This window comes from Ceratotherium simum, chromosome 24 (assembly GCF_057802395.1).
Source record: "Ceratotherium simum simum isolate JZ-2026a chromosome 24, ASM5780239v1, whole genome shotgun sequence".
NCBI classification, from domain to species: domain Eukaryota; kingdom Metazoa; phylum Chordata; class Mammalia; order Perissodactyla; family Rhinocerotidae; genus Ceratotherium; species Ceratotherium simum.
The window spans coordinates 42,844,484-42,916,572 of record NC_141923.1 but is presented as its reverse complement, the minus strand read 5'-3'; the positions used below and the strand labels follow the sequence as shown (position 1 = coordinate 42,916,572).

The window sequence follows — 72,089 nt, the reverse complement described above, 5'->3', positions numbered from 1 at the left end:
GGGAAAGTGACAAAGATGTGGAGACTAAACAACATGCTACTGAACAACCAACGAATCATTGAAGAAATTAAAGGAGAAATCAAAGAATATATGGTGACAAATGAAAATGAAAATATACCATACCAACTCAAATGGGATGCAGCAAAAGCAGTCTTGAGAGGGAAATGTGTAGCAATACAGGCCCATCTTAACAAACAAGAAATATCCCCAATAAGCAATCTTAAACTACACCTAACAGAATTAGAAAAAGAAGAACAAACAAAGCCCAAAGTCAGCAGAAGGAGGGAAATAATAAAAATTAGAGCAGAAATAAATGAAATTGAAACCAAAAAAACAGTAGAAAGGATCAATGAAACAAAGAGCTGGTTCTTTGAGAAGATAAACCAAATTGAAAAACCCTTAGCCAGACTCATGAAGAAAAAAAGAGAGAAGGCTCAAATCAATAAAATTAGAAATGAAAGAGGAGAAATCACAGCGGATACCACAGAAATACAAAGGATTATAAGAGAATACTATGAGAAACCATATGCCAACAAATTGGACAATCTAGAAGAAATGGATAAATTCTTAGACTCATACAACCTCCCAAAACTGAACCAAGACAAAATAAAGAATCTGAATAGACCAATCGCAAGTAAAGATACTGAAACAGTAATCAAAAACCTTCCAAAAAATAAAAGTCCAGGACCAGATGGCTTTTCTGGAGAATTTTATCAAACATTCAAAGAAGATTTAGACCTATTCTTCTCAAACTATTCCAAAAAATAGAGGAAGGTGGAACACTTCCTAACACATTCTATGAGACCAATATCACCCTGACACCAAAGCCAGACAATTACATGCCAATAGCGCTGATGAACATAGATGCAAAAATCCTCCACAAAATACTGGCAAACCGAATACAGCAATACATTAGAAAGATCATACACCATGATCAAGTGAGATTTATACCAGGGACACAGGGATGGTTCAACATCTGCAAATCAATCAATGTGATACACCATATTAACAAAATGAGGAATAGAAACCACATGATCATCTCAATAGATGCAGAGAAAGTATTTGATAAGATCCAACATCCATTTATGATAAAAACTCTCAACAAAATGGGTATGAAGGAAAGTACCTCAACATAATAAAGGCCATATATGACAAATCCACAGCCAACTTCATACTCAATGGGGAAAAACTGAAAGCCATTCCTCTGAGAACAGGAATGAGACAACGATGCCCACTCTTGCCACTCTTATTCAACATAGTACTGGAAGTTCTGGCCAGAGCAATTAGGCAAGAAAAAGGAATAAAAGGAATCCAAAAAGGCAGTGAAGAAGTGAAACTCTCACTGTTTGCAGACAACATGATTTTATATAAAGAAAACCCTAAAGAATCCATCAGAAAACTAGCAGAAATAATCAACAACTATAGCAAAGTTGCAGGGTACAAAATCAACTTACAAAAATCAGTTGCATTTCCATACTCTAACAATGAACTAACAGAAAGAGAACTCAAGAATACAATCCCATTTACAATCACAAAAAAAAGAATAAAATATCTAGGAATAAACTTAACCAAGGAGGTGAAAGACCTATACAATGAAAACTATAAGACATTATTGAAAGAAATCGATGATGACATAAAGAAATGGAAAGATATCCCATGCACATGGATTGGAAGAATAAACATGGTCAAAATGCCCATACTATCTAAAGCAATCTACAGATTCAATGCAATCCCAATCAGAATCCCAATAACATTCTTCACGGAAATAGAACAAAGAATCCTAAAATTCATATGGGGCAACAAAAGACCTCGAATAGCTAAAGCAATCCTGAGAAAAAACAACAAAGCTGGAATCAGTCACAATCTCTGACTTCAAAATGTACTACAAAGCTATAATAATCAAAACAGCATGGTACTGGTACAAATACAGACATACAGATCAATGGGACAGAATTGAAAGTCCAGAAATAAAACCACACATATATGGACAGCTAATCTTCAACAAGGGAGCTAAGAACATAGGATGGAGAAAGGAAAGTCTCTTCAATAAATGGTGCTGGGAAAACTGGACAGCCACATGCAAAAGAATGGAAGTAGACCATTATTTTTCACCATATGCAAAAATTAACTCAAAATGGATCAAAGACTTAAAGGTAAGACCTGAAACTATAAAACTGCTAGAAGAAAATATAGGCAGAACACTCTTTGACATTGGACTAAGAGGTATCTTTTCAAATCCCACGTCTACTCAAATAAGGGAAACAAAAGAAAAAATAAACAAGTGGGACTTCATCAGACTAAAGAGCTTCTGCAAGGCAAATGAAACCAGGATCAAAATGAAAAGACAACCCACCAGCTGGGAGAAAATATTTGCAAATCATATATCCGACAAGGCGTTAATCTCCATAATATATAAAGAACTCACACAACTGAACAACAAAAAAACAAATAACCCAACAAAAAAATGGGCAGAGGATATGAACAGACATTTTTCCAAAGAAGATATACAGATGGCCAATAGGCATATGAAAAGATGTTCAACATCACTAATATCAGGGAAATGCAAATCAAAACTACACTAAGATATCACCTTACACCTGTTAGAATGGCTATAATCACCAAGACAAAAAATAACAAATGTTGGAGAGAATGTGGAGAAAAGGGAACCCTCATTCACTGCTGGTGGGAATGCAAACTGGTGCAGACTCTATGGAAAACAGTATGGAGATTCCTCAAAAAACTAAAAATAGAAATACCTTATGATACAGCTATCCCACTCCTGGGTATTTATCCAAAGAACCTGAAATCATCAATCCAAAGAGGCTTATGCACTCCTATGTTCATTGCAGCATTATTCACTATAACCAAGAAGCGGAAACAACCCAACTGTCCCTCAACAGATGATTGGATAAAGATGTGGTATATATATATACAATGGAATACTACTCAGCCATAAAAAAGACAAAATCATCCCATTTGCAACAACATGGATGGACCTGGAGGGTATTATGTTAAGTGAAATAAGCCAGACAGAGAAAGACAAACACTTTATGACTTCACTCATATGTGGAATATAAACTACCACACGGACAGAGAGAACAGTTTGGTGGTTACCGGGGGAAGGGAGTGGGGGGGTGGGCACAAGGGGTGAAGTGGTGCATTTATATGGTGACTGACAAATAATAATGTACAACTGGAATCTCACAATGTTATAAACTATTATGACATCAATTAAAAAAAAAAAAGAAATCTCTCTTCTTTGCTGTAAGCAAAGGACAAGCCAGTTGTAAGCAGATGTACTGCAGAGAGAGTCTTGTTTCTCAGCTAATGCCTATTCAGAGAACTACATAATTAGAATTAAGCTTGGGTGCAGAGGTGTTATTTTGAATTTTTGTGCTTTGTGTGTGTCTGAAGGGAAAGGATCTCCCGTTGTCCTGACCATGGGGAAGAAAACAAAACTCTGACTTTTAAAGGGACGACCACAGTTGGAGCAAGGGCCAGCTGGCATTGTCAGTAGAACAGCCACCAGTGTTCCTGCTGCATTGGCACAGCTGCCCACACTGGGGCATCCGAGCAGAGAACACGTGTGAAAATGATCATTTTTCTTAGGAACTTGTAGGTAAGAAAAAAATTCTTTGTATCAATAAACAGTGCAAGTGCAGGGTAGCCTGGTTCACAATTGGAGCAAATGGTATCCTTTGGAATAGAGAAAATTTTAAATTGGAAAATGGACAAATGTGCAGTGCTGGGGCCATTACTCTCTTCGTTTTGGAACTAATAGATTTTTCTTCCACAGTTCATTTCCTGCTTATCTGTATATTGCAGCACACAGCTCCCCGTATCAAAAGGGACTTCAAAACAAACACATGAGAGGACAGTTCTGGAATCAAAGCTGCAGGTACAAGGTGATGCTGAAAGGCAAATATATATTCTGGGGATCTTGATTTGCTTTCAATTTTCCATGCTTTGTTGCATGAACAAAGTTGGATTATTTTAAAATTACTTCCAAGGAGTCTTTTTAAAATATTAAAGCTACAGAATTCAAAGTGCATATGCTATTTTAATTCTGCTAAAATAAACCATACCCATGTGAACTTGAAAAGGTCTAGACTTTTATTTTGATGTTGATCATGTATTAAGAAGTCAAATAGTCATCTATTTAATCAAAGGGCATTTGCTTCAAATTGCTTCCATCCATTGTCCTTACCATGAAAGACTGATTGTGCTTTGAACTACGCTCTTATTTTTTTTTTTTATTATGGACGAGATAAAGAAAACTTCTTATAAAAGAACCTACACATCAAAGAATCAGCTCCTTAAACATTTCCTTTTATACATGCTGGCTATGTGCCTATATCTGTTCATAAACTGATATGTAGTCTTTCTTACGTACATTTGCTATTACTGAACACTACCTGCCTTCAAAGATGAAAATACCAATAGATTGGAAAATGAACTTGAGATAAGGAATTGTGTAGAAAAGGCTGTGGCTAATGGCTATTTGTTTTCTTGTATCTTTCCATCAGGTCTATCATAACCTGTTTAATCTGAGATTGAGTTTTTAATAATTTGTTAACAAATAAAAATACAGTCAGGTGGCCAAAACTAAGCATGAGAAAGTACCATAAATCCGGCATTGACTGTAATATTGAGTATAAACACCTTAATTTACTCTTTTTTGGTTATGCCCAATTAGACTCCAGATCCTCGTCTGGGGTAGCATTAGAAATAAAAGAAAAATTTTCCGCAGACTATATACAAGAATGCAAAAGAGACGAATGTTGATTTTTTTTCCTTCCTGACAACCAGGACAAGGGGAATTTTGGGAATTGAGACTGAGGTAAGAAATGGGTGGGAAAAGGCTCTCAAAAGGAGAAGGGGATGGGGGGCAGAAAAACCTAGTGAGAGATTCCTTGCGGCAGGGAAGGGCCAGTGGACTGGAGACATGATGACATTTAAAACTACGATTTAAGTTCTTCATTTCCCTCTCAGAATTCCCCCATTGTCACCCATTTTTGATACATCAGATAGCCCTCACAGCACTGTGGTAGGGCTACTTTGGGGAATGAAAGGAGGTCTTGCTTCAGATTTGGGGCATAGATGCCAAGAGGGCATGGAAGCAGCCAGAAAAAGTGGTGGTAAGATCACTAGAGAAGACGGAGTACCTAACTGGGAGTAGGAATTCAAGACAAAAGGAGACACTTGAAGGCAAACCCTCTAGTCTGGGGACCCTCAGAGACCCTGGGGAAGGACGCCTGCAGCCGTGATGGAGTGGCACTGCTCACATCGTCATTCCCCAGGAACTGCTGTGGGTCCCAGTTGAAGGACAGCTTCCAGCTACCTCACCCTAGAGCTGCAGGCACTCACACTCGAGCCGCGCTTCCCCGGGCGCTGCCAGCCAGTCACCCAGAGGAGTGTAGGTGTTTGAGCTGGGCCCCGCCGGCCTGCAGGGGGACTCTTCTAAGGGCTGTCTCTTCTCAGGGACTCTCCATCACTTTCTCTGAACTGCACTGAGGTCTGAGCCTCTTCCCACTCAATTCTCCCCTTCTTCTCACCTTTTGCAGGAGTCAGACCTGCGCTTCTTCATACCTACTCCTGCTCTCTTCCCTTTATCCTTTCCCCAATAAATCTCTTGCATGTCTAATAGATCTTAGTGTCTATTTCTTAGAGGATCTAAAGTGACACAGGAGGTACAAGAGTGGCATCTGAGAAAGCTGACAGTAAGATGGGGCTTGAGACTGGCTCACTCATTGTCTACCTAGCACAAAGGACTCTTTCCTGGGTAGAATGTGGAATTCTCTGGTACAAAGTAAGAGCCCAATTGCTGAAGATTTCCCCAATAGCGACCTTGGAAAATGTTCCAGTGGAGAGAAACGCTCTCGACAGTGCTATGACTCTGGCACGTGAAAGATAATGGGGAGGAATGCCTACAAGGAGTGGAGTTGCCTTATTATCAATAAGCTATATTGATGTCCTATGATGGGATAATGAGAAATTGAGGGCCGTTAACAAACCATTAAAGGCTAAACATGAGAGCCAGAGGGCTTCTTTGACAACTTAAGTAGAGATCTTCATCTTTTAAAAAGGAAGAGAAAAACAGCTGAGCAGCAGAGAGAAGCTATGCTAGAGTCACAGAGCTCCAGAGATGTTTAAATGCTGAGACAAGGCAGGTCTCGCACGCTAAGGTCAAGGCCCTGATTGGGAACACCTGGGGCCCTGAACTCTTGGGGCTTGCAGAGAGGGCCCACCCTTCCCTGGTATGGAGCTATCACTCCTCCTGCCAGAAGTTGCTGCAGAAACCTTTTACAGGGCAACAGGTGCCCCCTCAGAAGCTCTCCCCATCTCCTCCCTTGGCTGCCAGAGTGACAGCTAGGGTTAAATCTCGGCATGACTCAGCTGGGTGTGTGCTGGGCCTTATGAGGGAGGAAAGAAGTTACACCCAGCAAGAGTTGTAAGAATTAGCTAGTATATACCATGAAGAATGAGGGGATTATCCCTGGCATTGGATTTGGAGGGTGCTTGATCAAGATGGTTGGAACAAAGGAATGATTAAGCAAGAATTCATTGACTTTGGGGCTCCATCTGAGGACACATAACTTAATACACTGGCGTGGCCCCAGGGGATCAGGCAAACTCACTGTAAGGGTGGATCTTTGAAGGGTAGAGAAAGTGACGGCTGATGCCAAGTACAGAGGGATGGCCTGAGTTATTCTGGCAAGCAGAAGAGGAGAGCAAAACAGAAGGAAGAGGCTGATGGAAGTGGGCGTGCGGGAATGGATGTATTATGGGGGCCGGAAGACTTTATGTTTGAGCTGCTGCACCTTCAGATCTGACTACTCATACTGAGGCCACACTTCCCTTGGGTTGTTCCCAGCCAACAGCTAAGTATAGTGTGTGTCCCAGAGCCAAGCCTGCCCGATGCTGGACTCCTCTACCAGGCAACTTTGCTCAGAGAGTTTTTCGTGTAGATAAGACTTGCTCAGAACTGCACTGCAACTTAGGGTTTTCCTCACCAACTCTTCCTTTTCCTCTCTTATTTCATAGATCTCAGACCTGTATTGTGGTCTGAGGCCTCTCTCTACCTATTTCTGCTCCTTTCTCCCTTCATCCTTAGCAAGCATTTCCCCCAGTGACTCTCTTGCATGTCTAATCCACCTTGGTCTCCTTCTCAGAGGATGTGCACTACAGATAACTCAGTGACATGTGACAAGTTTTTATTGACTGCTCTATTTCCTGAGGATTGGTCACAAGTTTCTGCTTCTTTGTATGCCTAGTAGTTTTTGTTGAAATCTGGACATTTTAGATAATACATTAAAGCAACCCTGGATTCTGATTTTTCTTCCCCCTGAAGATGGTCATTGTTGAGGTTCTGTTTGTTTATTTCTTTGTTTAGTAATTTACCTGGCTACATCTGTGAAACCTGTCTCCTCTGTGGTTTGTGACTGTCAATGTCTCTTAGTGTTTTTTGTTTTTTAAAATATTCTTGTTTTTATGTTTAATTTGCTTCCTTGAAGTCACCCGTGTGCCTGCAGTGCTTTGGTCAGACATAGGCTGGATAGAGATTGTGCTCAGCCACCTCACGCCAGTACGGCTCCTGTTCGCTGCTGATAAAGTGTATGTGGGTAAGGGGTGGCATTCCAAGTTCATGCCATTTTCAAGTATGCCCAGGCTTTTACTCCTGTGTCTCCTATGCACAGATATTCTGCTTCAGGGTTGGCCAGGCATGTGTAACTGGTTTGGGTTTTCTCCAGCATCCACTGCACTTGCACACAGTTGAGCAAGACACACGCCTTCTCCTGCGATGACTACACCTCAGGCTAGTGAGCACTGAGCCTTCTCTACTCGACCACCATGGTCGCTGTCACCTCTACCAACAACGCTGCTGGATGTGGGCTTTCCCCACCACACCAAATCAGCGAGCCCTTCACGACTCAGAGAGAAGCTCCTTAAGCCCTTGGGACCTGCCCTGGCCTGGCGGAGGGACGCGAGCAGCCCAAGCCCAGAGCACCGCAGATCCCAGTGTTCCTACCTGGGAAGTTAAGCAGATTTTCAACTATAAATGCTTCTCAGGTTGTTGCATGCTCTTCTTCATTTCCAGACTGTTGAAAAATTATTATTTTTTTTTTTTTTGCCAATTTTGTCCAGCTTTACAGTTGCCATTCAAGAAGAGGATTTGCCAATCTCCTCACTGGGCCATAGCTGGGAATTCTTTCCCTACAATAGCTATTTAATTGTTATTTCTGACTCCAGCCTTTCTCTCCTCCGAGCTCCATACTGAGGTCTAAGTGATCATTCTAAGATACAAATATGATTGTAGCTCTCCCATGATTTAAATCCCTCAATGGCTTTCCATTTTCCTTAGAATAAACTTCTTATAAAACTCAGCATAGTCTGGGGCCTGCTTGCTTTTCTAGCTTTCTTTTTACCTCTTCCCCTAGAAGTCTTTGCTCCTAGAAGTCTTTGCTCCCACCAGTCTGGACGCCACTCATGCCATTCTTTCTTTTGTCCCTGGGCTCAGCACGTGTCTTTCTCCCTGAAGCACTCACAACTGACCTCAGACTCCTTGCCTCTCTCCCGGTCTTATTTTTCTTCCTGACTCCTACTCACCCTTCAGGTTTCAGTTTAGATATCATTTCCTCACAGGATCTCCCTTACTAAACCCCTCTCCCTTCTGGCTTTGGTGCCGTGGATCCATTCCCATAATCTGCTATATTTTCCCTATTTGATCAAACTGTTGGTGTCATTGCTGGTTTTTCTTTCTTTTTTTTTTTTTTGTGAGGAAGATCTGCCCTGAGCTAACATCCATGCTAATCCTCCTCTTTTTGCTGAGGAAGACCGGCTCTGAGCTAACATCTATTGCCAATCCTCCTCCTTTTTTTTCCCCCAAAGCCCCAGTAGATAGTTGTATGTCATAGCTGCACATCCTTCTAGTTGCTGTATGTGGGACGCGGCCTCAGCATGGCCAGACAAGCGGTGCGTCGGTGCGCCCCCGGGATCCGAACCTGGGCCTCCAGCAGCGGAGCGCGCGCACCCAACCGCTAAGCCCCAGGCCGGCCCAGGTGTCATTGCTGTTTAACAGCGTCTCCTCCACTAGAATATAAACTCCATGGGGCAGAGACTACAGCTGTGTGCTCATTGCTTTACTCTTAGCACTGAGACAAATGCCTGTTAGACTCTGCAAAACACTTGTTAAATGATAACAAATGACGGAGACCTCATTAAATCACGAGACAGCAAACTTTTTCTGTAACGAGTTTTAGGCATTGTGGACCATAAAGGCTCTGTTACAACCACTCAACTCAGCTGCTTGAGCGTAAAAGCAGCCATAGAAAATACATAAACAAATAAGCATGGCTTCATTCCAACAAAACTTTATTTATAAATCTGGTGGCTGGCCCGTGGGCTGTAGTTCACAAATCCCTGGGTTGAATGAATGAATGAATGAATGATAGGTGAGTATAGAATGTTTCAATGAATTAACTAAACTCTAACTTGTAGTTCTTTTGTAAATAATTAAAATTCATCTTCTCTACCTTTGGTCTAAGCAAGTAAAAAAGTAATTGGCATTTTCCATATAATAGTCCACCATCAGACATAAAAATTGTGTCATTTTATATTTTAATACTCACAAAAACTGTCACCTGGGTCAGCAGGGAACGTTGGGCTCTTCTCTCTCTCTCTTCATTTAGTCTTTCTTTCTTTTCTTACCTTTTATTGTTTCACATAATCCAAGGCATAGGGTTAGTCAAAGAAATCAGTAATTAATTAACTTGGTTAAATGACAACTTACACAGTGTGCTGAGCATAGTTGTAAAGAGCCGTGAAGAAATATGCCAATTAGGAATATCACTGGAAAATGACAGTTTGACATTTTGAAGCTTTGTCTATTTGGCATTATACATTTTTCTTGCTTTTGTCTACTTAATAATACCATGTTTGATATTAATGCACTTACTTCTTAGCAATGTAGTCAATTCATTAAATAAGAATTCATGCGTTTTAGATGGTACCTGCTCTTTAAGAACCACTGTATTCTATTCTATTTACATGTACAATACACATGTACAATTATGAAGAAATTTATTTTTATAAATTTTATAAATTTATTTAAATTTCCTACTTTAGTTAGGAAATATTTTTATAATTACTAGCAATTACATAGTTTTATGGAGACTATTCACTGTATTCCTTATAACTGCATTAGCATTTCCATTTTGGGTCAGGTATTGGGCATTTTCCCTACAGGCACATACAAAGGGAAGCCGAATATCGGAGTTAATCAGTAATATGTGAATACACATTTAATTTATGAACTTTAAAAATTATCATTCTCTAATTTCACTTCCAAGAAGTGTTTTGCCTAAGAAAAAAACATCTAATTCATAATTTTTATTGCAAATTTTTTTTATGAAAGAAAAGATTTCTTAACTACTACTACAAGTTTTTCAAAGTATTCAGATGCAACATTTTACTACTAAAGAAACGTACAGTGAGGGGCCGGCCCCGCGGCATTGCGGTTAAGTGCACGCGCTCCGCTGCTGGCGGCCCAGGTTCGGATCCCCGGCTCACACAAATGCACTGCTTGCCAGGTCACGCTGTGGTGGCATCCCATAAAGTGGAGGAAGATGGGCATGGAGGAAGATGGGCATGAATCTTAGCCCAGGGCCAGTCTTCCTCAGGAAAAAGAGGAGGATTGGCATGGATGTTAGTTCAGGGCTGATCTTCCTCACACACACACACAAAAAATACAGTGAGAGTTAATGTAACAGGGGTTTCGTTATTGATGTAGAGAAAAACCTGATGTTATATTTCGGAAGTCACCTTCCACTCAGAGAATTTTGAGGAAAGACTCAAGGGGAACAAGGAGAAACTACCTGGATAATCTTGCCTCTAGCGATCTTGGGCAAAAGGCCAATGATCTTGTGTTTATATCATGTACTTCAAGATCAACTGTTTCACAATAGGTGGCTAAATTGATGATTTGTTTTATCTTAGTGGTTCATTTAATTGTGCTCATTAAAGCTTAGTGAAAGGCTGTTCTGAAAACTCAGAATTACTCCTGGGAAATTGCATAAACAAAAACTATCTCAGCATGAGGTTTGATGAATACCACATTAAGGATAACAGTTTCTAATTAAAGGGGGCCACATGTCTATACCTGCACACAAAGGTATCTGAGAACCAACTGGAACTATCTCTGTGTAAACTCAGTAACATATACAGCATTACATCTTCCAAGTGAATTTGAATGCACATAAATTGAGATAATGTGCCTTATCTTACAACGGCATTTCTGAAATCCCTATTTTAATAGGTATTACTCAAAAAAAGAGTTCTATGGTCAAATACTTTGGGATATCCTGTGTTAAACAGAATAAAGTAGTTTGCTTTCTTTCCTAGGGGACTTCTCCGATCCTTGAATATGCTAAAATGTACACTAGACTATCTAGGAGAGATGCATAGTATATGTTTTGCAAACTTGTTAGCACGGAACACCTTTTTCCTCTAAATACCCATTAACATGATGAAGAATCATTGCTTTAAAAAAATAAGATTGGAAGACCCTTTCATAACATGACTTTCTAAATGAACCAATTATAATCACATATATATTCTATTTTCTTATTATTTTTGTAGCACCTTAAAAAATAATTTTGAAACTATAAAAAGTTGCAAGAATAGTACAAAGAACTCCTATTTACTCTTTACCCAGATTTCTTAGTTTGCCACATTATTTTTTCATTCGCTCTGTCTCTCTCTCATCCTCTCCTTTGTCTCTAGCTAGCTAGCTACTTACCTACATACTTACCTATGTACCTATCATCTATTCCCTCATGAACCATTTGTACGTAGGATCTTTTTACCCCAGTGCCCAGCACAGCCCCTGAAACATGATAGCAATTCATTAAATGATTGATGATTAGCAAATGGTGTCTTTCAGAATTTTATCTAAACAAAGTTCAATTGTAAAAGGCTATCCTGGAATAATATTTAAGTGTGAAGTCTTTATCTATTATGAAAACCCAGCAAATCAATTTTAAAAGTCAGAAATACCATCTTATTGTTTCTTAACAGTTTCAGCTTTTGAAAGTTTCCAAACCAAGAATCAGAACAAACGCCTGACTATCTTTTCCCTTCCTGAACAATGAATGTGCTTGTGTGGTGAACCAAAGCCAATTGCTTTGCCTTCTACTCCAGGCCAGGACAGATGTGTTCAGCCTGTGGTTTCTAACCGGCTGGGACACTTACCGATTGATTGAATCAGAATTCAAACAACTCACTGAGTCACTGGATTCTGTCAGTTGGATCTTTTTGGGATCATTTTCTCTGTGTATAACTCTGCTTTCTCACTTTCTCCTTCAGTTTTATTTCTCCATCTGGAATAAGTTTCCTACTAGTACTAAAGCTCAGAGAGCCCTGCTTATTGGTCCTTGGGAAAAACCATTGTAACATGGTTACATCCGACCAGTTAAGACTTAAAGTAAATCCCTCTCGAATCAGTTTGGAGAATCAGAAGAATGTTGAATGTGCAAAGCAGAGGTTAGTAGACTCCAATAAAATGTGATTTATTTGATTTTAAGAAGGCTAAATGAATGCTAAAAGAATGTTAAATGCTAATTATATAAGGTGCTGAAAGTACTCAAATTCACTGAGACAGAGAGCAGAATGGTGGTTACCAGAGGTTGAGGGGAAGGGGAAATTGAGAGTTATTGTTTAATGGGTAGAGTTTCTGTTTTGAAAGAAGAAAAAGTTCTAGAGATGGGTAGATGGTAATGGTTGCACAATAACAGGAGTGTACTGAATGCCACTGAACTGCACACTTAAAAATGTACACTTACGGGATGGCCCGGTGGTGTGGTGGTTAAGTTGGCGCGTTCCACTTCCTCGGCCCAGGGTCCGCAGGTTCCGATCCCGGGTGTGGACCTACTCACTGCTCATCAAGCCATGCTGAGGCAGTGTCCCGCATAGAAAAGCTACAGCTCTACAACTATGATACACAACTACGTACTGGGGCTTTGGGGAGAAAAAAGAAAAAGAGGAAGATTGGCAACAGATGTTAGCTCAGAGCCAACCTTCCTCAAAAAAAAATGTACACATAAAAAAACTGTACACTTAAAATAGTAAAATTTATGTTGTGTATATTTTATCACAATTTAAAAAAGAAAGCTAAATGCTGTTGAAAAAATATCTATTTGCCTATGGATATATAAGTATCCTTCTTTTTTTTTAATTCATACAATTATGATCATACCTTGCCTACAAAAAAATCAAATTTTACATGTAATGTTTTCTTTTCATATAATATATTTACTTGATAACTCTTCCACTTCCAAAAGAGAATTTTGTGGGAGAGGTTGGAGGTGAGGATCACTTGGACCTTTCAAGTGTCTGATACATGCCCCGCGGTTGGGGACACGTTGGACTGGCCGCTGGCTCACACCTGGGGAAGCAAAACCGCCTAGGAAAGAGCAGAGAGGCTGAGCACATGAGGTGACAAGGCTCCCACCAAGAGCCAGGCGAGGAAGGAATTTCCCCTGGAGTAGATGTGGATTAAGCAAGAGGGAGCTGACCTGGAGTCACATAAAATGAGGGACGCCAATAGCAAAAGCCTCTGTGAGGAAAGGACCGTTTTTTGTAATTGCTTTGAGTTAATAAGCTATTTTCTCAATTACATCTTCTGTTTAAACGCTTCCTGTTTGTGATGTAAGTTTTTTATCTGTCCTTTGTTTGTGTTCCTTTCCTCCTCTCCACTCATATCTAGTATCTATGTACAGGTCCAATGTCAGAACTTTTCTGACTACCACTTATCTTTGAGAAGTACTTATTTCCCATTAGAGAATACTGTGGGGAAGAAGAAAAAGGCGTGAGATGGGCAGTCCAAAGCTTTGCTTTAGGTTCATCTTAAATGCCATCTCATCGATTTGTTTCCTTTGCTCTGGAATTATGTCTCTCTCAGTTTTTGGTGTTCGAGGGCAAAGATCTCTAGTCACAGTTTTTCCGTGCTGTGATCTGCCATTGCCACCTTCCCTTTGTCTCATACCCAATCTCACAGCCTCTAACTTCATGGACTAAAAGTTAGATTTTAGACATGTGGAAATAGAACTTGAATATATCTTCTTCTCCAGCTGCAACTGCCTCCCCTGTAATTCTCACTCTAAACTAAGGATTCAGGATTGTGACACTAGCTTTTAGGGAAACCTATTTTCAGCTCAAAGTATGCACAGGTATGGGCCAGCTCTCAGCCTGCTTTCTAATCTTAGGCCAACTTGCACAGTATTTCATAAATAACACTTCACAGTTGGCTGTGTGGGTTTTGGCTACCTCCTTATTACATTGTCAATTAAGTTTTGTCTCTGTTGTTTTTATTTTTGGACGACAGTCCCAAATAGCAAAAATTTAAGATGTTACTTGAAGGAATTTCTGGATCCGTACTCTAAATGCAATCCTGAAGATGCCACAGAAGTGAGAGGGAAAATGATGGATTTTTTAAAATATTGGAAAAACTGAGAACTCCTGGAAAGGCAGAAGTTGGCTGGCTTCCAGGTTCCAGCTGAAGCAAGAGCCTAAGAAGGGAAAGGGCAAGGAGCCACAGAAGAAAGATAGCGTGGGTGAGAAGGAGAGCCCTGAATGGATCTTGATTTCCCTGTCACAACTGAAGCAGAAAAAGAGAAGCCCAGGTCAGTGAGAATAACCCGAGGGTGGTTTTTGAGCCTAGGGGAGATGGGAAGGAATAAAACAAGTGGGGACAACTGAGCCGGTCCTGGGCTCCCTGCTTCCCCTCTGTCTCTCCCACTGCACATCCCAAGGACTATTAGTTGCAACTGGAGGAGACAGCTCTTGGAAAAGGAGAGTGCTGGAGCACAGAGGTGGGCAGGTTGCAGAGAGGGGGTTGGTGGCAAATGGGGCGGCCAGATTGCAAAGTCTTCCATCTTTTTTTATTATGCATTTCCTTTAAGACTGGGACAAGACTAGACTTTCTCTATCATTGATCCTGTTCAACATAGAGTTGGAGTCCTGGTCAGTGAAACAGGGTAATAAAATAAATAGGAGTTTAAAGATTGGAAGAAAAGAAAGTAAACAGCCATTATTTGAGAGTGATTAGATCATCTGGATTAAAAAAAAAAAAGCTGAATCAATTGAGAAATTAAAACTAAGAAGAGAGTGTAGCAAGTTTTCTTAACCCAGAATATTTATTTACACCAGCAATAACTGACTAGAAAATGCATTAGACATCAGACACCATCCACAAGAACATCAAAAGACCTGTAAAGCATATATTTATACATAATAAACATTTTTTTTTTCCTCTACCATTCCCTTTCTATTTTATAGTGGTCGTATAATGTGGTTATACTGGTTAACAAAATGTAGTTCTTAATTTCCTGGAAATCAAGGCAGGATTGTTATTGGACTAGAGAAGGAATGGACATCACCCAGAAATTGAAATAATCTAACAAAAATCCACAAAACTTTTATGGAGAAATTTTTTAAGTGCTATTATAAGACATAAAAGAAAGACCAAATAGTTAGAGAGCCATACCATGTTCATGGATGGACAACAATTTTAAAATGATGTCAATTATCCTAAAACCATTCTATAAATTCAATATGATTTAAATAAAAATCCAAGAGTAATTTTTTTTGGTTCAACTTATTTATTGTGAAGCATATTTAAAAAGAAAAATGGGTAGTAATTTAATTCAATTTATAACGTTTTGATGGAATCATTTTCATTCAATGGTAAAGAGTGCATATTTTGAAACATGCTGTTCATATTTGTCTAGAAGGGGAAATTCCAGGGCTTCTGTGAGCGAGAGAAAGCTGAGCAACATTTCCCCTCAACAAACAAGGCATCATCCTGGAAATCTGGTCTTCCTTATCCCACCAGGTTCGATTGTTCAGCTACTCTGCTAATTGTTTCAACTGGCAGTTTTCAAAGAAATCAACATGAAGAATTCCGCAAAGTGAAATTGGGCATTTGGTTATGAAATCTGGTGTGAAATCATTATGGCGCGCTATTGGGAGAATCAGAACAGCTTCCAACTGCATGAGCCGTTAATGAAGCTTAGATCTTAAACACACAAATCTATTACTTGACTAAGCACAATGTTACAGGTGATTTTCTGGCTGCTTTTGATTAAGTGCCTATACTTTTAATTCTTTTTAAATAGCAAACCATTTTTAAGCCATTTGGAGCTTGGCTTTTGGACTCAAACTGCTAAGGTTGAAAGCCCAGCTCTATGATTCACTGGCTACGTGAGCAGCTCCCTTCAGCTTCTGGAAGCCTCAATTCTTTTTTTTTTTTTTTCCCAAGGAAGATTAGCCCTGAGCTAACATCCATTGCCAGTCCTCCTCTTTTTGCTGAGGAAGACTGGCCCTGGGCTAAGATCCATGCCCATCTTCCTCTACTTTATATTGGATGCCGCCACAGCATGGCCTGACAAGCAGTGCGGTGGTGTGTGCCTTGGATCTGAACCTGCGAACCCTGGGCCACCGAAGCAGAGCACACACACTTAACCACTACCCCACGGGGCGGCCCCTCAATTCTTTTTTTTTTTTTAAGGTATTTATTTATTTATTTATTTATTTTGGTAAGATCAGCCCTGAGCTAACATCCATGCTGATCCTCCTCTTTTTTTTTTTTGGTACATATATTTTATTTTTTTTATTTTTTTATTTATTTTTTTTATTTTTTGTTTATTGCAGTAACATTGGTTTATAACATTGTAAAAATTTCAGGTGTACATCATTGTACTTCTATTTCTGCATAGATTACATCATGTTCACCACCCAAATACTAATTACAACCCATCACCACACACATGTACCGAATTATCCCTTTCATCCTCCTCCCTCCCCCCATCCCCTCTGGTAACCACCAATCCAATCTCTGTCCCTATGTGTTTGTTTATTGTTGTTATTATCTACTACTTAATGAAGGAAATCATGTGGCATTTGACCTTCTCCCTCTGACTTATTTCACTTTGCATTATACCCTCAATGTCCATCCATGTTGTCACAAATGGCTGGATTTCATCGTTTCTTATGGCTGAGTAGTATTCCACTGTGTATATATACCACAGCTTCTTTATCCATTCGCCCCTTGATGGGCACTTAGGTTGCTTCCAAGTCTTGGCTATTGTGAATAACGCTGCAATGAACACATGGGTGCATGTACCTGTACAAATTGGTGTTTTCAAGTTCTTTGGATAAATACCCAGCAGTGGGATGGCTGGATCATATGGTAGTTCTATCCTTGATTTTTTGAGGAATCTCCATACTGTTTTCCATAGTGGCTGCACCAGTTTGCACTCCCACCAGCAGTGTATGAGAGTTCCCTTCTCTCCACATCCTCTCCAACACATGTTGTTTCCTATCTTGTTAATTATAGCCATTCTGACGGGCGTGAGGTGATATCTCATTGTAGTTTTGATTTGCATTTCCCTGATAGTTAATGATTTTGAACATCTTTTCATGTGTTTGTTGGCCATCTGTATATCTTCTTTGGAGAAATGTCTGTTCAGGTCCTTTGCCCATTTTTTAATTGGGTTGGTAGTTTTTTTGTTGGTAAGATGCATGAGTTCTTTATATATTTTGGAGATTAAGCCCTTATCAGAAGTATGGTTTGCAAATATCTTCTCCCAATTGTTAGGTTGTCTTTTCGTTTTGTTGATGGTTTCCTTTGCTGTGCATAAGCTTTTTAGTTTGATGTAGTCCCATTTGTTTATTTTTTCTATTGTTTCTCTTGCCCGGTCAGACATGGTGCTTGAAAATATGTTGCTAAGACTGATATCGAAGAGCGTACTGCCTATGTTTTCTTCTAGAAGTTTCACAGTTTCAGGTCTTACATTCAAGTCTTTAATCCATTTGGAGTTAATTTTTGTGTATGGTGTAAGGTAAGGGTCTACTTTCATTTTTTTGCATATGGCTATCCAGTTTTCCCAACACCATTTGTTGAAGTGACTTTCTTTTCCCCATTGTATGTTCTTGGCTCCTTTGTCAAAGATTAGCTGTCCATAGATGTGTGGGTTTATTTCTGGGCTTTCGATTCTATTCCATTGATCTGTGTGTCTGTTTTTGTGCCAGTACCATGCTGTTTTGGTTACTACAGCTTTGTAGTATATTTTGAAATCAGGGAGTGTGATACCTCCAGCTTTGTTCTTTTTTCTCAGGATTCCTTTAGCTATTCGGGGTCTTTTGTTGTTGCATATAAATTTTAGGATTCTTTGTTCTATTTCTGTGAAAAATGTTGTTGGAACTTTGATAGGGATTGCATTGAATCTATAGATGGCTTTAGGAAGTATGGACATCTTAACTATGTTAATTCTTCCAATCCAAGAGCACGGAATATCTTTCCATTTCTTTGTGTCTTCTTCAATTTCTTTCAGAAATGTTTTATAATTTTCGGTGTACAGGTCTTTCACCTCCTTGGTTAAGTTTATTCCTAGGTATTTTATCCTTTTTGTTGCAATTGTAAATGGGATGGTATTCTTAATTTCTCTTTCTGCTACTTCGTTGTTAGTGTACAGAAATGCAACTGATTTTTGTATGTTGATTTTGTATCCTGCAACTTTACCATATTCGTTTATTACTTCTAAAAGTTTTCTGGTGGATTCTTTAGGGTTTTCTATATATAAAATCATGTCATCTGCAAATAGTGACAGTTTCACTTCTTCCTTTCCAATTTGGATCCCTTTTATTTCTTTCTCTTGCCTGATTGCTTTGGCTAGGACTTCCAGTACTATGTTAAATAGGAGTGGTGACAGTGGGCATCCTTGTCTGGTTCCTGTTCTTAGAGGGATGGCTTTCAGTTTTTCACCATTGAGGATGATATTAGCTGTGGGTTTCTCATATATGGTCTTTATTATGTTGAGGTACTTTCCTTCTATACCCATTTTATTCAGAGTTTTTATCATAAATGGATGCTGGATCTTGTCAAATGCTTTCTCTACATCTATTGAGATGATCATGTGATTTTTATTCTTCATTTTATTAATGTGGTGTATTACATTGATTGATTTGCGAATGTTAAACCATCCCTGCATCCCTGGAATAAATCCCACTTGATCATGGTGTATAATCTTTTTAAGGTATTGTTGTATGCGATTTGCTAGTATTTTATTGAGGATTTTTGCATCGATGTTCATCGGTGATATTGGCCTGTAATTTTCTTTTTTGTGTTGTCCTTGTCTGGTTTTGGTATCAGGGAATTGTCAGCTTCGTAGAATGAGTTAGGGAGCATCCCCCCCTCCTCAATTTTTTGGAAGAGTTTGAGAAGGATAGGTATTAAGTCTTCTTTGAATGTTTGGTAGAATTCAGCAGGGAAGCCGTCTGGTCCTGGACTTTTATTTTTGGGGAGGTTTTTGATTACTGTTTCAATCTCCTTACTGGTGATTGGTCCATTCAAATTCTCTACTTCTTCTTGATCCAGTTTTGGAAGGTTGTATGATTCTAAGAATTTATCCATTTCTTCCAGATTGTCGAATTGGTTGGCATATAGCTTTTCATAGTATTCTCTTATAATCTTTTGTATTTCTGAGGTGTCTGTTGTAACCTCTCCTCTTTCATTTCTGATTTTACTTATTTGTGCCTTCTCTCTTTTTTTCTTGGTGAGTCTAGCTAAAGGTTTGTCAATTTTGTTGATCTTTTCAAAGAACCAGCTCTTGGTTTTATTAATTTTTTCTATTGTTTTTTTGGTCTCTATTTCATTTATTTCTGCTCTGATTTTTATTATTTCCCTTCTTCTACTGATTTTGGGCTTGGTTTGTTCTTCTTTTTCCAGTTCCTTCAGGTGCATTGTTAGATTGTTTATTTGAGATTTTTCTTGTTTGTTGAGATAGGCCTGTATCGCTATAAACTTCCCTCTTAGAACTGCTTTTGCTGTATCCCATAAATCCTGGCATGTCGTATTTTCATTTTCATTTGTCTCCAGGTATTTTTTGATTTCTTCTTTGATTTCTTCGTTAACCCAGTCGTTGTTCAGTAGCATTTTGTTTAATCTCCATGTATTTGTGGCTTTTCTGATTTTCTTCCTATAGTTGATTTCTAGTTTCATACCGTTGTGGTCAGAAAAGATGCCTGGTATTATTTCAATCTTCTTAAATTTATGGAGACTTGTTTTGTGGCCTAATATGTGATCAATCCTTGAGAATGTTCCATGTGCCTTTGAAAAGAACGTGTATTCTTCCGTTTTTGGATGGAATGCTCTGTATATATCTACTAGGTCCATCTGTTCTAGTGTGTCGTTTAAGGCCAATGTTTCCTGATTGATCTTCTGTTTGGATGATCTATCCGTTGATGTAAGTGGAGTGTTAAAGTCCCCTACTATTATTGTGTTACTGTCTATTTCTGTTTTTATGTCTGTTAATAATTGCTTTATATATTTAGGTGCACCTACATTGGGTGCGTAGATATTTACAAGTGTTATATCCTCTTGTTGGATTGTTCCCTTGATCATTATGTAATGCCCTCCAAGAGTATTTTTGAGGCTCTCATCAAATCTATTCCAATATGTATATGGAAAAATAAAAGTCCACAGATAAAATCCTGCAGTAACGTGTCCTATAATGGGAACCGATCTTCACTGCTTTCAAATTAACCTATCTGAATAGCCAATCCAGATTCCCATTTTATTCCTTGAGAGTTTGCAACCACTTATGGTATCGAGTACTATATAGACAAGCCTTCTTAATTGTCAGCAACAGAATCCCCTCTAACTATTGTGAGCAGAAAGGAGTTTATTAAAGGGTAGGTATAGTTCACAGAATCATTGGGAGAGCTGACAAAACAGACTAAGCTGAGCATACACATCTGTCTCCAGATGTGTACCTCCTTCAGCTCAGCATCCGTATACACTCTCTTCCCCATTCTCAAACTTTGAAGCAACAGCATGCTCCTACCTAATATAATGTAATTACCCTCATACAAAGAAACTCTAGTCAACCTCCCCCCAAAAAGATATACCAAAATGTCAACATTGCTAAAACATCAAAATAGCACTTTATGCCCATTAAATTATCAAAAATTAGAAAGACATTATCAAATGTTAATGAGCATGTGAGGAGACAAAAGTCCCATGTAATGTTGGTGTGAGAGCAAACCTGCCTGGCTGTCCTAAAAATCAAGAGTACGTTCTAGAGTCCTTAGTAAAATTAGGTATGCATATATGACCGTTGAGTCCTACTCTTGGATCCATACCGTTGTGGGAGATCAAGATTTGGCCACCCTGAAATATATCTCTTTACCTTGATTGTTTTCTCTGAGGGACATTTGACCTCCCCCACTAACTGCCTAAAGAATTTGACATGGTGGCTCCTTCCTGGAACAGATCTTCTATCATGATGGCTATAAAGATAATGTAGGATAGAGGTTACAATAGCAAAGGCACCAAGCCTCTTTTATCAAAAAACTCTGTCTCTCCCTGACCACATTATCTATAGATGACCCCAAAAAGAATTGTCCTCCTGCCCTCTGAAGTCCCAGGCCACTACCCACCCCCAACACGTTCCTCGCCTTTAGCTGCAATACTTAAGCAAGCAGCTTAGACAGAGGGGCGAATTGCTCATTTCTGAGTTTCTCCCATGTATACATGTTATTAAACTTGGTATTATTTTCTCCTGCTAACCTGTCTTGTTGATTATTTGGCCAGCCAGAAGAACCTTAAGGAAAAGGGCAGAGGGAGATTCTCCCTCTTCCCCTGACACCGTAAAGAGACTCTCTTACAGATCATGAAGACTGTACAAGTATATTCATCACAGTGTTGCTTGTTGTGGTTGAGTTTGAGGCCACCTAAGTGTCCATCCTGGCGAATGATACAGAGAAAGTAGTGAATGCCCACCATGGACGACCAGGCAGTAGTCAGAAACCACGCATTTGATGCACACAGAGCAGCAGAGATAGATCTTAAAAGCATAATGCTGTCCCAAAAGTAAGAAACAAAACAATATCTATACCACAATGCCATTTTGTAAGTTAACACATATACACATACACACACACACACACGCACATGTATTTATAAGTATCTATTCATACATATAGACACATATAAAAATATATAAAGCACATTGGAGAAGGTGACTGTAGTGTAGAGAATGGAAGTGGAGCTAAGGAATCAAGTAGAGAAAAATAATTTAAAAATGACGGGCCTTGCATAGATGCATTGTGACATGTTCTGCACAGACAAATGGGGTTAGTTCAACTCTGTACCTGAGGGTTTTTGTGTTTTTTAAATGGAGGAGATGTTCTGGGGTTGTGCCATCCCATTTTCCCTAGTTAATCATAATAATTAAAAATTCAAACACTGCTCTGAAGGAGCAGACACATTTCACTTGCAGACAGTGCTGCCTCGTGTACGTCTTCAGTCTTCCTCAGCTCCAAGCTGCTTCTTTTCTTGATTCCATCCAGCCTTGGCAAAGGAAGGGGAAGTTAGAACAATCTTTCAAAACTTTGAAAATGGTTCTAATTGCTCTACATTTAGGGAAAGTTACTGGTTGCTTACTAGCCATTTAGAGCTCTTTCTGGAAAGCAGACAGCCATTCCAGGCTATAAAGGTAGTTTCATGGAAATGTTCCTTTTGACAGAAGGAAGGCATTGGAGAATTCGCATGCTATTTTAGCTAGCTCTGTGATTGCAATCACACAAATCACTACATTCCAGGGAGATCCCAAGAACAGGTTTTTCCATTTCAGTCTTTCAAGGTAAAACATTATCTTTTCATTTTCTATATACTCCAGAGTATCAAGAAATGATGAAATGTAAGCCATAATTACAATTGCATTTCTAAGTCTTCCTTGATGGTTAGAGGTAAGAAAAGGACAGAGGAAGAGAACTCTTTTGTTCTCAGTGACATTAAAATGACCATTCAGATAAAAAAATACTGAATTGCTTCCCTTTGTTCTGTACTGTTGTAACCTCCTGCGATCTCACTGCCTATTTCACCCCAGTGTGAGTTAGTGTTACAGAGCATGATAATGACTTTCTTCCTTAAACCTGTGTAGTGCTATAGAACTAGAATTGGTTGGTGCAAAGAAATGGAATGAAATTAGAAGGTGAATGGACTGTAGATTTGTCATACATTTTTCCAGCTGTTCAGTCTGGCCTTCTGTTCCTTTCTTTGGTGCTTTTATTTATGCTTATGTAACACCATGAGGAAGCAGATAATATAAACAGTGAATATCTCTTGGGCTATTCAATTTTGGCTTTGTATGTTCAACTATGCTGATGACTGCTGGTCACATTTCTGTTCCATTTGGGTGGTCTGATTTAAATGCAGAATATCACATGAGGGATGAGCAGAATGGGGACCTCAAGTGGAAGCTTCTACATTCAGTGCTGCAGATTTAATTGCTCAGGAAATTCTAGCCTGGGAAACAGAGTTTGTCCAGGCTTCTTGAGGACAGATTCTTGCTATAGCATCTGCTAAGATCTGGTGTGCGTGGTGTCTATTCACTACTGAGGGAAGACTGTCTCTTAGGAGCAAAGCAGTGTTTAGTAGTTGAAAATAGAATTCTATCTTTTAGAAATGAAGATTGCAAGATATGAGCCCACTGGCTACTAAAAATATCCCTCTATGGGATGAAAAAAATAATCCAAAATGACTTTTTTTCCAGGATCATTTCTTCAGGCGTGAAAACTATAAGAGATAAAGGAAAAGGTACAATAAATTGAAATTCATAATTGAAGTTGAACTCTAACCTATGAAACCTTTCTGAACATTTTCTCATTGAAAGCTCTTTTCTTCTTCATTACTTTTCCTGCTTTGTATCTCTACATGGCCATAAGCAGCTAACATCACTGGCAGATCTGGACAGTATTTGCTGAAAACATATTGGTACCCAGATTCCACTGTTACAAACTAAACACAAAGCTAAAAATAAGTGAGAGATGCTAGAGATATGAGTAAGTCCACAGTCTCATGGTAAATGGCAACAGACTCTTTCAACTATAGTCTGCTTGTTACAGGAAGATGAAAACCAATATCAAAATTGTTTGGGTGATAATCTGCTCTTTCTTTTCCAGACAGCAAATAACCTACACTCTTCAAATCCCTAAATATTTTTATGTTCACATTTTCCAAATACTTATGGCTGCTATTCTGAGATAGTGGGAACCAGACCAATCTGTCATCTTATCATCCTTATATAATAAAACCCATATTGCAACAATCAGCTACAACCAGGATTCAGAGGTTGCCATTCAAGAACGTGGGATGTTGCTAATGGGTGAAGTACAACTTCCATAGCCAAGGCTTCAAAGTCACAGCCAATGTGTTAATGACCCTGGATATCTGAGATAATTATGAATATACATATGTGAGCCAAAAGGTTGAGGCATCCTAAAACATTAAAGATACTCTGTTTAGTTGAATTATCTTGTTTTCCTAAAGTGAAAGAATATAAAAAATATTTGAAGGGAGTCCTCTCCAGACTCATTGTACTTTTCAAAGCCAATTTGATTTTACTCACATTGATTTTACGCATCCATCATTTCACTTCTAGTGCCAATGTGGAATGCAAAAAATTACAAGCTTAGTCTAGTATGCCCTAAGCAATATTCTGCCACTTGATTAATATGTGTTACTTGGCCCTCTCCCTTAGCGCTGAAAGTTGGTTGAATGAACTTGATGCATGGATTGTCCCTGCAGGGCTGGGATGTGTTAGGCAGGTGCACTGTCTGGGTGGACTGGGTCTCAGGATCAGGTCAAGCTGGTAGGGCTATTCGCCATTGGTTTTCCATGCCTTGCAAGGATAGAGGCAGTAGGTCGGAGCCAAGACCATAACTAGAAAATTGAAGAGCATGCATTAAATCTGAGAGGTGAGATGGAGAAGTTAACAGCATTATTAATCAGAAAATACCTATCCCCAGAAAAACAGGACAGGATGCAGGATGTTGGTAGAGTTAGCTGGTGTAGGACCCAGTGTGTTAGGCAAGTGTGCAGCGGGGCTCGCTTAGATGTGAGCCTGGAGTGCCGTTGAGTGTGGCTGCTTAGAGGAAGCACGCTAGAATGGACACGATGCAGCAATCCAAATTTAGGGGTGGGGCAGCAAGAGCAGGGATGAAAGGAGGTGTATATATATAGGCACAGCAAATGTCTGGAAGCCTATTTATTAAAATATTTAATAGAGGTTGTTCCTCTACATTGGCAGATTAATTGTATTTTTAATTTCCCTTCAGTAAACACATATAAGAAAGTTTAGAAAAAATATTTAAAAGGATCAAACGAAAAAAAGAAAGGCAACCATCATAGTTTAAGATTCCGTTTGTAAAATTCTAATGCAAGAACATGATCAGTCAACTCACACACACACACACACACACACACACACTGCATCTGAAGCCAAGAGAAACACATGATTTGATTTATTCCTGCTGGACAATATTATGATGAAGACAATGTCTAGGGAAAGACATGATCTTTGTTCTCACATGTATAATAAAGGGTCCATAATACTTCCAGTGGCTTATGGTTTATGGTCCTAAAGGAAAAGAACACTGTCACCCCAGCCTGTAAGCTTGGTGAAGGCAGGAACCATGTCTGTCTTGTTCACTAATATATTTCCAGGGCTCAGCACAGTGCCTGTTTATTCATTGGCAATATGGAGTTAATCATACCTACCTCTCAGTGGTTACGAGGACAGAATGAGATAACGTAGTATTTGTTCTTCTGGTTGTCTAGTGTTGCATAACAAACAACACAAAACAATAATTATTTTGCTCACAGAGCTGCAGTTTAGGCAGGGCATGGTGGGAATAGCTCATTCCTGCTCCACCAGCTTTAGCTGGAGTGGCTTGAAGATGGGACCTGGAATTACCTGCAGACTTGCTCACTCATTGGTCTGGTGGTGTTGCTGCTGCCCAATGAGACTTGTGCTGAGGCAGTTAGCCAGAACACCTACACACGGCCTCTTCACGTGGCCTGGGCTTCCTCACAATGTTGTCCTTGGATTCCAAGAGTGAACATCCCAAGAGAAACAGCCAGATGGAACTCTTATGACCTTGCCTTGGAAGTAAGTATGTAGTGTTGCTTCCATCACATTCTATTCATTTAGGCAGATAGTCACCAAGGTCACCAAGGTCAACTCAATTTCAAGAGGAGGAGAATAGACTCCACTGCTCGAGGAGGAGTGGCAAGTGGGACCAGGAATATTGCTGTGGCCTTTTTTTGAAAATACAATCTGCCATAATGGCACATAATGAGATACTGAAAATTTGACATAATTTTTATTTTAAGATGAAATGTTGGCTAGGTGTTATTAATCATTCTATTCATAATAAGGCTACCTCTCCTCAAGTATGCCATTATTTAATGACAGTATGGCCTTTTGTAGCAAGAAATAAATTCTTTCTGGTGTGAGAATTTCCTGGATTTCTGAAGAGTGATCTGAATTTCTAGTAGAAATTTGAGAGTCAGATCATAATCACAGTCTTTCATTCTGGGAAATTTGAATGAGAATTAAAATGAGCAATATTACTGATACATTTTTAAACAAAGGCAAAATTAAGATTACTTGAATAGATGGATACATTTTGCTCAGGTGTGATTCAGTGGTATTTCTGTTGAAACTGAGAATGAGAGCAAACAGCACGGTTACTGTCACCATAGAAGTCTTCCTAGAAACTGATTATTAAATCCTATTTTGTGTTCACATTGGACTTCTGGACTTCTGAGCAGAATAAAGAAAAATTCCCTCCAGTTTTTGAGGTAAAGGAGAGGTCTCTGCCTCCACTGTTTGGACAGCTGGAACTCTCTCTCCTTAGCCTCCTGGACGAGAAGGGCTGCTGACTTCCAGGCCCTGGGAGTATTGCATTTCCCCCTGCTCCAGGATTGAGAAAGGTGTAAGGAGAGCCTTTTATTTGAGTCCTTTAAAAGCTAGAATGACCACAACAAAAGTGCTGCTGGTTCTGGAGACCACACAAATGATATAACCTAGGATTAAAAAAAAAAACATTTTCGGGGCTGGCTCCATGGCATAGTGGTTAAGTTCGGTGCGTTCCTCTTTGGCAGCCCAGGTTCTCAGGTTCAGTTCCTGGGCACCGTCCTACACCACTTGTCAGCCATGCTATGGTGGCGACCCACATACAAAATAGAGGAAGATGGGCACAGATGTTAGTTCAGGGTGAATCTTCCTCAGCAAAAAAAAAAAATATATTGTTTTTGTTTTAGAAGCAGGAGAAAATGCTTCAGGTCTCTGTTTAATTGGCAGGTTAGAGCATATTTCAAGGCTTGCATTCACTTACTCATCCATTCGTTTAATAACTATTTATCAAAAGCCAGTTATATGCTGGGTACCAAGCTAGATGCTTAAAACAGAAAGATGAACAAAGGAAACAGGTTCTTGCCCTCACAGGCCTTACAGCTGGTAGAGATTAGGTCTAAGGTTTAGAGTAGCCACAGAGGGGCACAGACTGGGATTAGAGCTGGGCAGAATTAGGGTCAATGGGTCAGTTAGAATATGCAGCCATGGGTGATGGGCTTAGATGGGGACCTATAGCCTCAAAGGAGACCAGAAAACAGGTGAGATTTCATGACCATGTGGTCTGTATCCAGTGACTGGCAGGGATGGGAGTCTGAACCTGCAGTAGAATCCCATCTCAGGACCTATAATGGGCAGGTGTGACCGCTTTCCAAAATGAAGCAGGATGCCATGGCCACTTGCAGTTAGTGATTGAGGTGCATGCAGATACTGGGCTACCGCAGAGGCAACATCACTCCTTCTCTCAAAAAGAGAAGGAGAGAGAGAGAGAGACGGAAATTGCACCCCAGTGTTGGGATCTTCTCTGTCCCTTATAGCTCTTTCTTATCCCAAATGTAGACACCCCTACTGTCCCAAAGCTTACCATGTGATACCAAAGCTCTTAGGGCTCATTTGGCTTCTGTCTTCTCTACAGTGAAGAATGGGCTTCAGAGTGGATCCGATGGAACACATATGGCTTTCACCGAGTCTCCAGATCAATGAAGTGATCCTCAAACTTTGTTCCAAAGTTTATTACTATTTTCATAGCATCACTAAATGAATAGACAATGGGAATGCCAAAAAAGTACCCAAAATGTTAAAAGGTCACCAAAAATGTAATGATTTCCTCAAGATACTTGACAAACTTTGTCATGATACCCTCATAGATAAGCTTGAGAAATTGGATAATTAAGTGGCAAAAATGTCTTTCAAGAATACTGATAAATTAATCAATGCTAATCTGGACTGGTGTTTCTCAGACTTGAGTAATATGTAGATTCCCTTTAAAGGAGATATGTACTCATAGACCTCCCAATATTGATTTAAAATTTTTATTATAGTATTATTCAAGCATATAAACCTAAAACTAGAAATAAGTTCTTTACACTTACAGGCCTTATTCAACAATAAATTTAAAAATCAAAACAAACACATGAATCAAATAAAAACATGGTGTAAGTTAATAGTATTCATTTAACATGACAGATAATGTTGTTTCCTGACACTAAATCACTGATGTTTAATTTCATATTAAAATGATAAGGCTTCATGTCAGGTTCTATAACTTGCAGCATTTTGGCTTCACTATTTCCAATGCAGAAAGGCTTACTTGCATAAATATGCTGTACAAAATGAAATTTAAAACTCCAAGGATTTGTTTGATAGTTCAGGTTCATCAGACCTTATAATTTATCAAAATTCTGCCAGCAAGAAATTCTTACATGCCAATTTTAATTAATTACTAAAGATTAGCATTAAGGTTAGTATTTTAGGGAACTGAAGTCTGCATTAAATGGGAATTTAATCCGTTTATTTCTGGAAGTGAAAACAGAATTTCTTTATACTTATTATAACATTTCCTGCTAAATTGGTACTCTAGAAGAAAACTTAAATGTTATTTTCAAAACTAAGTATTCAATCAACAACAAGCATTTACTGAGCACATTTCTCAAACTACTATGCGCTCTGTGAACACAGATCTCTCATTACATTTCTCCATTTGAACTGTCAGAACCCTTTCTTTGTGTGGGATGCCAGGAAATTATTTGGCTTTCACATGGCGTGAACACAATGGCAGGCATAAATGCAAGCTTGAGCAGTAAAATGAAGTAGCAACACTCAGTGTTAAGACAATCACCAGATGACGAAGAATATGTTCACATTATTTTTTAAAGATCGTAATTCAGTGTAAATCTACATTTAAAATTCTGGTTTCAAATTCATGGTTCAGAGTGGAGTTTTTGAGCAATCCTTAGCTTAATGCTGGGAACTGCTCAACAAATGATAACTATTTTATTATTGTTGTTGCTATTTATTTATTTAAAACATTTGGTTGGCAACATAGCCCAAAGTAAAGGGGCTGATCCCAGAACAAAGATTCAGAGTCTCTTTTTCAATGTTATGCTGACTAGCCAACTCATCTTGGATATCTCTGTACTTGAGGTTTCCTATCCACTAATGAGGTTGAAACCTTCTAGAATTGTTGGCAAGAGCATATGAATTTAAAATTTAATTCAATAGATGTCTATTATGTAAAAGCCCCGAGGTAAGTCATATGGCGTTATATGCCAGTGCTCTGAAAATCAAACAATGCTGCATACATCTTAGATATTCTTTTAATAGACATGGAGAAAATAAATTTCTCAACAATTAAAAAAGAAACCCATTCAGGAATAGAGCATCGAATCATTGCCCCTGGACAACTTTATGATTATTCTACCACATGACAGTGATTATTCTCAAATGAGACTTTCTGAAGCTGAGGAAATATTCAGAGAAGAGATTCTTTACCTAGAACTCATGGATAGTCTTCAGGGAATGTAAGTTTCTGAAATGTATTCAACATTTGGGGTATGATTGTGTGCGTGTACACGTGCTCACACACATATCTGAGTGCAAAGTTTTATATTTCATCAGATTCACAAAGGTGTGTAAGAACCAAAATGTATATGAACCACTGTTTTGGAATGAGGCTCTTAACTCAGTACCACTTGAGAATTAGCACTTCACTTTGACCCGAAACTCTGTTTTTATGGAATTGTTTTTCCGGAAATGGTTTCAGGGTGCTACAGTTTTAGTCCTCACCATAATTGGGATGCAAAGCATTAATCAATTTAATAAGGGCAGTTACATCCTTCTTTATCCCCATCAAAGATAAAGCAGGACTAGAGATTAAACAATGGTGCATGTTGCAACCATTGAGCTGATGTCATTGACCTGTGTTCCTTGATTTGGAATTATAGTCTTAACTAGCCCACGTAGGTGGTGCTCTGTAAGCATGTGCTTGATCTTTATAGACAAAACCCCTTGAAGTTACAGGGCACCTTTTTTGTTAAGTGAATGTGAGTTAGTATTTATCTGGGGAGCAACCAGATTTAGCTTGGTTCTAGCCTTCAGTTATTTTATTGAGGCATATATGGTGAGATCACGGATCATAAGAGTACAGTTCAGTTTTGACAAATGCCTACACGCCTGTATAACCCATGCCCCTGTCAAGATACAGAACACTGCTATGGCTCAAGAAAGTCCCCTTCTCAGGCATTCTCCTCTCTAGAGATTGATTTGGTTTCTCTCATGATGCCTTCAGTTATTTTAGAGTTTGTCCTAGTTTCTTATTTAGAAAACCAATTGTCAGATTGGTATATACCAATTTTTTCAACCTGTGTTTCCTAGAATCTTAAAGGTCCTGGGAGGTGGCTTGGGAGCCACTTTCGGGAGCCAGAAGACTGGAGGGAGGGCCGAGGGAGGCTCACAGAGAGATCCAGACACTTCCTCACCTCCCATTTCAACTGGAGCAGCTTCCCTTTGAACTCTTTATAAATTGGAATTCCATGGAGGGATTGGTTTTACAAGGGGATTCTGCTTCTTTTAAAAAATTATCTGGCATAGGCTAGTGTGCCAAAAATCACTGTAGTGTTTAAATTAAATCAGTCTAGACTCTACTCTTCAAATGGCTGTTAGACTTTCTAAGACCCAAGGAAGTGAGCAAAGTCAGCAGTTGTGCAGAATGAAGGCTGACAAAACAAGGTGGCCCACATTGAGGCTAGCAGCAACAGGACTGGGAAGGCAGCTCCTCCGTGGGGCTGGTCTTTCCTGAGCGTGCTCTCCAAGTCGCGTAGAGGAGTTCCTTAATTCCTAGATGATGCTCTTGCATTTTCAGCTGTGTTTTCTGTAGTAAGGTGACCATTTTGACTGCTTCAGGTCAGTCTTGTACCTTAACATCAACTGGACTTGGGCCCTGACCAGAGACACTTGTGACAGAATCCAACTAGGCCTTGTCCTATTTTCTCCCTAAAATCTAACTTCATTCTTTATGAATTTCAACCTAACGTCTTTCTGTGCTTAGAGGTTTTGCTTTAATGGAAGAAACCATCACTTGTATTCGCTACAAATGTTCTCATATTTATCATAGGTAAATAAGAGAAATTGTCTTTAGAATAAAATTTATTTTTAGCAATTATCAGCTCCTGGTTGTTTAATTTTTATAAAGGATTCGTTAGAGGAGCATCTTTGTTGGTTGGCTGTTTTTGTGTTGTTTTCCTTTACATTTTATCCCAAAAAAGATAGAGTGTAAATAATAATACTTTATATTTGTATCTTATTTACAGTTTGTGAGATATTACATCTGTTTGTCATAACAATCCCGAAGAGTATATATTATTACCTCTGTTTTAAAGATGATTGAAATAGCTGAATCACTGGTACAGTGTCCTATACCGAGTACCTGGCACTGTTTACCTACATTTTTAGAACCTGTGTGTTTAGCTAAGAGACAATGAGTAGGTAACTCTTAGTTCCTAACCCTAGATCTTGGTCTTATCCCATTTACTAGCCCATTTTTTTAATACTGTTTTTATCTTTTAATGAAATTTGGCGTCTTCACTCGTAAATATTTTTATATTTTAATTTTAAAAGGCTGCTTCCATCAGGAGAGGAGAGGAAATCATTTCCAAAAACTTGAGAAAGTGCCAGGAAAAGCTAAATGATTAATTTCCCATAAAGTGCGTCAGGCATTTCATTTTGGCAAATAACTCTGAATTAGAAGTCTTCCTTAGATTAGAGATAAAATCTTTGTGAGGCTCTCTGAACCAGGAAAAGGCATATTTGACTGGGTGGTGAGGAGAGACAGAAACATAGGGGAAAGGCCCCCCTGGACCAGGTAGACCCAGAAATGCTTATACAATGCTCCCTGAACAGGCCAGGCTTTGCTAACAGATATGCCCAGCCTGATCATCTGGCTGGGGAAGGCCCACATGATAAGCAGGGATTGAGAATATCCTTTTTAAACAAACTATCACTTAACTGAATGCACCATTACTAAGAATGTACATTCCCCATCAAAGAGGAAGAGAGTGTTTAGTCACACATGGGAGGACCAGCACCGGAAGGGAGACAGAGAGAGTCTAGAAGAGGATAACGCTGCGGTCTTGGGGTCAAGATGGAGCCATGAATCTGGATGAGTCACTGAGGGGCTGAATTCCTCAGATAGCGTAGATGAGAGTAAGGAGGAGGCTAAACGGCCGAGAGCGGAGATGACAAAGGGTGAGACCAGGCAGCTGGGCGAAAGGCTGTACAGGTTGTTAGGATCCAAGACAGCCACAGGAGGGCAGCAAGAGCATCACAGATGTACTTTCCCGAGCATCCCTTCATGAAGCGCAAGTTTTTAAAGATATAATTCTGTCACAGATCCAGACTTAAAACTGGTAGGAGTCAGTGGAATATTTCTTAATGACTCTTACGTAATTTAATCCAAAATAACTTTATATTCAATTTAAAGATTCAAAGAATTAAGTAGGAGAAGTGGGTCTGGTGAAAGGATTTTCTGAGTAGGGAAAAAACAGAAGATGCATTCCTCATTCCGTTATTTCCTTTGTCTGCCATGGTGGAGAGAGAATTCTAGAACTAGTAACTAAGAATTCAGGACAGACACTGTGACCTTTCTTTGAGGTGGTGGCGTGCAGGCAGCTAAAGTTATACTAATATCATCAATCAGAACAAGATGAAGGACAGTGTATCTGAGGAAATTCACAATGGGTTGATGAAAGTATATAATTGTCTAATTAGGTAGTTAATTAAACTACGTACTAAATTAAAATTATGCCTGGGGGCTGCAAAGAGGCTCCTCCAGAAAGGACTCCCTCATCCACTCCTGGTAAGGAGCGTGTTTTCAAAAATTGTATGCAAAAAAGAGCATAGATTTTTGTTTAAATCACATTTCTCTTCAAAACTGAGAATCCATAACTGAAAAAGAAAACACCATTCTAGTAGGTCATCAGAGTGACCCCCAGAATAGACCTGTTGTTATGTTAGGAGCTAATTTTGACCTGTGAACAGACTGGATTACTTCGATTTAAGGGCAGGAAGCCCAACTTTGGAAGAAATGGGTGAATCTACCCTATAATGTTGGGAGGGTGACTGGAAAACTAACTAAAATGGAAAAATACTTACTTTGTTCAGAGAATGTATTCTTTTTACTATGGCCTCTTGAGGCCTGAATTTCCTGCTTTTTTAGTATTATAAAATTCTAATAAAGTGTCAAAACCAAATAGACATTAACCAGGAATTCCCTTTCTAGGAAATGATTCCAGAAAATAATGAGGGATGCAAAAAGTGACTTATGTTCAATGATGTTTCAACACATGAACGTTTTGGGGTCGGCCTGGTGGCGTAGTGGTTAAGTTCACATGCTCTGCTTTGGAGGCCCTGGGTTCACTGGTTCAGATCCTGGGCCCAGACCTACGCACCACTCATCAAGCCATGCTGAGGCGGCGTCCCACATAGATGCGACTAGAAGGATGTACAACTATGACATACAACTATCTACTGGGGCGTTGGGAAGAAAAAAGGAAAAGGAAAAAAAAAGACACAAATGTTTTACTTATATTAGAGAAAATGGAAAATAACCCCAAAATTTCATAATAATAAACCTTTATTAAGTATTAACTTTGTTCCAGATCCTGTGTTAAGCTCTCATACGATTTATTTCTCACAACAAGCCTAGGTGGTACATGTTATTATTATACCCATATTACATATGATGAAACCAAGTCTCCAAGAGGTTAAGCAACTCGCCCAATGTCACACATCTAATAAAAAGTAGAGTTGGGAATTTTACTCCAGAACCCATAGATTTAATATTATATTATATAGCTTCTTTCTATATAATGGAATGATTAAGTACATTTTGGTACATCTTCATGATAGGATATTTTCAACCTTTAAACATTATGCTTTTGAAGAATAGTAATGCCAGATTAAAAACAATATATTAAATGAATAAGCCAGGATATAAAATTATATCTGCAGTATGACTTCAATTGTATAAACTTCAAAAGAAATGTGCTGAAATGTTAGCTGAACATAGTTCTACATGATAGATTGAAATTTCCTTCTCTTTTTCTTCTGGCATTTTCCAGTTCCTTATATGAACAAACTTTTTCTATAATTATGAAGAAAGTTATTATATAGCAGATATACAGTGAGAAAGAATGTACATTTTTATTCTGTAAGAAACTTTGATATGATGACCTTGACAGTTGCTTAGGAATTTGTAGGCAAATTTCCATAAGCAGCTTGAACATTTGGTGGTAGGTGGGGAACAAGAATCTGATTCCTTCTATCAGTGATTCATAGTTACTGAAACTTGTCGGTGAGAATTACGGTGGCTTTATTTAAGTAGCGGTGAAATGCAATTGAAATCTGTAAAAGGAAATCATCATGAGGGTAGAAAAGAGATGAGGTCAGTGGGGTGACTCCTACAGTTGTGGACCTTCACATAGAGACAGTGTGTCCCAGTTAGGATGCTTTTGGCTATGAGTGGCACAATACCCAACTAAAATTGGCTTAAGTAATAAGGATATTTATCATCTCCCCTAAGAAGTCTAGAAGCAAAGTACTTCCAGGTTTGATTCAGCAATCTAATCTGCCATGATGAACCCAAGTATTTTCCCATCTTTCCCCTTACCATCATCAGTTTGTTTCCAGTATCTCACCTCATTGTCTCCTGATAGCTGCAGTAGTTCCAGGCATCACATGTAGACATGACCACGTTGAACATATATGAAAAGTTGTTTCCCCCGTGCATTTCTCCTTATTATGGATATACTTTCCATTAGTCCCCGTTGATTAGGATTGCATACCAGCAAGAGAGTAGGGAAAAGGGAATGCCCACTGGGTAGGCAACAATCATTGTCTGCGCAAGTTCTTCTGGGTGATGTAGTAAATAGTAGAACTTGACCTGGTCCTTTGGGTGACATAGCTGTGTATTCAAAGAATTGTAACCTTATAAAACGGGAGCCTCAGCCAGATTTTGGGTGGAGCATTCTGCATGAATGTAGCAATCAGTCAGGGTGAGTGTCAGGGGCAATCTCCTGGATGACAAAGCATTCCAACAGTTCTGGGCATCGCAGGAGGGAAGGCCCGGGTGGGATTCAAATAGTTTAACGAGAAGATTTAAAAGAAATGTGACTATTATCATGCTGGCGAAAGGCAATGTGGTGATTACATTTTTATAAAGTAGAGGGATAAAATTATCTAAGAGGATATATTAAGATGATGTGGTGAGATAAAATATTTTTTTAAATAAGATCATGTAAAGTAAAGAATAAATATACTAGGTAAATAAGGCAATAAAAGCAAGAAGATAGAGGAAGAACATAAACAGGATAAAACAATACCAGCAGGCACATGAGTAAAGAGTAAAAGGAAATAATAGAAGAACAAAAAGATCGAATATAGTGATATCACAAATTAAATTCAATTAAATGCCCGCACCTGAAACAGGGTAAAAAACAACAGAAGCCACAGCTCCAGAAAGCGTGGGGTTTACATGACTTTCTGTTACAGCTCTTGGAGTTGTGGTAGTCACAGGGGCCAGCAAACACCTTAAGTTTCTTACGTAATTCTGAAATGTAAGAAAGGTGTCTCTATAGCCTCATGCTGGAGGCAGGTATCACCAGACTTCTAATTTTTTTAACCTTCTGTAAAGAAGCTGCCAACTAACGGGCCCAGCCCCCACTGTGCTTCCTTCCCGCCCCAGTGGAGATCTCACAAGCCTCTGCCTTATTCCTGCTCAGGCAGATCAAGTCCACATTTTGTTCTTGCTATTGTAATGAAGGCATCATTTTTCAAGAGAAAAGACATAATTGACTGAATCCTGTGTAAATCACCCCCACACCAGGGGAGTCCTAACTGGTTGGTCCACAAAGGGCAGCTACCCAGTTTGCAGGCGCAGCATCTACAAATAAATCAAGAGCAAGGGTACCAGTCAAAGTCCCCCGTAACTAGGACTCTGCTCCCTGAGACCCTTCTAGGATCCAGCAGGTCCTGTAAACTCTGTAGGCTTAGAAACTTGGCTTTGTTTTTAGCTGTTGTTTGTTCAGTCTCCCTCTCAGCCACTTGCAAGAGCTCCATTTCCACCCAGTAAAAGCCAATGGTCCTGCGCCGGCCTCGTGGCTTAGTGGTTAAGTGTGCTTGCTCCGCTACTGGCGGCCCAGGTTCGGATTCTGGGCGCGCACCAACGCACCGCTTCTCCAGCCATGCTGAGGCCACGTCCCACATGCAGCAACTAGAAGGATGTGCAGCTATGACATACAACTATCTACTGGGGCTTTGGGGGGGAAAAAAAAGGAGGAGGATTGGCAATAGATGTTAGCTCAGAGCCGGTCTTCCTCAGCAAAAAGAGGAGGATTAGCATGGATGTTAGCTCAGGGCTGATCTTCCTCACACACACACACACACACAAAAAAAGCGATGGTCCTTCTGAGAGCATCCGGCTGGCTGTTGGAGTCTTGAGCCAGGTAGTGATGAATTATAGCTACTCTTGACAATGTACATTTTCTCAACTCTTAGCCTTGAAATATGTTGAAACTTATAACTCTTTAAACAAACATTAAGTGAAAGTAATATTTTTGTTACCTGGTATATGTTCATTTTAAAAGTTAGGAAATACAGATAAGTATGAAGAAAAAGAAAAACCATTTCAATGTTATTACCTGAAAATAAATTCCATGAACATATTGTGATTGGTCCTTTGGGTTTTATGTTTTTGTGTGTGGATGTGCACTTTTATTCATTGTTTTAACATTCAACAGGTGTCTATCGTGTGCTGGCCACGCCCTAGGAACTAGGTGTAGGGAACATTGCCCTGAAAAAATAAGTCCCTCCCTTCATGGACCTTACATTCCGGTATCTTTCATAAAAGATGGAATTATTCCACACCTGCAATTTTAAAACCTGCTTTTTATCAATTTAAAATATACATTGCATGTATTTTCATGCTAAATATAGACCTATGCAGTGATTTTAAACGATTGTTTAATAGTTCAGCATTTGAATGCTGCATAATTTTTTTATCAGATTCCATAATTATAAACAGATAGTTTCCATTGTTTCTTGCTATTACTGTATAAATAACTTTTTTGAGGAATTTTGTATGTACATTGACATATAAACAAATGGGCACATTTATTCAATTACATCCGTAACATAAACTTCATACTCCAGTGTTTGAGCCCTAGATCATAGACCTTTCTCCAAGTCAATATGTAGATCTACTTTATCATTATCTTTATATTTCCTTGTATGGGTAGTCTGGTATTAAAAAGCAGCTCCCAACTGACTCTTTTTATAAACAGTGAAGCAATAAACATTCTTGTGCATGTACTCAGGCACTTTATATGAATATTCATTCCTTTATTTAATTAAATTTTAAAATTGAAATACATGCTTGGCATAAAAATGATAAGTAGAGAAGTGTATTACATGAAAAGTGTAAGCTCTATCCTATCCTTTCTCCCCACCCCTGCTCAACTTCTTGGAGGTAAACCACAGATGTTCTCGTGCATTTATTTCTCTTGTGAATTTTCTCCACATATCCTATATGCACCAAGTGATGCTTTTGATCACAGCATCCATGTGTCTCTCCTTTGCAACCGCACCCCAAATTTTAGTAGTACCCTATCTTCCCCCATTAAATCTGCTCCAGCTACTCTGGCTTCCTTGTTCCTTACACGTGTTAAAACAAGTTAAAAATATTCCAGCTTCTGGGCCCTTGAATTTACCACTGCCACTGCCTGGAAAGCTTATCCCCGGATTCCCATAGCTCCCTCCTTAATCCTTTAGGTCTTTGACCAAATTTATCTTGTCAGTGAGGTATTCCCTAATCCCCCATGTAGAATGGCAGTCCCCAGCCTCGCACCTCCACCTCCCTTCCTGGTTCTGCTCTCCTCCAGGGCACGCTTCATCGCCTGACATGCCATAGGTCCTACCCTTTCCTTTGTTGATTATTTGAATCCCCCACTAGGATGTATGCTCCATGAGAGCAGGAATTTTTGTCTATTTTGTCCACTGTTGTATCCTCAGTGCCAGAACTCTTATTAACATATAATAAATAGGTGCTCAGCTAGTATTTATTTAATAAATGAATGAATAGGAGTGAAGGGCACATGTAAGTTTGGGGCTTTTGAGATATTAGTTTGAATCTCAGCTTATTCAGGTCACAATAGCCGTGTGATTTTGGACAAATTTCTTAATTTATCTAGGCTTCAGTTCTTCATCTGTAAAACAGAGGGATTAAAATTAATTACTTTATAGGGTGCTGTGATGATTCAGAGGTTCTAACATGAGTGTTTAGAACAGTACCCAGCACACAGTGAGCACTCAGCAAAGCTTTTTCTTCTCCTCCTCCTCCTCCTCCTCCTCCTCCTTCTCCTTCTTCCTCCTTCTCCTTCTTCCTCCCACCCCGCTTCCTCCTCCGCCTCTTCTTGTTACTATTTTGAAGGAAAAGGCATAACCTTGTTATTTTCTTTCCCAGAGTTCCAATGTGTTGCTTAGCACACAAAGCATCCGGGAGCTTCTATCTGCCACGGGCTGGCTCACGCTGCCCTTCAGTGTGTCCTAGCGTTACAACACAGGCAACGCTGCTCATTCAAAAAGCCCCCGCTGCTTCGCTCCGCCAGGGTGACCTGGCACCAGCACACGTGTTTGAATACAGGGCACTGTAACCTCCGGCTACATCGTCTGGGACAGCCACGGGTGTTGGTCCAAGTTTACAGTCACTCCTGTTCACAAAAGCCTGGAACCTGGGACAGCTCCAACGTTTCCCTGAGTATTTGGGGGCCACACTCTTGGTTCATACACTCAAAATAGCTGTCTCATTCCTAGTTCATAGCAGCCAAGGATAAATTAGTGGAGAAAGAATTCTATTTGTTTCCTTGAGATTCAGGGGAAGAGAAAATGACCCATTCATATTTCTCACAGACTGATTTCCAAGAACTTCTGGCCAAGACTCCAGCTCCAAGTGTGTTCATTACCACAGTTTCCATTCACTCAACAAACATTTAAAAGAAAGTAAACTCTAGATATTAGCATGGCACCATCAAATGTCCCATGAAGATTCTTTCTGCCTAAAGACAATTATTAAACCTAGTCATAAAAGTTATTTATTGAGAATTTATCTTGTGTCAGGCAGTCTACACAGGAACTCAAATCCAAAATGATAACAATATGAAGGGATGGTGCAAGCTACATTACAGATAAGAAAACAGAGATTCAGAGAAGTCAGCTACCCAAGGTTGCAGACTAGACAGTGACTGAGCCAGAACTGAAACCCAGTGCTGCCAAACTCTGAAGACTATGATTTCTGTAATTGTTTGTATTGTCTCTGGATATTATAATCTAGAAGAGAAAATATAAAGCTTGTTAATAGTACCGGTTATATGGAAATTATTCAATTGCATCCAAGAAGCATTTATTGAGGAGGTAAAGCCCTGTCAGGTGTTCAAAGGAGGTATAACAACTGGAATAAGGTCGAGTCTATCTATACCTTTTCTGGGGGATTATGACCAAATATTACAGGCAAATGCTATAATTGGGTTAACAGCAGAGAACCTTATTTCTGATTGGAGAGGATCCGAGAGGGTTTCACGGATGGTGTAGGCACCCAAGTCTAGAAGGCCGAGGAGCATTGCCGCTGGTGAAGAAGGATGGGAAGAACACGGCTAAGGCGCTGAGGCCTGACATAGCTCCGAGCAGGAGTCTGAAGGGACAAGAACTGACGCAGCAAGTAGTTGGAAGGGACAAATACAGAGAGGTTCCCCGACCACAGGGTGAGAGTCACATCACTGCCAGGAAGGGGGTCAGCGAACGGCTGACAGAGTAGGGTGGGTTGCGCTGAATGAGATCACAGCAAAAATGTATTAGATTAGAGGGATTTGGGTGCAGAATGACTGCGAATCACAGGCTGAAGGAGCTGGGCAACAGCCAATTGGAGGGATGTGGTCATAATGGGTGAGTGACTGTGTGTAGAACTAGCCACCCCCAAGGTTCCAGGTGGAACTGTGCAGTGACGGTGAGATCATTTAGACAGACTCAAAATGTCCTTTATCGGCCAACTAACCCGTAGTTTTGAACTGCAAAACCTTCAATCTAGCGGTAGGATTACTTCGAAGTGGCTTCACTAGAGTGGGGGCCTGGTCTTTGGTGACAGGGATGGTGGGGAGCAGTCTTGGCTTGGTGGTTGACTACTGGAGAATACACCCCCAAATGTGATAGTGTTCATGAAAAGTTTCAAATCTTCCCAGTGTAGTGTTTTACCCCGAAAAATCAATGAAAGCACTCTTGCAAAATGTGGCCAAATCAGAGGCATTTGTTTTGATTCCTCTACTAACTAGTGGTCCCTGAAAGTATTTTTTTTCTTTTTTAATTGAGATATAATTGACATAAAACATTGTATTAGTTTTGGGTGTGTATATAATGATTTGATTGCTCCCTAGTCACAGTGTTTTATTGAAGCCAGGGAGACCTAAGGAAGACTCTCTGGAGGTTTAACTCAGATGTCTTCATTTTAGTCACAGTATTTATTGTTAGTTTAAACATGGGATGGAAGATAATAAAAGTGTATTATTATTTTGGTAGAAACTGAAAGTAAAATGGCTGCCTACTGCACTGTTTTATTGTTATTCTGAATTATTTACATGTAGTAAGATTAAATTTACTATTTGACACTGGATAACATTTAATTGTAAAATATTTTATTAGGCTGCATTTTGGTTATTTTAAGCATATTAGTTTTAAAATGTGCTTGTTCTTGTAACTATTTCTTACAGTTTTGAATATCACATACAAAACATATAACCATGTACTTTCACTTTAAAAATCCTACTGGGAAGGAAAGTTCACCCAAGTGATGAGGGTCAGCGCTCCTGAGATTCGCCCTGTTCTCTAGAGTGGGAGAGGCTGTGAGGAGCCAGAGTTGAGTGGACAGAGCTGCTACTTCACACAATGTCATTGTCACACACAGAGGTTTCACCTTTCTGAGTATTAGAATCTGGCCTCCTCAAGACAAGAGTCTCCTTTATCTTGCCAGCAATTATGCTGCTCCTTTCTGCCTCATGCTTGCAGGGTGGAGAGGCAGAGGAATGGGGGGCAGAGGAATGGGGAGGCAGAGTAGCTCCTCCTCCTCCTCCTGCTAACACTACTGCTGCCATCACTCCTGCTGCTACAAACACTACCATTTCCTTGACTACCAGCAAGATTTGTTGGGCGTTTCCTATTTGCTAGACCTCATTCTAAGGATGTAAATCTATTAACTCATTTACTGTTTTATAATAACCCTATTAAGTAGCTATCGTTAGCTCCATTTCACAGATGAAGCATTTGAAACATGGCAAGAATACATAACTGGCCTGAGTTCATACCACTAGTAGCTGGTATGGTGTGAATGGTCTCAATCCATTTTATCAGACAGTTACAGCACTAACATCATACTCTGAAAAATAGTCACTGGACGTACTCTAAAGCGTTAACTCCATAATGAAATTTCCTCTAAGGAAACTGAGTGAGTAACTGAGTCATTTGGCTAACTTTGACCCTGCAATATTTCCCTATTTCACAAAACAGCACAATTCGTCATTTTTTAAAAATAAGGAAGCTTATAGTCAGGAGCAAAGTAGAGTTAAATTTCTGCTTCCATGACTATTTAGGAATTGGTCGCTTTTGTATAGTTGTTTAAACATAGGTTAATAAATAAGAGAGAGTTCACATTCCATATCTGGGAATTTCGTTTTGCTTTGTTGTGTTGGGTTGCCTTTAAGAGGACATTAAATTTTGCATGAAAGTGATTTGAATTATCTGACCCTCATTCCACTCTATAAAGAGGAGACAAACACCAAAATCCGGAAAGGCATACTATTGCTTGCCTATATATCATACCTTTCTCTTGGGGCAATGATATTTCGAGCCTTGGAGAAAGACTTTGAGGTACAGAGGCGACAACTGGCAGTTAATACGAAAATCGATTTTCTGAAAAATCGTTCTAATATGACTCAAGAAGATGTCGAACTCTTTGTGCAGGTAAGAGATGAAGGTATGGTTATTTTCAGAGTCATGACACTGCTGTCTATGCAGAGAAGCTGTTTAATGTGAAAATTCTTTGAAATAACTTCCTTCATTGAGACTAAATATAGTTTACCAAAACAGGGCATTTTGTTTTAGCTATGAATCAGACAGGGAGGACTAAAGTAGAAATAAGGAAATCATTTAGACTAGGAAGAAAAAGGAAGGCAGCAGATGATAAGAAGATGGAAGGAGGTGAAAGTCAGAGAAGGGACAAATTACAACCCAATCACTAGATGTGTATAAAAACTGAAAATATTCTGACTGAAGTGACCCTTTTCATTATTCCATGTGAAATTCAGAAAGATGTTCTGAAAAGGAGATAAGAATTTGGGAGGAAATATGGCTTATTTCCCTTGTACTTTTTCCAGGAATTGTCATGCTCTAAGTTCTGGACACATTGTCCTTAAATTTTTTCTTGTGATATCTTTTGCGGTAGAGAAAATTTAATTTTAATATAGTCATTCTTATTATTCTTTTCCTTTAGGGTTTGTACAACTTACCCAGTCATTTCCAACTTTGATGTTATAAAAACATTTTCTTAAACTTTGTTCTAAAAGTTTTTTAATTTTTCTTTTTTACATTTAAATCGTTAATCCATCTAGATTGTGTGTGTATGTATGTATGCACGTAAGTATACGTGTTAAGTAGAGTCTAATTTTATATATTTTTCCATATAGAGAGCCCATTGTTCTAGAACAATTTATCAATTAATTCATTATTTCTCCATTAATTTTTAGTGTTAGCTCTGTCAATTTATCAATTAATTCATTATTTCTCCATTAATTTTTAGTGTTATCTCTTAGTGTTCTCATATGTACATAAATTTTTTTGGGGGGGGGCTAGATTCTGTTCCATTCTGTTTGAATTACAACAGCCTTGCAATAACTGAATGAACTTTCCTACTCTTTTGTATGAGTTTCAAGATCAGATTGTCAAATTCCATAACATATTCTGCTGGGGTTTTGGTTGAAACTCCTTTGAACTTGGGGAGAATTATTATGTAATGATATTGAGCATTCTTGAACACAGCATGGAATCATTTAGTATATGGAAACCTTATAATACATAGTCTTTTGTGGCTGGCTTCTTCCACTTCGCATGAGTTTTTGACATTCAGCTATGGTATTGCATTTATCAGTATGTCATTTCTTTTTATTGCTGAGTAATATTCTATTGTAGAGCTATACCAAAATTTGTTTATCCATTCCCATTGATGAGCTTTGAGCTGTCTTCAGGTTTTGTCTATCATAAACAAAGCTGCTACAAATATTTTTTATATAAGTCTTTGTGAGGAAACATATTTTTATTTATTTATTTTTGATAAATGCCATGGGAGTGGAACTGCCATGTGAAATAGTATGTGTAACTCTGTAAGAAACTACCCAACAGACTGGTTCTCCAGAGAGGGTGTGTCATTTGACACTCCCATCAAGAATACGTCAGAGTTCTACATCCCCACCAACATTTGATGTTGTAAGGTTTTTCGTTTTAACCCATCTAATGATACTTCACTGTGATTTTAATTTGCACTTCCCTAATGACTAATCATGTTGAGCATTTTTATGAGCTTATTGGCCATTTTTATATCATCTCTTGTGAATTGTCTGTTCAAAACTTTTGCCTATTTTTTTCATTTGTTTTCTTAATGCAGAATTGTAAGTGTTCTTTATATATTCTGGAGAAAAGTACTTTGTCAGGCATATGTATTGCCAATATTTTCTCCTAAACTGTGGATTGAGTTTCATTTTATTCATGGTTTCTTTTGAAGAGAATTTTATTTCTTATAAATTCCAGTTTGCATTTTTTTTTATCTTATGGATTGTGCATTTTGTGTTCTAAGAAATTTTGTGTTCTTCAACTAAACCGACGTCACAGAGATTTCTAGAAGTTTTATAATTTAGCTTTTATAGTTATTTATACGATACATTTCAAGTTAATTTTGGTGAATTGTGTGAGAGAAGCATCAAGATTTGTTGTTGTTATTTTTAATACACATATCCTGTTGTTTCGGAATCATTAGTTGTAAAGACTGTCTTTTGGGGGCCAGCCTGGTGATATGGCAGTTAAGTTCACACACTCTGCTTTAGCCCCCCGGGGTTCACAGGTTGGGATCTCAGGCACAGACCTGTGCACCACTTATCAAGCCATGCTGTGGTGGCATCCCACATATAAAGTAGAGGAAGATGGGCACAGATGTTAGCCCAGGGCCAATCTTCCTCAGCAAAAAGAGGAGGATTGGCAACAAATGGTAGCTCAAGGCTAATCTTCCTCACCAAAAAGGAAAAAAAAAGACTATCTTTTTTTTCATGGAATTACCATGGCAACTTTCTCCAAAGTCAATTGACCAGGTTCCAGTTATGGGTAAGGTGGAGTAACCACACTGCGCTCTTTCTCTCCACTGACTGTAACTACGAAACCTGGAAAGAGTATATGGATCAAGTATTTGAGGAATCTGTAAAGTAAATAGTAGCCGCAATGAAGAGGAAGAACACAGGAACTTGAAGTACTGAACTGGCAGTGAGTTAAGCATTCCCCCCCCACCCCGTGTCCCCCAGCCTGATCTTAATGCAGCTGGAAACGCAGATGTGAACAAGTCAGACAGCTCTAGGAGACACCCTCTAGTTCTGGCTCCAGAACTAGACACCCTCTAGTTCCATTTCCAGGAGCAGCAAATGGAACTCCTAATCCTCAGAAACAGTGTGGAAATCCTCCCTTTTATTTCTTTTCTTTGTTGTCTTGCACGCCAGTTCCCAGGCGATCTTTTGGTGGTGGCAGCAGCAGCAGTGGCAGCAATGGAAACCCACGAGAGGCAAAATTCTGAGAGGGGAAACTCGGCCTCTATTTTCTGAAGCTGTGGTTTCAAGGCTAGGACCAAACTCTTTTACTGTTATTCCTTCTCTCTCTGTCCTTTTATCACTTGGCCCCCATGTTGCAATCAGAGGAGAAGTTGGTTTCTGGCTGAAAGACCAAAAAGAGGAGACCCCAGGAACAAGAAAGTAATGAGGAGATCACAGAGAGGGAACTGTTTGGGAGAGTAACCCTATAAAATTGCTTAAGATCTCCTGGGCTCACGCCTGACCTGCTCATGCATGGATCTGATCCTAATTTTCACATCAAAGACTTTGAGAACTGAACTAGTGGGTAGACCTGAATCTAGCTCTCAGACTGACCTCTGAGCAACGGACGTGTGGCACAGGTCCGAAGGATACTGCAGGGGCTGTGAGAGCTGAACTGACATTGGAACCACAGCCCGCAAGATGTGAGTTGGAACGTGTAGTCTGAATCTAAACAGGTTGATTGCCTGCTAAAGTCAAAATATCAACATTCTCCAAAGGATTTAAATAAGACTCAAAGTCTCATAACATAGGATTCAAAATGTAGAAGGCAATCTGAAAGTACTCAGCATGTAAAGAACCACAAAAATCTGGTGATGAATCCTCTCAGGTTGTGTTTGTCTGAAAAAGCTTTTGTTTTGCCTTTTTCAAAAGGACATGTTCATTGGGTATGTAATTCCATTTTGGCAGTTTAAAAATGCTGTTCCATAGTCTTCTGGTTTGCATTGCTTATAACAGGAAGCCTGCTGTTATTCTTTCACTTGTTGCTCTTTACGTACTGTCTTTTTTGCCTCTGGTTACATTTTAGATCACTGGTTTTTAGTAATGTGATTACGATGTGTATGTTTTGTGTGTGTGTAAGTATGCATTTATCCTGCTTATGACTCACTGAGTTTCATGTAACTGTGGGTTTATAGTTTCCATCAAATTTGAAAATTTTCAATCATTCTTCTGTCCCCCGCTCTGCCCCCTTTCTCCCAATACACATACTTGATATCTGATTTTTTCAGTCTGTTGTTTTTCTCTGTGAGCTTCAGTTTGGATAAAATCTACTGCTATACCTTTAAGTTTATTAATCTTTTCTTCTGCTGATAATCCCCTCTAGTGAAATACTCTTTTTTGGATATTGTATTTTTTATTTCTAGAATTTCCATTTGGTTACTTTTTTTGGTCACCTAAATATTCCATTTCTTTCCTCATTATGTTAATGCTTCCTTTTATCTTGGAGCATATTTATAATAGCCCTTCCAAGCTCCTTGTCTGCTAATTCCATCATTTTAATGGAATTGTTATTTATGGGTCTGCTTCTCTTCACTGATTTTTCTCCTGGTAATGAGTTACATTTTCCTGCTTCTTTGTATGTCTGTTAATTTTTAAAAATTGGATAATGGACATTGTGAATTGTTTGGGGGTGCTTGGTTTTATTGTATTCCATTAAATTCCTTGAAGTTCCTCTAAGAGGCAATTAAGTAAGTTTCTTAAACATTACTTTAATCCTTTCAAGATTTGTTTTAAGCTCCTTTCACAGTTCAAGTAGCATTTTTTCTGGGGCTAATTTTACCGCACTTCTCAGTTACAGCCTTTTCGGGTTCTCTACTGAATGTTGTGAACATGCAAATGAGGCTTCTTCACACTTGCTGAGAAAACTCAGGTAGTTCCTAACCTGGGGTGAGCTCTGGGAATCGTTCAGTTTACAGGCCACAGTAATTTTTCCCAATATATTAGTTAGTTGTTGCTGCGTAACAACATTACCACAAACCTAGGAGGTTAAAACACACTTATTATCTCAGTTTCTGTAGGTCAGGAGTCTGAGCACATCTTCACTGGGTCTCTGCTAGACTGCAGTCAACTGCCAGACAGGGCTGTGGTCTCATCTGAGGCTCAACTGAGGAAAACTCCACTTGCAACCTCTTGTGGCTTTTAGCAGCATTCAGTTCCTTCAGGCTGTCAGACCAAGGACCCGGGTTTCACACTGACTGTCTGCTGGAGGCTCCTCTCAGGTCCCTGCTGCAAGGCCCTTTCTTTGGCGTTTCACAACATGGCAGCTTCCTTCTTCGAAGCCAGCAAGGGAGAGAGGCTCTAGCAAGATCAGCACAGTAGTCTTATATACCCTAATCGCATACATGGAATCACGTAGCGCCTGTTATCTTTGACATATTCATAGCCACAAGTGTGGCTAGAGATAAGTCACAGATCCCACCCACACTCAGAGAGAGGGAGTCACAGAAGGGCATGAACTCCAGACCATGGGGGCCACTTTGAGACTCTGTCTGCCACACTCAGGAAGTTGTTTTTGACCAGCCTTCTAAAGCTTCACCCTTTTCACAAGCAGGAAGTCATTCAGCCAAAGACTCAGAGACCTCTGTGCAGGGTTCTGTAATTCTTTCTCTGTGTAGCTTCCTCCTCTACAGAGCCCTGCCCACAAATTGTAGCCACCTCAGCTTCCCCAAACTCCACTCTGTCTCCTCAACTCAGCAAAATCCCCATCCTCTCTTTGGGGGTCCCCCTCCCTACACCCCAGTCTAGAAATCACCTCCAAACAGCTGGGGTGATGGTGGTACTCACTTCATTCAATTGCCTTCTCTCAGTGATTACAGTTCTGCATTTTGTCTTGTCCACTGTCTAGAAATATTGTCTCCTATGTTTTGTCCAGTTTTCTAGTTGTTTTACTAAGGAGGATAATTTGGGACTGTGTTACTCCATCATCACTGGGAGCAGCAATCCACCTCTTGGAGTATTTTACCTCGGATTACTGTCACCCCTGCTCTCTCTAATATGTCATCTAAGAGTGTTTTGTTCAATCTTATTTTTTAAACTTGCATATGTATTATTATACAGTTATTTTTTGTTTTCATTTACCCAAATTTTATTGAGTTTTTTATTCACTATTTCTTCATCTCAGAGTTTCTTTCAGGAATCATTTTCCTTCTTGTGAAATATATCTTTAAGAAATTTCTCTCAGGAGAGTCTGCTAGTGAGAACACTCTTTTGTGTTTATTTTGTTTTGGTCTAAAAATATATTCATCTCATCATATTTCTTGAAACATTCTTTAGCAGAGTATGCAATACTAGTTTGACTATTGTTTTCTTTCAGAACGTGAGAGACATTATTCCATTATTTTGTGGCTCCTTCAGCTGCTTTTAAGAAGTTTCCATCAATCTAATTGCCTATCCTTTGTAGGTAACTTATCTTTTCTCTCTGGCATCAGAGATCTTCTCTGATTTTATGAACTTCTCTTGGTCGCTGTTGTTTTGCTGTTTTTATTCAACAGTGTAGATGTGACTTTTGTTTTTATTTTGCTTAGGGTTTGCTTCTTGAGTCTTCATATTTGTTTCTCTTATCAACTCTAGGAAATGCTGAGCCACTAATTCTTTAAAAATGAACACTATGGTTGACCTATTATTTCTATCCTCTGTATCTCTGAATCCTTCTTTTATTTTCTCCATTATTTTGCCTTTTTAGCTGTATTTTGAGTAATTCATTTAAATATATCTTTTATTTACTTATTTTCTCTGACTCCGTTGTATGTGATGTTTTGAATTTTTAATTTCAATGATTATATTTTTTCTTTCTAAAAGTTCTGTTTTATCCTCTTTAAATTTGTGTGGTCTTTCTTGTTAATATTATATTCCTACATGTCTCTAATACCTTTTATTTAGTTAAACATTTTAAACATATTTTATATTCTCTGTCCAATTACTTCAATATTTGAAGTCTTTAGGATCTTACTTCTGCTGTTAAATTGCTCTGTGACTCTCAGAGTGACATTCTTACTTGCTTTTTAATTAGAATACCATCAAGCATGAAGCTGCTGGGGTTTGTTACAGTTACTGTATATCAAATTAAAGCATTTTGTTTCTATTTCTAACACAAAATATTTCTCTAAAATTATTATTTCATTTTAGCTGTTTTTGTACTTATTGATATGGTTAATATATGAGTTTTCATCTTTATTACGTTTTTAATGATTTCCTATTGTTAGACATTTATTGCATTCCTTTAGTTATAATGTATTCTTTTATAATTCTGCTGGATTTGATTTAATAATATTTTATTTAGAATTTGGGAATCTATATTTATAGGAACTCGATAATTTCCTTCCTTCCTTCCATTCTCATACCTGTGCTAATCATGTCCGCTTTAGCATATATTAGTGTCAGATTCATTCTAGCCCTCTGTAAAGAATCAGGAAGCATAGAAAAAAGCCTTTTAATCATTTTGCTCATTGTACCACTTTCCATTCCCATTTTCCCTTCCTCCCGACTCTGTATCTGCAGTTTCTCAGGGCTGTTTAGGGAATAAAGACATTCACATCTCGAATAGGTCATTACTTTTGCTGTTTAGATTGTGACGTTATTTGGCTGAAATTCTTTCATTAACAGAATTCTATGTATTTTAGACTTTCCAGAAATTGCTGGCCCTCTTGTTAACTCCTTTCTTATTTTCCAATGATGTGATAAAATTACTGTGTTCTTATATCTTTTTTCCCTGTATCTCTCATGATTTCAGTTTGCTTAAACTGAAGTCTCTCTGCAGCTATCTTTGACCCAGATTTGCTAAATTTTTGAACATAATTGAACTTTATTAACATTCTAATCATTGTGCTAAATCTAAACACATCACAAATCACTGGAAATCACAAATTTCCTCAAAAAATATTGTTATAGTCACATATCCAACCCACATACAACTTCTAAAAGGGTTGAAACCACTAAAACAAATGAGGTGCTCCATTATAAGTTATCACCATACGCATTTCTGTTTCACCCGATCCTAAGGAAAATTTCCGATTTGACCCAATTAAATGTGGGTTTTGGTTTTAATCCAACTAAATGGAACTAATTTTCTTTAGTATTCTACTTGAAGAAATATAAATTAGACAACCTCAGACTTTGTTTCTGTTTTTTCTATTTTAATTTGTAGACGATGACTTCTCTCATATTATCAGGAATACCTCTCATAGGAAATAAGACTAATGCTCTCCTTTGGACTTTTGGAAACTCTTTTATAACTTCTTTAATCATCTTATCCACAATAGGTAGGTATTGTGCTTTTTTTTCCAGTTAGGAAGTTAAATATTTTATAAATGTTTTGCATAAGGTACTGTCTACATACTGTCCATATTTTTATGTGGTATCTTAGGTTTAATGAAATAAAGTAGTTAGTTTAAGGGGCAGCAGACCTTCTGGAACTAAGTCCACCAAGATAAAGGAGGGAAGCTGGCAATATTCTTGGCTCTCTGTGAAAAGGACAATTTTTCTCTTTCCCTACACTTGGGTCCCTTAAAATCTTGGCTTGAGAATACGGTCTCTGAACCAGGAAGAGTGTGGAGTAAGAAAACCTGTTCCCCCACTACATTTCAACAAAAAGTGTTTCAAATCTAGAAAAATGTCCCCAAATAAGTCAAGTGGGACTGAATTCTCTTCTTCCACTCCCCAAAAAGCGGCGTCACTAACTCTTAGGCACAAAAGGGCCCATGACTGAGGTAAAAAAAAAAAATTTAGAATAAGGAGCTCCCAAAACAGGTAGGTTGTAGCTGCAGAAAAGCATGTAATGTTACCATAGAGGACGATAAAAAAGAAGAAACTGGAATGTGAAATGATGAAGACATGAAGGAGAGAGTGAGAAAATGATAGGGGGGGAAACACCCTCACGGTCCAATACCAGGAATCAAGAATTTACAAAGAAAATTTAAAAAGAGGTTTAAGAATATTGTTTAGAAGTACAAAGGCCAACGTAGAAGAATGAAAAGTAGCAATATAAAGTAAATACCAAACATGGAGAGGAGGAGGAAGAAGGTGGTTATAGGAGTTGAATCCCTATCTTCCCTATCAAAAATACAACATAAAATTGGTAAATCAACAAATGGCTGTATAACCATGTACATCCGTCTAACCAGCAGGGTAGCCCTGGGCAGGAGTTGTGCCCTGGGGTAGAGACTGACCTCTTCTATCTCTGTGTCAGTCGCTGGTGATACTAGCACTTTCTGGTTTGAGGTGGGCAAACCTCCAGATGAGGCAGCTCCATTGGGCTAAGGACAGTTCTCAAGAGAAGGAGGCGACTGCCTCAGCAGCCAATACTCCTGGCGCCTGGGGGTGGGTGACCAGAGGGGTCAAGGCAATCTGAGTGAGGGCCCAAGAGCATAAACTGCAGCATGCATTCTTAAAATTAGTCAATTCCTAAAGTAAGTGCTCTTAACGTTTTATTTAATTGCAGGAGTAGAATGTGCTAAATGTAGGGAAAACTCAGAAAACAGAAAAACACAATTTTTAAACAATTAACCATAATCTCACCACTCCACACACAATAACTGTTAACCTTTTGTCATAAAAGTTCTTCATATATGTAATGTCATTAAGCAGTTCTGGACTTCTTTCTCAGAGCAATATGTCGTTAGTATCTTTCTGTGTCATATGTACCTCACTATAATTCTTAGAGCTGTCACAGGACTTTGTTATATTGATATACCATATTGTACCCGATCAGTCTCCTCTAGTGTTGAACATTTATGCTGATTCCAATTTGAAATACTGACACTGTGAAAACCCTTTTTTATTTTAGCTCACATTTCTTGATTATTTTCTTAGGATAAGATCTAGTTGAGTCATTGGTTTTTTTGGGGGTTTTTTTGTTCATTTTTTAATATGTACTGTGTGTGCTGGGGCTCTTAGAATACCAATGACTGAAAATTTTGCCCTCAAAGCCTAATGTCAAATGTGCACATTATACCAAGTTGCCATATTGAGGGGGCATTGCATTTATCTTTTCTCTCTCATCAGGTTATGGGACAATTTTTCCTAGAACTGCTGGTGGACAGATGTTCTGTGTTGTCTTTGCTGCAATTGGAATCCCCCTAACTATCATATTCTTTAAAAATATTGGTAAATTAGTTTCTCTGCCATTTGAAAAACTTGGAAACTACCTTAAACATAAGGGAATAAGTGAGGTAAGTTCTCTCTCGTTCTCTCTCTCTACACAATCACACACACAAACATACACACACGCATATCTGGTAGAGAAGTTTTGTTTTTTTAAAAATACATATTATGTGTATTCACAACCTTAGACTGACTAGGAATTTGACACTTTATATTTATTGAACTCATGTTGAATGAAATTTCTAAAAGTAGAAAAAACAAGCTGTTCTATATTATAAAACAGAAGTGAGAAAATCCAGTGTTCAAGAGACCATCTATTTCCTCTTGGGTAATTTGCCTTTAATCATTTAACTTATCATAAGATGAGCAGTGGTGAATTGTGTATGAGCTAAGTGTTCTCAGAAGTCATTTAGTCAACTCTTTTATTTTACAGAACAGGAAAATATGTCATAAAGGCTGGGTGACTTACTAAAGATCACCCAGAGCATTAGTGGCAGTGCTGGCAATAACCCCAGAGATGCTTGGACCAAGGCTTTGTCCACATATCAAGTTGAGTCATGTGTGGCCAACTGAGTAATTAGCACAGGTTTTACACTTTTTAGAAAATTAGAAATACAGTTATTTATTAAAATGATTGAGAATTTATTACTAAATTGAGTTGTTGACATTCTTCAGAAAGCCATTTTTATTTTCTGTAAAGGAATATAAAGAAGGGGTCCCCTTCAGAGAGTCCAGGGAGGAGGTGGGCAAGGTGAGAATCTCATTAATCACTGATGTCATCAAAGTCCTTGCCCTGGGGCGGAGTCATTCACTATGTGGGGCGCCACTTTGTTATTTCTCTGTGTTCTTTTTGCAGGTCTATGATTACTGTAGGATCTACTCTGAGTTTAGTCCAATGGTTCTCAACCGTGATTGCACATTAGAATCACCTGGGGGAGCTTTTCAAGACGCTGTTGCTGGGGCTGGCCTGGGGGTGTAGTGGTAAGTTTGAGTGCTCTGCTTCGGTGGCCCAGGGTTCGCAGGTTCGGATCCTGGGTGTGCACTGATGTACCGCTTGTCAAGCCATGCTGTGGCGGCATCCCGTATAAAGTAGAGGAAGATGGGCATGGATGTTAGCCCAGGGCCAGTCTTCCTCAGCAAAAAAAAGAGAAATCCTGATGCCTCGGCCCCCTCCAGACCAATTTGATTCAAATCCTAGAAGGTGGAACCCTAAAGAACTTTTAAAACTCCCTAAGTGATTCCAGTGTGCAAGAAGGTTGAGAACCATGGATCTAGACCAATGGTTCTCAACTGGAATGATTTTGCCTTCGAAGGAGACAATTGGCAATGTCTAGAAGCACGTTTGGTTGTTACAACTCAGGAGGAGAGAGCTACTGGCATGTAGTGGGTAGAGGCCTGGGATGCTCCTCAAGATCCTATAATGCATGAGACAAGCCCTCACAACAAAGAATTATTGGGTCCAAAATGTCAGTAGTATCAAGGTTGAGAAACTCTGATCTAGACCAGTGGTTCTCAAAGTGTGGTCCCAGGAATAGCAGCATCAATGTTACCTGGAAATTGTTAAGAATGCAAATTCTCAGCCCCCGCCCCTGAGTCCTGAATCAGAAACTCTGGGGATGGGGCCCATCAGTCTGTTTTAACAAGCCCTGAAAGTGATTAAGATGAACACTAAAGTTTAAGAAACACTGACCTAAAGCCTAATTAATACTTCAGCAAGATTAACACTTTAAAAAGTTCTGCTCTTCAAAAGAAACTGTTAAAACAAGGAAAAGACTAGCTATAGACTGGGAGAAAATATTTGCAAATCCTATACCCAATAAAAGAACTTGCATCCAGAATATTTAAGAACTCTTAAAACTCAATATTAAGAAAATAAACTCAATATTTTTAAATGGGCAAAATGTTTTAATACACCCTTTACCAATAAAGATATACACTAGGCAAGCAAGCACATTAAAATACGCCAAGTATTAGTCATTAGGAAAATGCAAGATAATACCACAATAAGATACCAATACACACTTAACATAATAACTCAAAATAAAAAGATTGACTGCACCAAGTGTTGGCGAGGATTTAGAGGAACTGGAACTCTCCTATACTGCTGGTGGGCATGTAAAATGGTATAATCACTTTGAGACACAGTTTTTGGCAATTTCTTAAAAAAATTAAACATACATCTACCTTATTATTCAGTCACTTCACTCCTAGGTATTTATTCAAAAGAAATGAAAGTGTATGTCCTTACAAAGACTAGAACATGAATGTTCATTGCAGCTTTATTTTTAATAGCTCAAAACTGGAAACAATTCAAATGTCCATCAACAGGTGAATGAATAAACAACTGTGATCTATTTATATACTGGAATATGACTTATCATAAGGATGATATAAGGACAATATAAAGGAATGAACTATTGATACACTCCACAACATGGATGACTCTCAGAATAATTATTATGACTGAAAGAAGCCAGACAAAAAGGAGTGCCTAGCACATGTTTGCATTTATGGAAAATTCAAGGAAATGCAAACTAACGTAGACTGACAGAATGCAGACCTGTTAGTGCCTAAGGTCAGAGATGGGAATGGGGTGCAGTGGGATCATCAAGGGGCATGAGGAAACCTTTAGAGTTGATGGGTAAATTCATTATCTTAATCTTATAATGGTTTCACAGGTAGGTACATATGTCAAAACTTATGACATTGCCCAGAGTTTATTTTTGTCAGCTATACCTGTGTTTAAAAGTGGGAGGAGCTTAAAAAGCATATCAAATGAAAATAAATGGGCAAGCTAAATTGAAGTATCTAAGGATCCATGTATGGTGATATAGCCATAAAGCAGTGGTTCTCAGACCTTTTGGTCTCAGGATCTCTGTCCACTCTTAAAAATTATTGAGAACCCTTAAGGGCTTTTGTTTATATATCTTCTCCAGGAAAACTGCAATACCTCACTAAGCAGCAGAAGTGCTTTAAGCATACTTTCCCTTTTTTCCCCAGAATATTAAATTAATTTTCAGAAAAATTACTTAATTAATTTTACAGATATTAAAAATTCCTGTACTCAAGACTCAAGATTGAATAAAGTTAATTTTTAACTACTTCATTAAGACATTCTTAAGTGAAGCTGGCTGCTTTTTCTAACTGTGAGAGCCGGATGCTCCAGAATGTGATGAGTGCTGGCATAGTCAGCTGCCACCACCTTGATTCCTGGGGAGGTGGAAGCCGCTTGCCCACCATCAGTGCAAACGGCAACGCAATAAAAAAGGCAGGTCGTGTCTTAGTATTATTATGAATACAGTTTTGATCTTGCAGATATCCATAAAAGTCTCAGGTTCCTGAGAGTTGTAGATCACACTTTAAGAACCACTGCCGGACCGACCCGATGGTGCATAGCAGTTAAGTGTGCGCGCTCTGCTGCAGCGGCCCAGGGTCAGCAGGTTTGGATCCCGGGCGCACACCAACGCACTGCTTGGCAAGCCACACTGTGGCAGCGTCCCATATAAAGTGGAGGAAGACGGGCATGGATGTTAGCCCAGGGCCAATCTTCCTCAGCAAAAAAAAAAAAGAGAGAGAGAGAGAAGGATTGGCAGATGTTAGCACAGGGCTGATCTCCTCACCAAAAAACAAAAACAAAAAAACAAAAAAAGAACCACTGCCATAAAGAAATACAAGGAAGAGATTCCTATATAAGTCAGTATAGTAGTTACTTTTGGCAGAATGGAGGGATGGGACACATGATTGGATTCTGACTTATATTAATACCTCATAATAAATCACTAAGCTAAAAAGAGTTCATGGTATATCCTTCCAGAATTTTCTCTATGTATATACAAACATATATGTATACAGGATTTTCTTCCAGCTTTATTAAGATATAATTGACATATAACATTGTGTAAGTTTAAGGTGTACATCATGTTGATTTGATACCACATAACAAAATGATTACCACACAGCATTAACCAACACCTCCATCACGTCAATAATTACCATTTCTTTTTTGTGGTGAGAACATTTAAGATCTACTCTCTCAGCAATTTCAAGTATATAACACAGTATTATTAACTACAATCATCGCGCTGTATATTAAATCCCCAGAACTTACTCATCTTATAACTGGAAGTTTATACCTTTTGCCTAACATCTCCCCAGTTCCCCCACCCCCAGTCTCTGGTAACCACCATTCTACTCTCTCTTTCTATGAGATCAGCTTTTTTAGATTCCACATATAAGTGAGATCATACGGTATTTGTCTTGCTGTCTGACTTATTTCACTTAGCATAATGCCGCCAAGGTCCATTCATGTTGCCACAAATGGCAGGATTTCCTTCTTTCTCATGGCTGAAAAATATTCCATTGTATATATACCACATCTTGATCCATTCATCTGTCAATGGACACTTAGGTTGTTTTCATGTCTTGGCTGTTGTGAATAATGCTGCAGTGAGTGTGGGAGTGCAGATATCTCTTCAAGATCCTGTTTTAATTTCCTTTGGACATACCCAGAAGTGAAATCACTGGATCGTATGGTAGTTTTATTTTTAACGTTTTGAGGAACCTCTATACCGTTTTCCATGATGGCTGTACCAATTACACATTCCCACCAACAGCTACAAGAGTTCTTTTTTCTCTACAGCCTCATCAGCGTTTGTTTTCTCTTGTCTTTTTTTTTTTTTTTTAATTCTTTATCTGGTAAATTGCAAATCTCTGTGTCTTTGGATTTGGTTACCAGGAAATTATTGTGATCATTTAGTGGTGTCACGTTACCTTGATTTTTCATGTTCTTTGACGTTGGCGTTGCTGTCTTCACGTTTGAAGTAGCAGTCATCTCCTCCAGTCTTTGCTAACTGCCTTCCGGATAGAAATATGTTCCACCAGCCCTGCTAGAGATTCCGAGGTTCTCTCAGACCTTCCACATGTACACCTGTTCCATGCTTCTTGCTCGCTCTTGTGGCAGAGTTCTCAAGCTTGTACGCCTTCTCTAGATCAAGGCATCAGGCCAAGCGCAGACACCCTCTTCTGTTTTCCCAAAGGTGGCGCTAAAGCTCAAGTTTGCGGTCTCTCCCCGGTCCGTGTATTTGGCTGATTTCTGCACTTGCTCCTAGCCAGCCGGCCTGTGCTGCTGTCGGGAGTGCACTCAGGGAGCTGGCCACAGGGTAGGGAGGGGTGTGGGTGAGACACAGAGCCCTGGGAGTGCGTGGGCCCGAGAGGCGTTCCCAGTGGCACATGGGTGGGCTTCTTCTTGGCATCTGTGAGGCAGTTAGGATCTATGTCCCTGTAATGTCCTCCAAGAGTTCTATCTGCCACTCTCCCTGCCTCTTCACGCCCCACATTCGTGTAGCTCACCATTCACTGCTCTGGGGTCAGAGAGAAATGAGCCCTTTTGGCGCATCGGGCACAGCTGCGGAAGCTGGGCGCTCGCTCACATGCTCCCCGTCCCCCACGGAAGAAATCACAGGTCGAGGAAGATCTTCCTTGGCCCTAAGCTGTGCCGCTTTGGGGCAGGGGTGATGCAGGTAAAGTCGACTGTTCCTCATACCCATTCCAGTGCGTCTAAACTTGGGTTTTTTGGCTCCAAAAGAGTGCTAGAATTTCTCCTCTGGAAACCTAGACTTTCACAAATGCTCTCTCATCTGAGGATGAGTCTAAGTCAGTGTTCACCAGAGGCTTTCAGACCGCAGGCAAGACAAGCTGGAGATATTTCTAGGGCACTGCAGGGTCCACAGCCCGGACCAAGGTCTGTCTGCCTACTACCTGACACACAAGTGGGCAAGACTTTTCTCTTGGCCAATGGTGCTGGATCCCACAGCTCCCTCAATGGCACTTTTGTTCATGGATGGATATCAAATTTTTGTTGGGGGGCGGGGGGGATAAAAACAGGGGTGTCTTATGCCACCATGATGCTGACATCACTTTCTACACAGGATTTTTTAAAATAAAAAATAGATCACATTATCTCTTTAGCTTGAAAATTATTATGGACACCTCTCTGTGATGGAATTTTAAAGAGCTACCTAATTAAGTCTAATGACTTTTATATTCCATTGTATTTTTCATAATTTACTTATGTTAGAATTATTATTGTAATGTATCTCCAATTATAATATCATATTAAATTATATTTATATTAATAATTTAAACCATTCGCAAACTTTTAAACCAAACTTCAATAGTAGTTAAGATAGATTTGTCATGATAATGAAGCATTTTAAAAAGAAAAAACTATATATATATTACATACAACTTCTAATCATTTTATCCTTTTTAGACATCTAGCAAATCTTTAATGTTATTGGGGGTGCATGTGAATTTTTATTGTCTTTAGCATTCAACAGTTAGTGGCTTTTTTTTTATTGCTAGTTATATATTATTGTATAAAGGAGTTTTATTTCCCAGTGAGGGGCCAGGGATTTTGCCATATACATTTTGTTTATTGCCCCATCCTTGACTGTAATAACTCCCTGGCCTACAGAACACTACTTTATTCACTCTAAAAGTTAAATATGTAAAAACTGATTTATTGTAATCTTGTTTCATAAATGGGGACACAGGGACACAGTGAGATCAAGAAACTAAGTCTAAACATTTTGAAATACTTGGGGCCGAGTGGTGCCTCAGCAGACAACAGAGGACTTTGTCTTTCTTTTGGAGAAGAGTATAATATCTGAATTTCTTTAAAAGTCATTATATGAATAAATATTTGTTTGGAGATTTATAGCATGTAGTTTAGTTTTACAACGTTATCATCTGGTTCTCATGACAACCCCACAAAGCAGGCAGGGATACTATTACTATCTAAAACTCAGTAGAGAGGAACTGTGAGGCAGCTGGGACTTCTAACGTCAGAATCTAAATCTAACTTACATGGTTCTTTCCACACCACTACTCTGTACAGTATATACAGATCCAGGAATATTTCTCATGCCTAGGAAATGAAAAAGGGCTATGTGAATTGCGTTGAGCTTAGGACAAGATATACAATAAAAAATTGGATAAAAGAAGCATGCCTGAAGAATCTTGTCCATTTTTGCTAAAACCACCAATCCATGATGGCTTTGATAGATTTATTCAGATGGAGAAAGACCAGGAAAGTGTGTGCTTTATATAACTTTGAAGTTCTGAGACCAAATGGATGTGGTCTCGTGGTGACTCAGGATGGACCACAAAAAGAACTTTAGTCAAACTTGAGTGGCTTCTTTGTTCTCTGCTCCCCTGGGCCCACATTCATGTAGAGCTCTGATGAGAGGGAAAGGCAAGTTTAGACAAATGCCTGTCAGGGAAGAACAAGCCTCCAAAAGAAGAGTGTTTGCCTAAATACTGATAGAGAGCTAAGGCTTCTCAAGGCAGTGTAGCCTCCAGGTTGATACAAAATCTTTCAGCCTGTGGGATAAAAAGTTTATATTAGTTTGCTAGAACTGACATAACAAAATACCACAGACTTGGTGGCTTAAACAACAGAAATTTATTTTCTCACAGTTCTGGAGGCCAGAAGTCCAAGATCAAAGTGTCATCAGATTTGGTTTCTCCTGAAGCCTCTTTCCGTGGTTTGCAGATGGCCACTCCCTTGTTGCCTCTTCACATGGTCTTCCTTCTGAGGACGTGGGCCCCTGGTATCTCTCTGTGTGTCCTAATCTCCTCCTCTTATAAGGACATAAATCAGATTGGATTAAGACCAACTCTAATGGCATCATTTTAGCTTAATTACCTCTTTAAAAGCCCTATCTTCAAGTACAGTCACATTCTGAGATACTGGGGGTTAGGGCTTCAATATATGAATTTTGAGGAGAACAAAATTCAGCCCATAATGGACTGCAAAGAGAGAGAAACTCCCAAAAGATAGAAACATGGACCACACATCTAGCCCTTGAGCCTGGAGTGTGCCTGAACTTGACTGAATGGTGGGGAGGACGTGGAGTGGGAACAGCGCTTGGCCCTCACCGGGAGCCGGCTTTTCTCAGCCTTTTTGTTTCTTCTGTTACCCGGTGGACATGAAGGCACAGGGTGTGGTCAGTCAGGGGTGCTGATGTGCCTCTCAGGGAAATCTGCCACGATTTCAAGGGACCTCTTCACCAACTTTTCTCCCTTCTCCCACAAACCCACATAGTCACGGAGATGGGCAGATACCCACCTCTCTGATGTGGTCCTCCTCAGAAGCCTTGAAAACAGATCAAAATGGTCCACAATCAATGACAAGACTATATCCCAACAGGGCCAAATCCAATTTGTTCTATTTCCCCTCTCAAATAAAGTTCAGCAACCTGGCCCATCCACACCCCCCAGAAAGGCTTGTAAACACTGTACTAGATATTAGCGGAATTCAAATGAGAAATTCCCAACCATTTTAAATGCTCAACTTCTGCCTGAATGTGATTTAATTTAATAAAATAAGAACATTTTCATTATGCTTGAAGAGAAATGAATGCTTCAACACAATTACTCCCTGATTCCACAAAAGAATAAAATTTACAAAATGTGTACCAAATGTCTGTCTGCTGCCCTTTTTCCTGTACCATCCAGGAGGGTTTTGGGGAGGTTCCCAGTTGGAGCCCTTCCAAGTTTGGTTGATTCCAAAGCCATGTTCCTCATGTATCCCTCTTTTCTAGTATTCAGGATAATCTACAGATTAGATTAGAATATTGTACTGTCACAAAAGAAAATACAGTACACCTCAGGCTCTAATGTGACCACTAAAACAAATTACTATCAAAACATAAATCTCCTTATGCAATAGTATTTTTAAAAATCAGCCCTGTCATTGTGGTACTTAGAATTCTCAGTTCCTGGTGTTGTGAAGTAAATTATATGTAAATATAAGTAAATGATATTTACATACGTAAATGAAAAACATTTTCTAAATGGTTATTTACTTATCAAAGCTTGGTTAAGGGCTAGAATATGTCTTTTTTTCCTTTGTTTGCCTTGCATCTCATATAATGCCGGCCAGAGTATGAGCAAAAGATGCTGCATGAATGATAAATGATGACTTTATAATAAGTGAGTAGAGACTTGAATCACATGATAAAAACAAATAGATAAATAAGAAATTATAAGATGAATGTCTTGATTTTGTTTGGAAATGTAAATATAGTTTGTTCTGTGGGGCTCTCTAAACAATAAATGATATATTTATTGATGCCAATAGTGCTCTATCTTCCAGCTGACAGTTGTCTAACTTGCCTTATTATCCAAGCAGGCAGGAAGGTATGGAGCTGTGTCCAAATTGGGTGTCCTGGGCTAGGGTAGGGGTGTGTGGGCAGAGCCCAGAGTAGTGGGGAACTGTAGCCTGATATCTAGACAAGGGCAATTGTCCCCCCTTAGAAGGATGAGGGGGCCTTAAAGTGTCACATGGAAATTAATCTTAAATCATAATCCGGATTTCGAGAATAGGAAAGAAAGAACAAGAGAGAAGACAAGAGAAGACAAAACAAAGGATGACAGGAGGTAGAGTGGTAGAGCCTGGACGTACTCCCAGAGGCAGGATTATTCAAAGAATCGTCTCTTTATAGGACTCCAAGCCTCTGAGCAAGGAAGGAGTAAATAAGAACACTAAGCTAGTGGAGCAAACAATAGTTTTTGAATGCTATTGGTTTGTGATATAACTGCTAACATTTCATTTCTTTCTCTAATACATTTTAGAAAAATATTTATCTTTGGAAGAACTTGTTTTTCATTATGATGGGATCACTTTTGTTTCTGGCATTACCACCATTTGTTTTCATGTCATTAGAGAACTGGACTTATATTGAAGGAATTTATTATTCATTCACCACCATAAGTGCTATTGGTTTTGGAGACTATACAATAGGTGAGTCTTAATAATCTTGAAATAAGATTAGCTAACACCGGAACAGATTGAAACAGGATGTAAAATAAAGCATAAAATAGAAATGATAACAGATTTCTTTGAGAGATAAGATAAAGGCCAAGCTCAAATTCCTCCCTGAAATAAAGATGGGAAAAGGAGATAGAGCCATACAGACATTAAATGTTTCCATAAACATCTTTGAATCAAGATTAAAATGGCCCATAAATCATTTTGGGTATAGATTTCTAGGTTGGCAGTTATTTTCTTTCAGTGCTTTAAAGATGCTGTTCCATTGTCTCTGGCTTCCATCATTTCTGCTGATGAGGCAGCTGTTAGTCTTACTGTTGATCCTTTGAGGTCAGGAGCCTTTCCCTCACACTTGCCCCAACCTGCTTTTAAGCTTTTATTTTTGTTTTGGTTTTCAGCAATTTAACTATTATCTACCTCAGAGTGGTTTGCTTTGTATTTATTCTCCTTGGGGATCACAGAGATTATTGAAATGAGGAATTGAAATCTTTCATTTGTTTTGAAAAATTCTCAGCTACTATCTGTTCAAATATTGATTATTCCTTGTTCTCTCTCTCTCTTACTTCTGGGACTCCAATAAACAAGAATGTAAGACCTACTCACAGGGTTTCACATGTTCTAATGTGCTTTCTGCAGTTTCCATTTTTTTCTCTGACTTCACTTAGGATATTTACTATTAGGCTGTCTCCTAGTTTACTAATTCTAACTTCTGCTATATGTAATGTGCTTTTAAATCCATTTAATGAGTTCTTAATTTCAATATGATTTTTTTTAGCTCTAAAATGTCCATTTAATCTCCTCCTTTTTTGGTAGATTCCAAATCTCTGGTGAAATCCTTCCTCTTTTCACCTATTTTCCCATATTATCTTATATTTTTAAAATATAACAATCATAATTATTTTAAAGTTCTTATCTACTACTTCCAATATCTGGAACACCTATGGGTCAACTTTATAGTCTTTTTTTTCTTCTGATTTTTGGCCACATGGTTCTGTCTCTTGTAATGCTTGATAATTTTTAGTTGGAAGCTGGACACTGTATATTTTAAAAATTATAGATGCTCCAGTAATGTTATTTTCCTCCAGAGAAGTTTTACTCTTTCCTCTGCTAGGCATATGGAGATATAGGAGTGTGGGGACTATAACCAAACACCTTAATTCACTCAGGGAATGATCTTATTTGAGGCTGGATTGCAGATATGGTAAGGCTTAGTTTCCCTTTGGTTTCTTCCTGTTTCTAAATCTTGGTTCTTCAAGACCTTCAAATGAAAGCCTGGTGTATTAACAAGGCCATTCCTTTAGGTTGGTCTTGAAGTCAGATATTTGTTTCTTTGTACTTGAATCTACCAAAAACTCTTCTGTTCCAAAACCTTTTAAAGGGTTTTGGCTTGCCTTTTTGCCCTCCACCTCATGCAGCTTCAGAATGTGGCAATGTATTGGAGGGGAAAATATGCTGTAGGTTTGAGACCCATCAGATCTCCAATTTTATCAATCCAACCACATAAGACTACCAAAAGCTCTGCCAATTTCTCTGTTCCTCAGCAGTATTCTTCCGCTTAGACAAAGCCCAGATCCACAGCCTCTTGCCTATGCCCAGAATCAGCAAAAGACCCAAGGGAAAAAGCGGCTGCAGATTCTCTGCCTATCTCCCCTACCAGTAACCCTAATCCTTCTAGTCTTCATTGCTTTAGCAGCTCTCTAGTGCCTTTAAACATATGACTTCGTTTTATTTTGTTTTTAATTTATCTGAGTTTTCCAGTTGTTCTCAACTGGAGCATTTTTCCATCAAAAGCTACTCCATCCTATCCAGAAATGAAAGTGTCCATACTATATTTATTTTTAATCTAAATAGTACTAAAAATTGAATTATGAATATTTAACATATAGTTGATAATTTTGAATAAATAAACATATTTTGAGGATATAGGCCTAAAAATCTAAAAACAATTTTTAAATATCACTCAGAAGAGTCTCTGTTACATTTTTCTGGATTCTCAAAGTAAAGATAATTGGTACTTTCTTCGCATTCCCTTAGAAATTTGCCCCTAATTTTATAATAGAACTTTTCATCTTATATTATGAAGCCTAGTACTCACCTTTTTAAAAATCTCATTCTCCTATCAGTAAAAAGAATGATAAAAAAATAAAAAACTTTTCAAAGACGTAAAAGTTTCCAATGCTCATTGAAGAAATTTTAGAAAGCATGGCTTGGTGTAAATAAGCAGGAAAAAATCAAAATGTAATTGTAGCAGCTCCTGTTAACATGTTACCTGAAATCTATGCATTTTTAAAAATCTTCACCTACTTGACATAATTAGAATTATATAATGTAATTCTGTATCTTTTTATGTAGCTTTATATCCTCAGGCTTCCCCTAAGTCATTAAAAACTCTTCAGAAATTGGAATTTATTTATTTTAAATAAAATTTCACATTTTATTTACAGCTGATTTAAAGTCCTTGTCAGCTAATTCAATATTCTCTATCATTTCTGGGTCTATTTCTACTGATCGATTTTTCTCCCGGATAAGGATATTTTTCTGCTAGTTTGTATGCCTGATGAGATTATTTCTGATTCAAATATACCCTAAAGATATAGCCCCTTAGGATCCCAGCTTAATATAAAGAGTGTTTCATATTGGGAATTGATTTATGTTGCTTTCACCACACCACAGGAGGCTGCCAGAATCAATGCCCTAGTGTTTTAGAATAGCAAAATGGTTTCCAGGAAAAAGTGGGTTAGGCTCCTCTGGTGCTCATAATATGGTCTAGTAGATTCCCAAATTTTTATGTTTTCCAATGACCTTAACATGATTTTTAAACATGAATCAAACGTTTTTATTTGTTTCCAGCAAGGAAAGTTGGTCCAAATATCCTTGGCTGCCAATACCATAAATAGAAGTTTCTTTAAATATGCTTTCTTTTAACATTGAGATACAACTTACCTATAGTGAAATACAGAGATTATAATTGTTCAGTTCTATGAGATTTGGTTAATGTATACCTCAGTGTAACCACTCAGAAAACAAGACATAGAATATTTCCAAGTTGTGATCACTCTTCAGAGGCAGGATAGACCTCGCAACTCAAATTGGTTTGGATGTTGAGATGATGCCACACGCATACACGTGCACACACACACACACACACACACACACCAAGAGTGTAAGTGTGTAGTAGCAGTGTAGTGTGGTAGGTAGAGTAGTGTGTAGTAGTGGTATAAAGAGATTTGTTACTCACATAATGAGGCTTTCTGAGTAGAGCAGGACGACTTCCAAGCAGGTCTGAAAATTTCTTAAGAGAGCAAGAAAGAGTGACTGGCTTTGGCTCTTACTGTGTTGAAGAGTGGGGAAGGGATGAGAGCTCCCATGCCTGGACCAGGGCTGGCATGGTTGAATTTCCCACCGTCACCAAGGGAGGGAGTGTGTGGGCTTTCTTATACGTTTGTCCAGCTGTGGGACAAGAGGGAAAGAAGGAGGGATAAGGCTTAGAAACTGTCAGCAGTCAAATACCAAAAATGAAGTTTTTATTTTTTTATTACATTTATTACATTATTATTTATTTATTACATCCCTTCCCTCAAAAGTACTCTTGTGATCCTATACAATCAATTCCTGTAGTGAGTTCAGGAGATTTCAGAGTTGATCGAGGAAAAGAATATGACGGTGAGGTGGCAGTAGCAAGCATGAGCTTTATTTGGGTTACACTTTGACACGTGGGGTAAATGCCTCACAGCATGAGACCCTCCAGAGACTACAGCGTGGGGGCCACTACCCTGAAGGAGAGGAGGGTAAGGGAACTTCTGAGGCAGCAGAGAATCAGAGGTCTCAGGGTCGGAGAGCTCCAAAACGCAGCAGTGTGGAGGCTTTTATAGCTACAGGGTTTACCTCATCGACGGCTACCGGATGTTAGGTGCAGCTTCACGGGTGTGCAAAGCAGGCCGGTCTAAGTGGCTAAAAATCTACTCATTTGGCCTATTTATAAAACAGTTGGATATGGAATAATTTGAGTTTGGTGCTGGTGGGCTTTTGAGCCAGTGGCCCAGCCTTCTGTGAAGAAATAAACATAGAGGCAGTACACAGAGGCCACCTTTGGCTCATTTATATAACAATTCCCTCTCATTCAAAGAGGCAACCACTTTCTGGTTTCTATCAGCAGTTATTTTGTGTGTTTAGGATTTCAAATGAATAGAAGCAGTGAGTACGTATTCTTTTGTGTTTGTCTAGAGTTGCTTGACATCTTTTTGAGATTCATTTGTGTTATTGCATCAGGAGTTCATGGTTTTTGTGTTATTATGTAGTATTACATTGCATGAATATACCACAATTTTTTCTCCTCTTGATGGACAGTTGAGTCATCTCCAGTTTTTGGCTTTTATAAATAAGGCTACTATGAACATTTTCATACAAGCTTTTGTGAATCCATATTTTCATTTCTCTTGAGTAATTAGGTAATAATGGAATTATTGGATCATAGGTTGATGTATATCAGCTTTATAAAATAAAGCTTAAAATTTTCTTAATGGGGTTATGTCATTTTATACTTTCATCAGCAATGTATGAGAGTTCCCATTGTTCCACAGACTTACTAATATTTGATATCTTTTTTTTTAATTTGACCATTACATGGCCATGAAATTATGGGGTTGATTTGCATTTCCCTGGTAACTAATAAGGTTAGTTATTATTTTTAATAATAATTTTTACGTGCTTATTGGCCATTCATGTATCTCCTTATGTGAATATTTTCCAAATATTTTGCTTATTTTTAGGTGTTGCTTCTTTTTTTTAACTTACAGACAGTAAAATTCACTTTTTTTCATGTACAATTCAATGAATTTTGAAAAGGTATGGAATTGTGTAACCATTACTACAAAAAAGATACAGAATGTTTCCATCACACACACAGCCAAATTTCCCTGTGGTAACCTTTTATAATCAAACCCCTCTTCCTCCCATTAATCCCTGGCAACTATTTATTTGTTCTCAGAATGTCATTTAAATGGAATCATATAGTATGCAGAAATTTTAGTGTGGTTTCTTTACTTAGCATAATGCATTTGAGATTCATCCTTATTGTTCCATGTATCAATAATTCATTCTTTTTTATTGCTGAGTAGTTTCCATGGTAAGGTATGTACCATTTGTTTATTCAATCCCCAGATGAGAGATATTTGGGTTGTTTCCAGTTTGGGACAATTATGAATAACCCTTTTACATTATATAAACATCTTACATTAGATAAACAGTTACATATAGGTTTTTATAATGAACATAAGTTTCCATTTATCTTGAATAAATAGCCAGGAGTGAAATTGTTGAGTCATATGATAAATGACTGTTTTCCAACTGTTTTCCAAATGGCTGTAACACTTGCCTTCCCATTAGCAATATAGGAGAATTCCAGTCATTGTGCAACCTTGGTATTGTGCCATATTTTTTACTTTAGCCATTTTAATAGATTAGTAGAGTATCTGATAGCAGTTTTAGTTTGCATTTCCTTAGTGGCTATGATGTTGACTGTCTTTTCATGTACTTATTTGAAATCTGCATCCTTTTCTTTTGAAATGTTGTTCAAATCTTTTATTTGTTTTCTTATTGAGTTTCAAGAACTCTTTATATATTCTGGATACAAGTCCTTTGTAAGATATATGATTTGAAAATATTTTCTTCCAGTCTATAACTTTCCTTAAAAGCAGAGCAAAAGCTTTTAATTTTGATCAGATACAACTTATCATTTCCTCTTGATGAATCATGCTTTTCACATCATATCTGAGAACTCCTTGCATAGTCCAAGGTCCCAAAGATTTTCACCTTGAGATCCTGGAGATTCTGTCCTTTTTGTTAAACTCTTTTTTTCTCTTTGTATTTAATTTTGGGTAATTTCTATTGGACTATCTTCAGTTTTACTGATGATTTCCTTTGCTCTGGCCAGGCTGAGCCCATCTAATGATTTCTTCACTTCCAATTCTGTGTTTTCATTTCTAGCATTTCCATTTGCTTCCCATGAGTTTCCATCTCTTTGCTGAAATCCCCTCAACTGTTCCTACATGATATCCACTGTTTTCACTATATCTTTTATCATATTTGTCATAGTTATTTTAAATGTCTATTTGATAATTCTAATACTTCGTCCATCTCTAAGACTGTTGACTGCATTTTCCTTTGTGTCACATTTTACTTCTTCTTTCCCTAAGTTTTTTTTTTTTTTTCATGCCAACCTGTGTGTAAAGAGCAGTGGAGACTGCAGACAATATTTATCTTCAGAAAAAGGCACGCTCCTTCTTCTTCCAGGCTTCTAGTAAGGGCAGACGGTGTGGGGATGGGGTGAGACTATTGAATCTTTAGATGATCAGGATCTGAGTTTTGTTGCAGCTTTAGTCAGATTCAGTTCATCATTGCCTTAGAGTAGTTTGAGAGTTGGATGAAGACAAACCCTTCAGCAAGTCTTGGGAGCTGGGTACCGGTGAGCCTCTACACCATCATGGGAGGTCTTTCTTTAGTTTGCAGCCATGCCACAGCTATTTGGTTTCCTGGGGTGTTCTCTTTGCTCTCCAGTCCCCAGCTTTCCCCCCTTTGCCAGCTGCTGCCTTCACTCAGTGAAGGCCTGATACACTTCAGGCAGAGTCCCTCAGCTCTCTTACCCCGCCTCCAGGCTCCAGTGGACAGCCTCTCCTGCCCCGAGATGCCCACAGAGGGTATCACTCTACAGGAATGCAAGCAGCCGTGAATATCTTCTCTCATAGGAAGGGCTTGTCACTTTCTAAAATTTAATTCACTTAGGATTCTTTTTCATGTCCTCTGTTCTCTGATTTTTTTTTAATAAAACTATGATTTTGTAGCTTATCCAGTTTCTTCTCTTTGTTAGTGTAGGTCTGACTATCTCTTGTGTCTTTCTACGTACTAATGCAGAAGTTCATTACATTTGCTTTTTAGGTTATGGCACTCAGATTATAGCAATAGATGGGACTCACAGTCTTAGGCATATTTTGCTTTTATTGGTGTGTGTGTGTGTGTGCACGTGTGCGCAAGCGCATAATTTTAGGGAGGTGGTGTTTGGAAGAAGCTACATCAGGCACAATTAACCAAATATCATTTTAAACCAAAAGTGAGTGTAGCCTTCCAATTATATTTCTTCAATTTATTCTCTGATAATTATGCTTCATAAATCTTTTCTAGTTAATTTCTGAAGTTAGAGATGAACATTGAACAATTTAATGTCTGGTGATTTAAAATATTTCCTGTTATTTCGTGCTCTAATCAGCACAGTTAAATTGTATTCCTGTGATAAATGACAGTGTGTTCGTTGTGTTATCCGTCTCTGGTTACTTCTCTTTGACTTCCGAGTTCACGTTCTTTCAGCAGTACCTCCTCATGTTTGTATGTTGCAATCATAAAAAATAAATGACAGGACCTGAAGGGAATGTAAAAGTTACCATATTTGCCATATTAAGATGATTGAATTATGAGAGATTTTCTTTTCCTTCTTCAAAAAGTTCTCCCAAGATTTAATGACAAATTAATGAATTTATAGAATTTTAAACTCAGAAATACAGATAAGTGGCACAATGAAAGGTACTGTATTTTTGTCAACAAAATCTGAATCCCATTTTAAATGATTTTGTGTTATATATTTATTTTTTTCCTTCCCTCATTTTAAAGCTTTCCTAGCAGTAGCAATGATAAATAAATTACCTCATTGCAAAATATTATACTTATTGTGATATTCAAAAGGATAATTTTCAAAGAGGAAGAGAATTTTTCAACCTCCAGATGTGCTCTAAGAAATGAAAAGAATCTGAATATTTGTAATTTAAATTGTATTCATTCCTTGAAAGCTGTGATAATTTTAGATATGCTTTATTTTAATTCCTAATTTGTTTTCAAGATCAGATTCTAAAAGGAGGCATTTTTCTAGGTATTAATGAATGGAAAGAAAATCTTATGGGGAAAAGTCACCATCTGATTATTTGCATGTTATTTGCTTCTCATCTTTAGTTTCAAATCCTATGAAAGAGAGTCAGGACTTCACTTACTCAATCTTATTGTTAATTTGGAATCTCCATGGTCTTGCCTGGATTGCTCTTGTATTTAATTTGATAACCAACTTTTTTCAAGAAATGGAATCAAAGCTAAATAAGGACACATCTGAAATAGAAGTTGGAGAAGACAAACCAATGTCAGGTGCCAGATAGCCACACGTTTAGTAGGTTTCCTCCATCCAGACTGCAGACGGTTTCCACAGAGCCCTTTCAAAACTGTCAGAACAGGAAGGAAAAACAGAAAAACAGATGTTTCTCCATAAACCTCTTATGTGAGTTTCATTTCCACAATGAAATTTATTGATTTACTTTAATTTTGTATTGTCATTAAGAAAAATAATTTTAAAATATGATGCAAATCTCAACTTGTTAACTTTCCCCACACCAGCCTTGCCCCATATGTGCATTCACACTGGTGTTTGTATACAAGAGAAGCTTATTCCGAAAGCTGTGTTCCCAATTTTTTTCACCATGTATTTCAATAAAGGTGGAAATACACATGTACAAAACTATGGAGCTATTTTCATTGGGTTCTTGTACACGTTATTTCTAGTTATCAGTCTAGTGTTTCTTAAAGTTTTATGCATTTTTTAGCCCTATCAAACAAAAAGTATATTAACCCAAAAGGATAGCTTGAGAGATTTGTTTGTTTCAGAAAGTATAATCCAGGGCCAGCCCTGTGGCTTAGCGGTTAAGTGCGCACGCTCTGCTACTGGTGGCCCAGGTTCGGATCCGGGCGCGCACCGACGCACCACTTCTCTGGCCATGCTGAGGTCACATCCCATATACAGCAACTAGAAGGATGTGCAACTATGACATACAACTATCTCCTGGGGCTTTGGGGAAAAAAAAAAAAAAGGAGGAGGATTGGCAACGGATGTTAGCTCAGAGCCAGTCTTCCTCAGCAAAAAAGAGGAGGATTAGCATGGACGTAAGCTCAGGGCTGATCTTCCTCACACACACACAAAAAAAATGAAAGTATAATCCATATATTATAGCAATATCTTTTTTGGAAATTTAACCTTGACACTATGAAATATTGCTCAGTGTGACCTTTTTTAAAAACCAAAGTATGGATTCTTTCTATATGGACATAGATGTGGATATAGATATATAGATAGATATAGATATAGACAGATAGATACAGATATATAGATATGTGTGTGCCTGTAGGTAATAGGTAAATGTCAGAGCCAGAGGGCCTCTCTGTCCTTACAAAGAGACCCTTATCTCCCCCAGTGGAAGGTCATAGCTGAACAGCAGGCTGAAAACCTAGTTCTTAGAGTCACAGGGCTCGAGAGACCTTTGAATGCTCAGTCAAGGCAGGTCCATAATGTGAAAGCCAGGGCCACACTGGGCATCCTGAAGCATGGGTTGGGGAAATCTGGATGGATACGCCTGAGGATATTGACTTTGCATCCTTCACCCTTGGATCCCCTGGGCTTGCAGTGGTGATTCATCTTTCCCTGGTAAGAGCATGCCCTTCTGCTGTGCTGGAAAATGTGCAGAAGATTCTTCCCTACAAGGCAACAAACGCTCTCCTCTGAAGCAATCCCTACATCCTATCCTGGCTGCCAGTCCAATAACTAGAATTAATTCCCTGCATAAACTTCCAGGGGACATGCTGGGCCTGATACGGGAGAAAAGATACTATACAAAAAAGAATTGCAAGAATTCATTGGCTTGTACCAATGAATTGAATTGGGATTCATTCAATTGATTGGGGTTGAATACGGAGGGTACTTGATCAATGTGTACAGAACGTAGAACTAACTGGTCAGACAAGAATCATTGCTTAGGGGTACCGGCTCATGACATAGGATTTAACTTTCTATTAGTCTGGGTTTTCTAGAGAAGCAAACTCAATTTTTTTACAGATCTTCTTCCACTTATGATGGGGATAGGTCCAAATAAACCCATCGTAAGTTGAAAATATTGTAAGTCAAAAATGCATTTAATACACCTAACCTAGCAAACATGATAGCTTAGCCTCGCCTATCTTAAATGTGCTCAGAACAATTACATGAGCCTACAGTTGGTGAAAATCATCTAATGTAAAGCCTATTTTATAATAAAGTGTTGAATAGCTCATGTAACTGATTGAATACCGTACTGAAAGTGAGAAACAGAATGGGTGTTTGGGTACAGA

At 38.7% G+C, this 72,089-nt stretch overlaps 1 protein-coding gene across 1 annotated transcript; it reads left to right on the top strand.

The window, feature by feature from the left end:
- Positions 1 to 40,240: 40,240 nt before the first annotated feature.
- On the top strand, positions 40,241 to 70,093 carry LOC147913940 (potassium channel, subfamily K, member 16-like). The gene is made up of 6 exons (XM_087447776.1): positions 40,241 to 40,244; positions 42,112 to 42,308; positions 50,112 to 50,226; positions 51,968 to 52,134; positions 61,706 to 61,874; positions 69,897 to 70,093. Exons 1-6 carry the CDS (start codon positions 40,241 to 40,243, stop codon positions 70,091 to 70,093), a joined length of 849 nt encoding a protein of 282 aa, XP_087303902.1.
- Positions 70,094 to 72,089: the final 1,996 nt, after the last annotated feature.

Coding starts and splice junctions, on each gene's coding strand:
- LOC147913940 (XM_087447776.1), top strand. Junction 42,309..50,111: donor ATGTCGAACTCTTTGTGCAG/GTAAGAGATGAA, acceptor TTTAATTTGTAG/ACGATGACTTCTCTCATATT. Junction 52,135..61,705: donor AACATAAGGGAATAAGTGAG/GTAAGTTCTCTC, acceptor AATACATTTTAG/AAAAATATTTATCTTTGGAA.